Raw genomic sequence first — 72,089 nt, 5'->3', positions numbered from 1 at the left:
AGTCCAACAAAGTTAGCCTAGGTACCCAACTAACGCAATCGGCTATATAGTACTGTACTGTAATAGATTTATAATACTTTTCACACAAATAATACATAAAAAACAAACACAAAAAATAAAGGAAACATTTTTAATCTTACCGTACAGTACCTTGAAAAGTATAGTAGTACAGTACAACAGCTAGCATACAGAGGCTGGCATCGAGTGAACAGGCAAGAAGAGTTACTGACTGGAGGAGGGAGTGGGAGATGCTAGAGCTGAAGGATCGTCAGCAATAGGAGACGGAGGGCAAGCTGCAATTTCACTCACACCTGACGTCGATGGCACAGGTTCTGGTTCCTTGCTGGACTCAATTCTATCTACCCTCTTGAAAAAACAATTCAAGTTTTCTGGGTAGTAGCTGTTTTTTTCTTGTCAGAGATGACACAGTAGTACTGGATTGCATTCTGAACGGCTGCTGCAACCTTCGTGTACCATTCTACGTTTGGGTCCTGTGCCTCAAAAACTAACAGTGCCTACTCAACTAAAGAAAATCCCCTTGCCATTTCCTGCATGATGAATCTCTTCGATTCTTCAGTTACTTCTTCCTCTTGTCTCTCTTCGTCCTTTCTCTGGGCCTCCAATTCTATCAGGTCTTCATTAGTAAGCTCCTCGTGTTGCACAGCAAGGAGTTCAATGAAGTCGTCTACCATCTTTTTGCCTCGCTCCACTCTCTCAATTATTTTCACTTTTGTTTCCATTGTTATCGCTTGGCACTTCTTAGCAGTACCAGCTACATCACTGCTACTTTTCTGCTTGCTTCCAGACATGGGCTTGAAATAAAGATACTGTACTATTATACTCTATACAGTACAGTACAGTAAAGTACGCAAAAGAACAACCACTTGAAGAGGATGCATGCACGTGACAATGTATGCCAGACATGCGAACTAACTTACATGAGAACGCATGTTCACATCTTTGAAAGTTCGCAACTTGAAGTTCGTATGTAGGGCATTTACTATAATAGATTCTTGAGGGATCTCCTTGTACCCCACATTGTGATGCTTTTAGCATTCAAATTTAACAGGCAACTTTTACTGCTTAAAACTTCCCGACATCCTACTGGCATTAGAATTAAGGTCAGTATCCTGAATATAGTCTACAAAGTCCTATGTTATCTGTCCTGTCTTCTCACTACTCTCACTTAGCACCATTATTGCAATTGCTCTCTGTTCTATCACGTCATAATGTCATGCTCTTCCCATCTCAGGGTGTCAACACAACCTGCTTTCTCTGCACCATTTCCCTTTATCTATATATTCCCTACCCTTTATCAATCAGCTCAAAAGTCATTTACATAGGAAATCTTCCTGAAGTCATGACTTGATAAGGTCCCCCTGTAGCTGTACTATAGCCTGGATTCTCCAATCTTTTTTTTTTTTAGGAGTGGTTCAGATTTCTTTTTTTTATTATTATTATTTCATAGTGGAGTATAGTTGATTTATAAAGTTATTTTAGATTCAGGTATACAGCAAAGTGATTCAATTATACATATACATATATCCATTCTTTTTCAAATTTTTTTCCCGTATAGGTTATTACAGAATATTGAGTAGAGTTCCCTGTGCTATATAGTAGGTCCTTGTTGATTATCTATTTTATATATAGTAGTGTGTATATGTTCATTCTAAACGGTTCAGAGTTCTTGAAACACCTTGAGGACTTTATACAACATCTTCATCTCTTTTTTTTTCTCCAGCTGACACGGGGAATTTATTTTGTAGAAAAGCAACATCTAGAGAATGCCATACAACCCTAGTATGTCTAAAGTTCTATATATAAAAATGACAATTGCTCAAACAACAACATTGAAGTGGTGAAAGATACCAAAGTACTTTCTGAATCCAAGAAGTCAAATTATAACCAGTTTTAGAAAAATGTATTGCCGTTGTTGTTTCTTTTTTTTTTTTTTTAAGTATTGAGATCTCATTATGTTTTTTATTTTTATTTTTAATTTTTGAATTTTATTTTATTTATTTTCTTATACAGCAGGTTCTTATTAGTCATCAATTTTATACACATCAGTGTATACATGTCAATCCCAGTCGCCCAATTCAGCACACCACCATCTCCACACCCCCGCGTCTTTCCCTCCTTGGTGTCCATACATTTGTTCTCTACATCTGTATCTCAACTTCTGCCCTGTAAACCGGTTCATCTGTACCATTTTTCTAGGTTCCACATACATGCGTTAATATACGATATTTGTTTTTCTCTTTCTGACTTACTTCACTCTGTATGACAGTCTCTAAATCCATCCACGTCTCAACAAATGACTCAATTTCGTTCCTTTTTATGGCTGAGTAATATTACATTGTATATATGTACCACAACTTCTTTATCCATTCATCTGTCGATGGGCATTTAGGTTGCTTCCATGAACTGGCTCTTGTAAATAGTGCTGCAATCAACATTGGGGTTCATGTGTCTTTTTGAATTATGGTTTGCTCTTTGTATATGCCCAGTAGTGGGATTGCTGGATGATATGGTAATTCTATTTTTAGTTTTTTAAGGAACCTCCATACTGTTCTCCATAGTGGCTGTATCAATTTACATTCCCACCAACAGTGCAAGAGGGTTCCCTTTTCTCCACACCCTCTCCAGCATTTGTTGTTTGTAGATTTTCTGATGATGCCCATTCTAACTGGTGTGAGGTGATACTTCATTGTAGTTTTGATTTGCATTTCTCTAATAATTAGTGATGTTGAGCAGCTTTTCATGTGCTTCTTAGTCATCTGTATGTCTTCTTTGGAGAAATTTCTATTTAGGTCTTCTGCCCATTTTTGGATTGGGTTGTTTGTTTCTTTAATATTGAGCTGCATGAGCTGTTTATATATTTTGGAGATTAATCCTTTGTCCGTTGATTCGTTTGCAAATATCTTCTCCCATTCTGAGGGTTGTCTTTTCATCTTGTTTATGGTTTCCTTTGCTGTGCAAAAGCTTTGAAGTTTCATTAGGTCCCATTTGTTTATTTTTGTTTTTACTTCCATTACTCTAGGAGGTGGATCAAAAAAGATCTTGCTGTGATTTATGTCAAAGAGTGTTCTTCCTATGTTTTCCTCTAAGAGTTTTGCAGTATCCGGTCTTACATTTAGGTCCGAACCCATTTTGAGTTTATTTTTGTGTATGGTGTTAGGGAGTGTTCTAATTTCATTCTTTTACATGTAGCTGTCCAGTTTTCCCAGCACCACTTATTGAAGAGACTGTCTTTTCTCCATTGTGTATCCTTGCCTCCTTTGTCATAGATTAGTTGACCATAGGTGCATAAGTTTATCTCTGGGCTTTCTATCTTGTTCCATTGATCTATGTTTCTGTTTTTGTGCCAGTACCATATTGTCTTGATTACTGTAGCTTTGTAGTACAGTCTGAAGTCAGGGAGTCTGATTCCTCCAGCTCCATTTTTTCCCCTCAAGACTGCTTTGGCTATTCGGGGTCTTTTGTGTCTCCATACAAATTTTAAGATTTTTTGTTCTAGTTCTGTTAAAAATGCCATTGGTAATTTGATAGGGATTGCATTGAATCTGTAGATTGCTTTGGGTAGTATAGTCATTTTCACAATATTGATTCTTCCAATCCAAGAACATGGTGTATCTCTACATCTGTTGGTATCATCTTTAATTTCTTTCATCAGTGTGTTATAGTTTTCTGAGTACAGGTCTTTTACCTCCTTCAGTAGGTTTATACCTAGGTATTTTATTCTTTTTGTTGCAATGGTAAATGTGAGTATTTCCTTAATTTCTCTTTCAGACTTTTCATCATTAGTGTATAGGAATGCAAGAGATTTCTGTGCATTAATTTTGTATTCTGCAACTTTACCAAATTCATTGATTAGCTCTAGTAGTTTTCTGGTGGCATTTTTAGGATTCTCTATGTATAGTATCATGTCATCTGCAAACAGAGACAGTTGTACTTCTTCTTTTCCAATATGTATTCCTTTTATTTCTTTTTCTTCTCTGATTGCCATGGCTAGGACTTCCTAAACTATGTTGAATAATAGTGGTGAGAGTGGACATCCTTGTCTTGTTACTGATCTTAGAGGACATGCTTTCAGTTTTTCACCATTGAGAATGATGTTTGCTGTGGGTTTATCATATATGGCCTTTATTATGTTGAGGTAGGTTCCCTCTATGCCCACTTTCTGGAGAGTCTTTATCATAAATGGGTGTTGAATTTTGTCAAAAGCTTTCTCTGCATCTACTGCGATGATCATATGGTCTTTAATCTTCAATTTGTTAATGTGGTGTATCACATTGATTGATTTGCGTATATTGAAGATTCCTTGCATCCCTGGGATAAATCCCACTTGATCATGGTGTATGATCCTTTTAATGTGTTGTTGGATTCTGTTTGCTAGTATTTTGTTGAGGATTTTTGCGTCTATATTCATCAGTGATATTGGTCTGTAATTTTCTTTTTTTGTAGTATCTTTGTCTGGTTTTGGTATCAGGGTGATGGTGGCTTCATAGAATGAGTTTGGGAATGTTCCTTCCTCTGCAATTTTTGGGAGGAGTTTGAGAAGGATAGGTGTTAACTCTTCTCTGAATGTTTGATAGAATTCACCTGTGAAGCCATCTGGTCCTGGACTTTTGTTTGTTGGAAGATTTTTAATCACAGTTTCAATTTCATTACTTGTGATTGGTCTGTTCATATTTTCTATTTCTTCCTGGTTCAGTCTTGGAAGGTTATACCTTTCTAAGAATTTGTCCATTTCTTCCAGGTTGTCCATTTTATTGGCACAGAGTTGCTTGTAGTAGTCTCTTAGGATGCTTTGTATTTCTGCAGTGTCCATTGTAACTTCTTTTTCATTTCTAATTTTATTGATTTGAGTAATCTCCTTCTTTTTCTTGATGAGTCTGGCTAATGGTTTATCAATTTTGTTTATCTTCTCAAAGAACCAGCTTTTAGTTTTATTGATCTTTGCTATTAATTTCCTTGTTTCTATTTCATTTATTTCTGCTCTGATCTTTATGATTTCTTTCCTTCTACTAACTTTGGGTTTTGTTTGTTCTTCTTTCTCTAGTTCCTTTAGGTGTAAGGTTAGATTTTTTTTTGAAATTTTTCTTGTTTCTTAAGGTAGGCTTGTATAGCTATACACTTCCCTCTTAGAACTGCTTTTGCTGCATCCCATAGGTTTTGGATCGTCGTGTTTTCATTGTCATTTGTCTCTAGGTATTTTTTGATTTCCTCTTTGATTTCTTCAGTGATCTCTTGGTTATTTAGTAACGTATTGTTTATCCTCCATGTGTTTGTGTTATTTACGTTTTTTTCCCTGTAATTGATTTCTAATCTCATAGCGTTGTGGTCAGAAAAGATGCTTGATATGATTTCAATTTTCTTAAATTTACCAAGGCTTGATTTGCGACCCAAGATGTGATCTATCCTGGAGAATGTTCCATGCGCACTTGAGAAGAAAGTATAATCTGCTGTTTTTGGATGGAATGTCCTATAAATATCAATTAATTCTATCTGGTCTGTTGTGTCATTTAAAGCTTGTGTTTCTTTATTAATTTTTTTTTTTGGATGATCTGTCCATTGGTGTAAGTGAGGTGTTAAAGTCCCCCACTATTATTGTGTTACTGTCGATTTCCTCTTTTATAGCTGTTAGCAGTTGCCTTATGTATTGAGGTGCTCCTATGTTGGGTGCATAAATATTTATAATTGTTATATCTTCTTCTTGGATTGATCCCTTGATCATTATGTAGTGTCCTTCCTTGTCTCTTGTAACATTCTTGATTTTAATGTGTATTTTATCTGATACGAGTATTGCTACTCCAGCTTTCTTTTGATTTCCATTTGCATGGAATATCTTTTTCCATCCTCTCACTTTCAGCCTGTATGTTTCCCTCAGTCTGAAGTGGGTCTCTTGTAGAGAGCATATATATAGGTCTTGTTTTTGTATCCGTTCAGCAAGCCTGTGTCTTTTGGTTGGAGTATTTAATCCATTCACGTTTAAGGTAATTATCGATATGTATGTTCCTGTGACTATTTTCTTAATATTTTTGGGTTTGTTTTTGTAGGTGCTTTTCTTGTCTTGTGTTTTCCACTTAGAGGAGTTCCTTTAGCATTTGTTGTAGAGCTGGTTTGGTGGTGCTGAATTCTCTTAGCTTTCGCTTGTCTGTAAAGCTTTTGATTCTCCATCGAATCTGAATGAGATCCTTGCCAGGTAGAGTAATCTTGGTTGTAGGTTCTTCCCTTTCATCACTTTAAGTATGTGATGCCACTCCCTTCTGGCTTGTAGAGTTTCTGCTGAAAAATCACCTGTTAACCTTATGCGAGTTCGCTTGTATGTTATTTGTCATTTTTCCCTTGCTGCTTTCAGTAATTTTTCTTTGTCTTAAATTTTTGCCAATTTGATTACTATGCGTCTCGACGTGTTCCTCCTTGGGTTTCTCCTGTATGGGACTCGCTGCGCTTCCTGGACTTGGGTAGCTATTTCCTTTCCCATGTTAGGGACGTTTTTGACTATAATCTCTTCAAATATTTTCTCTGGTTCTTTCTCTCTCTTCTCCTTCTGGGACACCTATAATGCAAATATTGTTGCGTTTAATGTTGTCCCAGAGGTCTCTTAGGCTGTCTTCATTTCTTTTCATTCTTTTTTCTTTATTCTGTTCCACCGCAGTGAATTCCACCATTCTGTCTTCCAGGTTCATTATCCGTTCTTCTGTCTCAGTTATTCTGCTATTGATTCCTTCTAGTGTAGTTTTCATTTCAGTTATTGTATTGTTCCTCTCTGTTTGTTTGTTCTTTAATTCTTCTAGGTCTTTGTTAAACATTTCTTGCATCTTCTGGATCTCTGCCTCCCTTCTTTTTCTGAGGTCCTGGATTATCTTCACTATCATTATTCTTTTTTTTTTTTTTTTTTTTTTTTTTTAAAATTTGCCACGAATGAGGTCTTGTCTTTTTTTTTATTTTTTTTTTATTTTTATTTTATTATTTATTTTTGGCTGTGTTGGGTCTTCGGTTCGTGCGAGGGCTTTCTCTAGTTGCGGCAAGCGGGGGCCACTCTTCATCGCGGTGCGGGGACCACTCTTCATCGCGGTGCGCGGGCCTCTCACTATCGCGGCCCCTCCCGCTGCGGGGCACAGGCTCCAGACGCGCAGGCTCAGTAGTTGTGGCTCACGGGCCCAGCTGCTCCGTGGCATGTGGGATCTTCCCAGACCAGGGCTCGAACCCGTGTCCCCTGCATTAGCAGGCAGATTCTCAACCACTGCGCCACCAGGGAAGCCCCACTATCATTATTCTGAATTCTTTTTCTGGAAGGTTGCCTATCTCCACTTCATTTAGTTGTTTTTCTGGGCTTTTATCTTGTTCCTTCATCTGGTACATAGCCCTCTGCCTTTTCATCTTGTCTATCTTTCTGTGAATGTGGTTTTTGTTCCACATGCTGCAGGATTGTAGTTCTTCTTGCTTCTGCTGTCTGCCCTCTGGTGGATGAGGCTACCTAAGAGGCTTGTTTAAGTTTCCTGATGGGAGGGACTGGTGGTGGGTAGAGCTCACTGTTGCTCTGCTGGGAAGAGCTCAGTAAAACTCTAATCCCCTTGACTGTTGATGGGTGGGACTGGGTTCCCTCCCTGTTGGTTGTTTTGCCTGAGCCAACCCAACACTGGAGCCTACCTGGGCTCTTTTGTGGGGTAATTACAGACTCTGGGAGAGCTCACGCCAAGGAGTACTTCTCAGAACTTCTGCTGCCAGTTTCCTTGTCCCCACGGTGAGCCACAGCCACCCCCCGCCTCTGCAGGAGAGCCTCCAACACTAGCAGGTAGGTCTGGTTCAGTCTCCCCTGGGATCAGTGCTCCTTCCCCTGGGTCCCGATGCACACAGTACTTTGTGTGTGCCCTCCAAGAGTGGAGTCTTTGTTTCCTGCAGTCCTGTCGAAGTTCTGCAATCAAATCCCACTAGCCTTCAAAGTCTGATTCTCTAGGAATTCCTCCTCCCGTTGCTGGACCCCCAGGTTTGGAAGCCTGACGTGGGGCTCAGAAACTTCACTCCAGTCGTTGGACTTCTGTGGTATAAGTGTTCGCCAGTCTGTGAGTCACCCACCCAGCAGTTATGGGATTTGATTTTACTGTGATTGCACCCCTCCTACCATCTCATTTTGGTTTCTCCTTTGTCTTTGGATGTTGGGTATCTTTTTTGGTGAGTTCCAGTGTCTTCCTGTCGATGATTGTCCAACAGCTAGTTGTGATTCTCAGATTCTCCATTCTTAACAGTTATCATTAGCATAATTAAATATTTGATGAAGTAATTAATTAAATGATTGACTCCTCCAATAGACCGTAAGCTGAACAAGAGCAAGGCTAGTACAGAGAAGACACCAGTAAGTATTGATGATATATATGTATATTTATATATATATTAATATATATATTAATATATATATATATACACAGATACATACCCACACACTCATATCTTGGTCTACTTAACCTTTTTGAACTTCATCTTTTTAGTTTTTTAAATGAGAATTCCTGTTCTGAGTACCTCACAAGATTGCTATAAAGATTATTAATTATTTTGTATATATAATATGTATTATATATAATATCCCTTGTGAACGTGACTGTAAAATATAAATATTTCTCCAACTTTATCCAAATAGAATACTTCCATTTGAGATCTGTGGGATTTCAAACATGTATTTGAATATGTTTGGGTGCTTAAGTGGACTTGAAGTAAGGTCTCTGGGTACCCAACTTGTAGACTTCTTGTTAAATTTGCCCTCTCTCCCGTTTTCTGGCAGGCATCTGGCAGTGTGTCATTATTAAAGATCAACTAACCTTGAATGATTCTGGATTGTAGCTTAGCCTTCTTCTGGACTAAATGAAAAAAAAATTTGTGACAACCAAAGAGAGGTCTAGGTGACTGCTGTATTGATACTGGTTATAACCACCGTGATATAGGGAATTTCTATGATAAAGATAAAGAATGTGTATTTTCCTGTGTGATACATAGCATATATTTTAGAACTCTCCATATATGACATAATAAGAGGCACATGGTCTCATCATAGAATGTCAAAGAAGCTTCTCAGAGGCAAACAGCAGAGTCTTTTCTTCCTGCCTTTTTTGTTCTGCTCCATATGTGGAATACCAATGTGGTATTCTGAAAGAGGAGGATGTGGGAGACTACTGTAAGGTTTGCTTTGTTGGGTCAGCAGGATCTCACACACTAAGTGAAGTTGTTATGAATTAGTGAGGCCATTGATTTATGCTTCCATCAGAAAATCCTGGGACTATATCATTCCCAACGGGGGGCGGGATGGTGTTATATATAAGCAACAGTAATGTATGGAGGGGATAGAGCATAAATCAAAGTGAAAGGACAGTCCTATATTAAATATTAATCCAAAGGTAAAAACTGTGCTGAAGAGATGCATAACAAATGAATATAAAAATGTCCAAAGGAAAAGACTTAATGCACAGTTTATAAATTAATCCAGTTATTTTAACTTTAGTTAGTGTATATTGAGTGCCCAACACTTCCTAACTGGGCCTGATTATAATTATATAAGAACAAAATCCAAAATTTGGGGAAAATATTCTTTTATACTACATGTGTTAATTATATATATACTAAGATGAAAATATTATTTATTAAAATAATGATTATTTTCATATATAATGAGTATAGACCTACCTTTAAATATATTGGGAGCTCTCTTTTTATATGTGCATGATCTGTGTGTGTGTGTGTGTGTGTGTGTTTGTGTGTATGTGTGCGTATCCTTTCTATCATCGATCTATTGATCTATCTAATTTTTTATTTATCTATATATCTATCTAATCTATCATCTATCTTTGCAGGAATATAGAAAATTTTTTAGGTAATAATTTGACTTATAATTCTGAAGAAATTTCAACTTTAGGATCTTTCCCTTTTGTTAGCTCATTAATGCCTGATAGACCAAACTCACTATAAAGACCTAAAATTAGCTATATGCTTGAGAAAATGTTAACAGCAACAACAAAAAATACCTTGGGAGGGAGGTAGTCTAAATTGATTTTGACTTTTTTTTTGGCTCCTGATAATTTTGAACTAATTTTAAAGATTCAAACCAACAATTCTGAAAAACTGAACTAAAATTTTAATTAATTTATTTAATGATTACATTTTCTAGACTGATCTTTTAATATTTTTGTGTAATTTTATTTAAAAAGACATTAATATATTGTTATATGTTTTACTATAATGAAAATATTAAAATTATATGATAAAATATGATGCTTAATATTAAATTTGTAATATAATTCAGTATTACAGAAAAGATAGCTAAAATGAAAGCCCCAATGATCTTGAACTGGGTTCTTTATACATGACATTGGCTTGTTTGTACACAATGAAGAGAAGATAAATGTAGCAAACATGATATTGACATTTGTTAATCCACATATAAAGACAATCCAGATAACTTCGAATTTTCATTGGGTATATATTTTAAAATCATTACTTCTTGTCAGCCAAAATTTATGGCCCAATTTAATTAGATAATTGAAAATTCTCAAGTTTCTGTTGAGTAGACTCAATATATATATATCCTAAAGCATTTTGCAAAGTGTTACTAATATATCCATATTGGATTTTAACTTTTTGTGTTCAATATTTGTGATCCTGTAGTTCTCCTTCTTTTATCACTATGAGTGATGCTGAATAGCTGGTTTTACTTTTGTAGTCACATAACATCTTAGAGGCATTGCTAAACTATGCAAGCAAATTTTGCTTTTTCTTAATCACTTGGATGCTCTAGAGTATTCGTTAGATGGTAACTCAAAATAGTTGACATATATATCTCCATTTATTACATACATATACATCATACTGGATATTTAATACCCTATTATTTACTTATTTTTACATTATAATTGGGCATTAACAAAAGGCATAGGACTACACAGCTAGAATTATGTAATATGTCCAATCTAATTATAAAGCTCACATATAATTATTCATTTTTAACTTCAGACTAGTTACTATGAAATGTGCTTTGTCCTACTAATATTTTTAATTATTCACCTCAGCTTAATATATTCAGAGCCTTTATTTTTTTGATTTTCTCATTTCTTATTTCATCTTCTGCCTTTACTCATTCTTTCATTCTTTAGAGCTGCAATTTTACTTTTTAAAAATGTGTTTCTTTTTCCTTTCTTTTTAAATTTATCTTGCAGCATAATATTGAATATGTTTGATCTTTTTTTTGCTTAAGTCTCCTAACTTTTTGCTGGGTTTTGGTGATGTTTTTTCTTTTCCCCTTTCCTGCAGCAGTGGATACATTGCCCCCAGACACATAGTAATTGCTTATAAAAAGCAGGACAATGCTAAGAGTCAGAATACAGATCTGAAAAAAATAAAATGACAAGAGTTAAAAATACCTATGCACCATGAGGAGCAGAGTTTGTGATAGCAATTTCCATGTTTCTGATGAAAGTGAAGCCACAATTAGCAACAGATAAACGTGAATGGATTATTTAACACATCTTAAAGTATTCACATCCTGTTCCCAAGATTGTTCTAAATGTTTTAAAGAATTGCCAGATTTCTCATGTTGCAGTATTTTTGGAGAAGTGTGTCAAACATATCTGAAAGTACTGATAATTACTACATTAGAGTACCTATCCTTCTGATCCAGTGTCCTAAAATTTTTGTTGCAAGTTTGAGAGTGATAAATCTCAAGAAGCTAGTTTATGTGTTATAAAAATCTAAGGAGCCTTAAAGAGAAATATGGCAATTGCCATCTGAGCTCATATAAAAACCAACTTCAGGTTATAGAAGGGACAGTATTTTTATTTTAACTATTTTATTTAATCAAATTCAGATAGAAATATGTCTTTAGCATATGCTGATTCAGTGAATTGTGTAACCTTTTTTGAAGACCTGCTTCTAAATTTAGAAAATTTCAATTTGACCTCAACAGCCTCTCTATATGTTCATTTATCCATTTACATTTTTGTTAAGTGTAAAAAAAAAAAGTCTTAGCTTTAAAAATTTTGATTTTCAGAATATGTTGTTGTGGCTTAGAATTATACAAAGAACCCAGAAGCTATTTCTTAGCATTTCCATGTTTTTTTAAAAAAAATTCTAGGGCACATTGTTTTCCATTTCAATATTTTAGAAATAAAAATCAGAATAGATCACATTTTATAATCCTCATTAAAAACAACTGACCACATCACCAATAAAAACATTCAAGTATAAAAAATAGAGTATGTACATATATATATATATATATGTTGTTTTTGTTATTGCCTCTCATGTAAGAATTATCATTAGATTATCACCTTAGTTATTTGCTTTTATAATCCTATATATCTATTTTTACATAATTGTGCAGTTCAGATATGCACAAGGTGCTATATGAGCATAGAGACTGGGCTCTTAGCGCAACCAAAGAGATGAGATGAGCAATTATTTTATTATTTCATTTCATGCTCTTAGATGTGGCCTGTTATTCATATCTGTCAAGATCTATTTGGATGTTTATCCTATCATACAAATTATGTTCTTTCCAAAATTTCCTTATCATTCACAGATTTTATAAACTTACTTTAAGAAAATTGTATCTTCATGTTGAAAATGTTGAGGAGTACAAGACTAAGGACTGAGGTTTATGAGATACCTTTTCCCTGGTTGATTCAACCATTACATAGCTCAGATAAAGATTTCGTATTGTGGATGATGAACTGTTTACATTATAAAGATTTTCTTAAAATAACCCATTATACTTTAAAAACAATATTTCCATTAGGTAATTCAAAACACTTTGAAAGAGCCAGCTTCAAACTGTTTCTCATGGATTGGTAGATGTTGATCTTCTTGTCCTATGATAAATTTTGGATTACAGCACAATTATTTTGTTTCTCAAGAGTAGATGTTTGAAAATATGCTGTCTTTCTATTTTATACTTTCAGATTTGTACACAGAAAAATCTTAGTAAAAATTTAAATATATTTTATTTCCTGTTAATAACTTTTTCTTTGTCTATTTACTTATGAATCTATTTACTCATGCTCTGCTACAGTGACAGGAGAACGTGGATCAAAAATGTTTTCTTTTTAAACTTTTTTCCTTATGAATATTTCTCACAACTGACTACCTAAATTCTATACTCTGGATGACTTCTGAGTATCAGAAATGGGACAGGAGCAGAACTCAAGTAACTGTGTTTTCCAGTGGAGGCAGTCATTAACTCAAGGCCCACCCAAGTGAATATGCCTCCCTAAATATGATAAGGCAATTTCACTTTTATATGACTTCTCTGGAGCATTTAGTGTCATTGACCATTCCTTCCTCTTTCCCTCTGCTTTCTTTGACATCACATTGTTGTGAATTTCTCAGTATGTCCTATGAAAAAAGTGTGTGAAGAAACAGCTGTAATTCTCATCTCTGGCTGTTCTTTGGAATCACCTGGTAATTTTGAAAAAAAAATGACACTCAGCATCTCAACCACAAAATTGTGACTTAATACATCTGAGGTGGGGGAGAGGGCAGGCCCTGGAACTGGTAGTTTTAAAGTTCCCTCAGCTAATTCTAATGTGTAGCCAGAGATAAGAATTATTGTCTTAAATTATAAGTTGAACTATATGCCATTGCTTTAAAAAATGTCAGTTTCAAATGGTTCAACTTAATATTTTTATTTTTCTATACATTTAGATAAATTAGAAAAAATAGTAATGGTAAGCAAAACTAACATTTATATAGGATTTACTCTGTGCAAGATACTTTGTATGTATTAACTAGTTTAATACTTACCAAAACCCTATGGTATAGACACTGTTAATATCCCCTTTTTGTAGGTGAAAAAACTGAAGCACAGAGATTTTAAGTGCCTTGCACAAGGTCACACAGCAGTTATTCATGTTGTGTCTTTTAACAAATTTTATTTAAAATTTTTAATTTAAAACAATTTTAATACAATTTTAACAGGTTACTTTCCATTTACAGTTATTACAAAATATTGGCTATATTCCTCATGTTGTACAACACATCCTTGAGCCTATATTACACCCAGTAGTTTGTATTTCCCACTGCCTTACCTCTATATTGCCCGCACCCACCACTGGTAACCACTAGTTTGTTCTCTATATCTGTGAGTCTGCTTCTTTTTTGTTATATTCACTAGTTTGTTGTATTTTTTTAGATTCCACATACGTGATATACAGTATTTGTCTTCTTTTGTCTGACTTATTTCACTTAACATAATGCCCTCCAGGTCCATCCATGTTGCTGCAAATGGCAAAATTTTATTCTTTTTTTAAGGCTGAGTAGTGTTCCATTGTGTGTGTGTGTGTGTGTGTGTGTGTGTGTGTGGCATCTTCTTTTCCATTCATCTGTTGATGGACACTTAGGTTGCTTCCATATCCTGGCACTTGTAAATAATGCTGCTATGAACATTGGAGTGCATGTATCTTTTCAAACTAGTGTTTTTGTTTTTTTCAGATATATACCCAGGAGTGGAATTGCTGGGTCATATGATAGTTTTATTTTTAGTTTTTTGAGAAACTTCCATACTGTTTTCCACAGTGATTGCCCCAGTTTACATTCTCACCAACAGTCTATGAGGATTCCCTTTTCTCCACATCCTTACCAACATTTGTTGCTTGTATCCTTTTTGATGATAGCCCTGCTGACAAGTGTGAGATGATATCTCATTGTGGTTTTGATTTGCATTTCTCTGATGATTAGCAATGTTGAGCATCTTTTCATATGCCTTTTGGCCACCTGCATTTCCTCTTTGGAAAAATATCTATTCAGTTCTTCTGCCCATTTTTTAATCAGGTTGTTTTTGTTGTTGTTGTTGTTGAGTTGTATGAGCTGTTTATATTTGTTGGATATTAATCCCTAATCGGTCATATCACTTGAAAATATTTTCTCCCATTCAGTAGGTTGTGTTTTTGTTTTGTCCATGGTTTCCTTTGCCTTGCAAAAGCTTTTAAGTTTAACTAGGTCCAGTTTGTTTATTTTTGCTTTTATTGCCTTTACTTTAGGAGGCAGATTTAAAAAAATATTGCTGTGATTTGTGTGAGTGTTCTGCCTATGTTTTCCTCAAGGAGTTTTGTAGCATCTGGTCTTACATTTAGATCTTTAATCCATTTTGAATTTATTTTTTTCTTATGGTGTTAGAGAATGTTTTAATTTCATTCTTTTACATGTAGCTGTCCAGTTTTCTCAACACCACTTATTGAAGAGACAGTCTTTTATCCACTGTATATTCTTGCTTCCTTTGCTGTAGATTAAATGATCATAAGGGTGTGGGTTTATTTCTGGGCTGTCATTTATGTGTCTGTTCTTGTGTCAGTACCATACTGTTTTGATTACTGTAGCTTTGTAGTATAATCTAAAGTCAGGAAGTGTGATTCTTCCAGGTCTGTTCTTCTTTCTCAAGATTGCTTTGGCTCTTCGGGGTCTTTTGTGTTTCCATATAAATTTTAAAATTATGTGTTCTAGTTCTGTGAAAAATGCCATTGGTAATTTGATAGGGATTGTATTGAATCTGTAGATTGCCTTGGGAAATATCTTAACAAATTGATTCTTCCAATCCAAGAACATGGTATATCTTTGCATCTCATCTGCAAACAGTGATAGTTTTACTTCTTCCTTCATGAGGTGTCTTTTTACTATCTAGATTGTGAGCTGCACAATGGCAGGAATTATTGTTCTGTTCACTGATATCTTTCAAGTGCCTGGAACAGTGTCTGGCACATACAGGAGCTTAGTTAATATTTTTGAAAGAAAAAAGAGAAGGAAGGGAATATTTTGTCTTTTAATAAAGTATATAGGTGAGGTTCAAATTTATAGGAATGGTTATGATTTAAGGTTTTCCTCTAATGTCTTTATTACAGCTATCAAAAACTAGAAAACACTTTTGATAGGTAGGAAATATTTTTAAAAAATAACTGAGAAGTGGAAAGTATTCTGATTTATCTCAGAAAAGTCTATAACTTGGGTGATAAAACATTTAAATCCACATTTTATTTTTCAATCTCTGTTTGTAATTATATGGCAAGTAGTTCTATATATCTTTACTCAATAGTTGTTGGATTTTGCATTGTATTTTTATGTTTATATAGGGGACTCTTAAAGATAAGGGAACTTCAAAAATGTATCCCACTTTTTACTGAAGAACTTCAAGGAAAGGGGCCTTTTTTTTCATTCTTCCCACCCTGGCAACAACCCACACTGCTTACACTTAAAGTAAATGCTAAAGAGCTGCTACCAAATGTCATATCCACAAACAGTAAGAAAATGAAAGCAATATCTTTTTTATTTTTCTTAAGCATGTGTTACCATAAAATGCAAAAGATAAACGTTTCATATTTTAAATTGTGGATTAAAATTATAACCCTATTTGAAAATAAAATTTTATACATGGGACCACTAGCATAATAAATTAATTGTCTAAAAGAAAAGAAATACATATTTTTTAAAACATATATTAGAATACAGAACATTTGTAAGAATAAAGTCTGTTGAAATCATACAAGGAGACACTGACTTCCTCCCATTACACTCTAAGGATAGGTGAGGGGCATTTTGTGGTAATATCTGCAAGCTTTCAGGAGGAGAAACCCAATTGGAGCATTTTCTGTTTAGGGAAAGATAAAGGCTTTTTTGCCTCCAGAATAGTGAACTGGTGGCACAATAGGCCTGATCACTGCTTGCCAGATTGCTTGTGAGTCATTTGGTTCTTTAATTAGCTCTTTCTTGCATTACCATCTTGTCTCCTTCTTCCTTGCCTCTCTTCCTGCGTTTTGGACAGCAAAATCGGGAAATATGTTGCGCTTGGTGAGTGGTGAAAATCAGGAGTGAGTGACTGCCTGGTTCCTGTGTGGTAATGTTAGCTCTGCTGCACATCACATATTTAAGTGCATGTCTCTCAGCACTGCCAGATGGGCATGAATTTGGGCTCCTAGAACCTGAAGTCCTAAATTGATCAAGACACATTGTGAAAATAGTAGTTGCTTTTCATTGAGCTGTCTATTCACTGGGAACACGGCTGCTGTTCCCTGATATATACTACCCAGAGACTTTTAGATTTTTAATTTAATTCTTGTTTAGGAGGGCTTTGGGGGAGGATCTGACATAACTGCTTTGGGAGATAGAGGTTGGCATGTGCCAAAATATATCAAATGTTATCTAGTAGAAGAAAATCTAGTTTTAGTGAGAACAAAATCTGTTCTATAATTAGATTTAAGTAGTAACTAAATCAGTCTTTATTTTCAGAAGCACTGAGAGATATTTATTTTATATCAATTCAATTTACATATAATTGTTGCTATTTATTAATTACTATTCCTAGACTGCTTACTACTGTACATGAGATATAACTTAAATAGTCATTGAAAGCCTTCTACGGATTTGAAAGAATGCACACTTGTGAGCTCCTCATGGGTTTGTTGTATACTGCAGTATGCAGGGACCATCAGTCAGTTTACTGCCTCCTCTTCCTTCCAAGTTTTTGATTGCTTTTATAAACCCTAAAAGGACTTATTAGGCTTGCTTCCTTTCCATTTCGAAGCCCCAGTGCTTAGAGCACTTTTGCAAATAATGATTTGAACTTGGGTGAAAGTTTCTGAAATATATTGAAGGTCAAACTAATCATCTAATATCAAACATTTCAAATGACAGGACCTGGAAGTAAAGTCTATTTCTAAAATATCCATCATGAATTCATTAAGAGCTTATGTGGTAAATACACCCCAGAAAGTACATCCAAATGAAAAAATGCAGAAATAATAGGGGAAGATTACATTGGCGTTAGTATTTATTTACAGGTATGTGCATCAAGAATGGGAGAAAGTGAGGAAAGGGGCAAAGAGAGAACTGTCAACATAGTTTATGTTATATCTGTTTATACTTCTGTTTGCAAACCAAGTACCACTTCAAATACCCCTCATTGACCTGACTTATGACTATTAACAACTAGAATGGACTTTTATATCCAAAGTATGCTTAAATTATACAAATATACATTTCATACCCCCAAAACAGGGTCACTCAATACTTCAAGGATTGCATACCTGGACACTGGGGAACATATCTAGGCAGCAGACTTGTGAAGGCCAGGAGATGATTTGTTTTTTTGAAAATTTATTTATTAATTTTTTAACATCTTTATTGGAGTATAATTGCTTTACAATGGTGTTAGTTTCTGCTGTATGACAAAGTGAATCAACTATACATATATACATATCCCATATCTCCTCCCTCTTGCATCTCCCTCCCACCCTCCCTATCCCACCCCCGGGTGGTCACAAAGCACCGAACTGATCTCCCTGTGCTATGTGGCTGCTTCCCATTAGCTATCTATGTTACATTTAGTAGTGTATATATGTTGACACCACTCTCTTACTTCATCCCAGCTTACCCTTCCCCCTCCCCATGTCCCCAAGTCCATTCTCTACATCTGAGTCTTTATTCCTGTCCGGCCCCTTGGTTCTTCGATCCATTTTTTTTTTTTTTTTTTAGATTCAGTATATGTGTATTAGCATACGGTATTTGTTTTTCTCTTTCTGACTTACTTCACTCTGTATGACAGTCTCTATGGCCATCCACCTCACTACAAATAACTTAATTTCATTCCTTTTTATGGCTGAGTAATATTACATTGTCTACATGTGCCACATCTTCTTTATCCATTGATCTGTCGATGGACACGTAGGTTGCTTCCATGTCCTGGCTATTGTAAATAGAGCTGCAGTGAACATTGTGCTACATGACTGTTTTTGAATTATGGTTTTCTCAGGGTACATGCCCAGTAGTGGGATTGCTGGGTCATATGATAGTTCTATTTTTAGTTTTCTAAGGAGCCACCCTAGTGGCTGTATCAATTTACATTCCCACCAACAGTGCAAGAGGGTTCCCTTTTCTTCACACCCTCTCCAGCATTTATTGTTTGTAGATTTTTGATGACGGCCATTCTGAACAGTGTGAGGTGACACCTCATTGTAGTTTTGATTTGCATTGCTCTAATGGTTAGTGATGTTGAGCATCCTTTTATGTGTTTGTTGGCAATCTGTGTATCTTCTTGGGAGAAATGTATTTAGGTCTTCTGCCCATTTTTGGATTGGGTTATTTGTTTTTTTAATATTGAGCTGCATGAGCTGTTTTTATATTTTGGAGATTAATCCTTTGTCAGTTGCTTTGTTTGCAAATATTTTCTCCCACTCTGAGGGTTATCTTTTCGTCTTGTTTATGGTTTCCTTTGCTGTGCAAAAGCTTTTAAGATTCATTAGGTCCCATTTGTTTATTTTTGTTTTTATTTCCATTTCTCTAGGAGGTGGGTCAAAAAGGATCTTGCTGTGATTTATGTCATGGAGTGTTGTGCCTATGTTTTCCTCTAAGAGTTTGATAGTGTCTGGCCTTACATTTAGGTCTTTAATCCATTTTGAGTTTATTTTTGTGTATGGTGTTAGGGAGTGTTCTAATTTCATTCTTTTACATGTAGCTGTCCAGTTTTCCCAGCACCACTTATTGAAGAGCCTGTCTTTTCTCCATGGTATATTCTTGCCTCCTTTATCAAAGATAAGGTGACCATATGTTCCTGGGTTTATCTCTGGGCTTTCTATCCTGTTCTATTGATCTATATTTCTGTTTTTGTGCCAGTACCATATTGTCTTGATTACTGTAGATTTGTAGTATAGTCTGAACTCAGGGAGTGTGATTCCTCCAGCTGCATTTTTCTTTCTGAAGATTGCTTTGGCTATTCGGGGTCATTTGTGTTTCCATACAAACTGAAATTTTTTTTTCTAGCTCTGTGAAAAATGCCATTGGTAGTTTGATAAGGATTGCATTGAATCTCTAGATTGCTTTGGGTAGTATAGTCATTTTCACAATGTTGATTCTTCCAATCCAAGAACATGGTATATCACTCCATGTGTTTGTATCATCTTTAATTTCTTTCATCAGTGTCTTATAGTTTTCTGTGTACAGGTCTTTTGTTTCCTTAGATAGGTTTATTCCTAGGTATTTTATTCTTTTTGCTGGAACGGTAAGTGTGAGTGTTTCCTTAATTTCTCTTTCAGATTTTTCATCCATAGTGTATAGAAATGCAAGAGATTTCTGTGCATTACTTTTGTATCCTGCAACTTTACCAAATTCATTGATTAGCTCTAGTAGTTTTCTGGTAGCATCTTTAGGGTTCTCTATGTATCATGTCATCTGCAAACAGTGACAGTTTTACTTCTTTTCCTATTTGGTTTCCTTTTATTTCTTTTTCTTCTCTGATTGCTGTGGCTAGAAGTTCCAAAAGTATTTTGAATAATAGTGGTGAGACTGGGCAACCTTGTCTTGTTCCTGATCTTAGTGGAATTGGTTTCACTTTCACCTTTGAGAACGATGTTGGCTGTGGGTTTTTCATATATTGCCTTTATTATGTTGAGGTAAGTTCCCTCTATGCCCACTTTTTGGAGGGTTTTTATCATAAATGGGTGTTGAATTTTGTCAAAAGCTTTCTCTGCCTGTATTGAGATTATCATACGGATTTTCTCCTTCAATTTGTTGATATTTGTTGGTTTATCACATTAATTGATTTGCATATATTGAATAATCCTTGCATTCCTGGGATAAACCCCACTTGATCATGGTATATGATCCTTTTAATGTGCTGTTGGATTCTGTTTGCTAGTACTTTGTTGAGGATTTTTGCATCTATGTTCATCATAGTGATATTGGCCTGTAGTTTTCTTTTTTTGTCACATCTTTGTCTGGTTTTAGTATCAGGGTGATGGTGGCCTCGTAGAATGAGTTTGGGAGTGTTCCTCCCTCTGCTATATTTTGGAAGAGTTTGAGAAAGATAGGTGTTAGCTCTTCTCTAAATGTTTGATATAATTCGCCTGTGAAGCTGTCTGGTGCTAGGCTTTTGTTTGTTGGAAGATTTTTAACCACAGTTGCAATTTCAATGCTTGTGATTGGTCTGTTTATATTTTCTATTTCTTCCTGGTTCAGTCTGGGAAGGTTGTGCTTTTCTAAGAATTTGTCCATTTCTTCCAGGTTGTCCATTTTATTAGCATATAGTTGCTTGTAGTAATCTCTCATGATCCTTTGTATTTCTGTAGTGTCAGTTGTTACTTTTCCTTTTTCATAACCAATTCAATTGATTTGAGTCTTCTCCCGTCTTTTCTTGATGAGTCTGGCTAATGGTTTATCAATTTTGTTTATCTTCTCAAAGAACCAGCTTTTAGTTTTATTGATCTTTGCTATCGTTTCCTTCATTTCTTTTTCATTTATTTCTGATCTGATCTTTATGATTTCTCTCCTTCTGCTAAATTTGGGGTTTTTTTGTTCTTCCACTAATTGCTTTAGGTGTAAGCTTAGGTTGTTTATTTGAGATGTTTCTTGTTTCTTGAGATAGGATTTTATTGATATAAACTTCCCTCTTAGAACTGCTTTTGCTGCATCCCATAGGTTTTGGATCGTCGTGTTTTCATTCTCATTTGTTTCTAGGTATTTTTTGATTTCCTCTTTGATTTCTTCAGTGATCTCTAGGTTATTTAGTAGTGTATTGTTTAGCCTCCATGTGTTTGTATTTTTTACAGATTTTTTCCTGAAATTGGTATCTAGTCCCATAGCTTTGTGGTCAGAAAAGATCCTTAATATGATTTCAATTTTCTTAAATTTACTGAGGCTTGATTTGTGACCCAAGATATGATCTATCCTAGAGAATGTTCCATGAGCACTTGAGAAGAAAGTGTACTCTGTTGTTTTTGATGGACTGTCCTATAAATATCAATTAAGTCCATCTTGTTTAGTGTATCATTTAAAGCTTGTGTTCCCTTATTTATTTTCATTTTGGATGATCTGTCCATTGGTGAAAGTGGGGTGTTAAAGTCCTCTAGTCTTATTGTGTAACTGTCAATTTCCCCTTTTATGGCTCTTAGCATTTGTCTTATGTATTGAGGTGCTCCTATGTTGGGTGCATAAACATTTAAAATTGTTATATCTTCTTGGATTGATCCCTTGATCATTATGTAGTGTCCTTCTTTGTCTGTTGTAATACTCTTTATTTTAAAGTCTATTTTGTCTGATATGAGTATTGTTACTCCAGCTTTCTTTTGATCTCCTTTTGCATGGAATATCTTTTTCCATCCCCTCACTTTCAGTCTTTATGTGTCCCTAGGTCTGAAGTGGGTCTCTTGTAGACAGCATATATGCGGGTCTTGTTTTTGTATGCATTCATCCAGTCTGTGTCTTTTGCTTGTAGCATTTAATCCATTTACATTTAAGGTAGTTATCAAATTGTATGTTCCTATTACCATTTTCTTAATTGTTTTGGGTTTCTTTTTGTAGGTCTTTTCCTTCTCTTGTATTTCCTGCCTAGAGAAGTTCCTTTAGCATTTGTTGTAAAGCTGGTTTTGTGGTGCTGAATTCTCTTAACTTTTGCTTGTCTGTAAAGGTTTTAATTTCTCTGTCGAATCTGAATGAGATCCTTCCTGCGTAGAGTAATCTTGGTTGTAGGTTTTTCCCTTTCCTCACTTTAAATATGTCCTGCCACACCCTTCTGGCTTGCAGAGTTTCTGCTGAGAAATCAGCTGTTAACCTTATGGGGATTCCCTTCTATGTTATTTGTTGCTTTTCCCTTGCTGCTTTCAATGTTTTTTCTTTGTATTTAATTTTTATAGTTTGATTAATATGTGTCTTGGCATGTTTCTCCTTGGATTTATCCTGTATGGGACTCTCTGTGCTTCCTGGACTTGATTGAATATTTCGTTTCCCATATTAGGGAAGTTTTCAAATATAATCTCTTCAAATATTTTCTCAGTCCCTTTCTTTTTCTCTTCTTCTGGGACCCCTATAATTCGAATGTTGGTGCATTTAATGTTGTCCCAGAGGTCTCTGAGACTGTCCTCAATTCTTCTTATTCTTTTTTGTTTATTCTGCTCTGCGGTAGTTATTTCCACTCTTTTATCTTCCCGGTCACTTATCCGTTCTGCTGTCTCAGTTATTCTGCTATTTATTCCTTCTAGAGAATTTTTAGTTTCGTTTAGTGTGTTGCCCCTCATTGTTTGTTTGCTCTTTAGTTATTCTAGCTCCTTGTTAAATGTTTCTTGTATTTTCTCCATTCTATTTCCAAGATTTTGGATCATCTTTACTATCATTACTCTGAATTCTTTTTCTGGGAGACTGCCTATTTCCTCTTCATTTGTTTGGTCTGGTGGGTTTTTACTTTGCTCCTTCATCTGCTTTGTATTTCTCTGTCTTCTCATTTTGCTTAACTTACTGTGTTTGGGGTCTCCATTTCGCCGGCTGCAGGTTCGTAGGTCCCGTTGATTTTGTTGTCTGCCCCCAGTGGTAAGGTTGGTTCAGTGGGCTGTGTAGGCTTCCTGGTGGATGAGGCTGGATTTTGTCTTTGTGGTTGGCAGGACTGCGTCTGATGCTGTGTTTTTGGGGTGTCTGTGAACTTAGTATGATTTTAAGCAGATTCTCTGCTAATGGGTGGGGTTGTATTTCTGTCTTGCTAGTTGTTTGGCGTGGGGTTTCCAGCACTGTAGCTTGCTGGTCGTTGAGTGGAGCTGGGTCTTAGCGTTGAGATGGAGATCTCTGGGAGAGCTTTCGCCGTTTGATATTATGTGGTGCCATGAGGTTTCTGGTGGACCAATGTCCTGAACTCAGCTCTCCCACCTAAGAGGCTCAGGCCTGACACATGGCCGGAGCACCAAGGCCCTCTCAGCCACATGGCTCAGAAGAAAAGGGAGGAAAAAAAGAGAAATAAAAAATAAATAAATTAAATAAAGTTACTAAAATAAAAAATAAAAATATTATTAAAAAGAAAAAAATTAAAAAGTAATAAAAATAAAAGAAAGAAAGAAATAAGAGAGCATCCAAACCAATAAAGAAATCCACCAGTGATAACAAGTGCTAAAAACTATGCTAAAAAACCAAAACAAAACGGACAGACAGAACCGTAGGAGAAATGGTAAAAGCAATGCTGTACAGGCATAATCAGACAAAAAAGCATACACATACACACTCAGAAAAACAGAAAAAGGAAAAAATATATATACATTAAAAAAAAAAAGGAAGAGAGCAACAAAATCAATCAATAAATCTACCAGTGCTAATAAGCTCTAAATACTAAACTAAGATAAACATAAGACCGGAAACAAATTAGATGCAGAAAGGAAACCCCAAGTCTACAGTTTCTCCCAAAGTCCACTGCCTCAATTTGGGGATGATTCATTGTCTGTTGAGGTATTCCAGAGATGCAGGGTACATCAAGTTGATTGTGGAGATTTAATCCTCTGCTCCTGAGGCTGCTGAGAGATATTTCCCTTTCTCTTCTTTGTTTGCACAGCTCCCGAGGTTCAGCTTTGGATTCGGATCCACCCCTACATGTAGGTCGCCTGAGGGTGTGTGTTCCCTGCCCAGACAGGATGGGGTTAAAGGAGCAGCTGATTCGGGGGCTCTGTCTCACTCCGGACGACGGAGGGAGGGGTATGGAATGTGGGGCAAGCCTGCGGCAACAGAGGCCTGCATGATGTTGCAACAGCCTGAGGCGTGCCCTGTGTTCTCCTGGGGAAGTCGTCCCTGGATCACGGGACCCTGGCAGTGGTGAGCTGCACAGGCTCCTGTGAGGGGAGGTATGGATAGTGACCTGTGCTTGCACACGGGCTTCTTGGTGGCTACAGCAGCAGCCTTAGCTTTTCATGCCCATCTCTGGTGCACGCTGATAGCCGCAGCTCTCCCCTGTCTCTGGAGCTCGTTCAGGCAGTGCTCTGAACCCCCTCTCCTCGCATACCCTGAAACAATGGTCTCTTGCCTCTTAGGCAGTTCCAGACTTTTTCCCGGACTCCCTCCCGGCTAGCTGTGGCACACTAGCCCCCTTCAGGCTGTGTTCACGCAGCCAACCCCAGTCCTTTCCCTGGATTCTGACCTCTGAAGCCCGAGCCTCAGCTCCAGCCCCTACCCACCTCTCAGGCTGGTGAGTGCTGGTCGGCACCGATCCCCTGTGCGGGAATCTCTATGCTTTGCCCACTGCACCCCTGTTGCTGCGCTCTCCTCCGTGGCTCCAAAGCTTCCTCCCTGCCTACTCCCTGTCTCCACCTGTGAAGGGGCTTCATAGTGTGTGGAAACTTTTCCTCCTTCACAGCTCCCTCCCAGAGGTGCAGGTCCCATTCCTATTCTTTTGTCTCTGTTTTTCCTTTTTTCTTTTGTCTGCCCCAGGTGCGTGGGGAGTTTCTTGACTTTTGGGAAGTCTGAGGTCTTCTGCCAGTATTCAGTAGATGTTCTGTAGGAGTTGTTCCACTTGTAGATATATTTTTGATGTATTTGTGGGGAGGAAGGTGACTTCCACGTCTTACTCCTCCGCCATCTTGAAGGTCCCCCCAGGAGATGGTTTTTAAAATGACTTTGAATGTTCTGAGAAGGGTACATTCTTCTAGCATAGAACTGGAATAATACTCCTTATTGTATCCTGCTTCTTACTGTAATACGTAGCTTCACCCACTTATGTTACATTTATACCTACCTCTCATGGTATTAGAAATTTTTGACTCTCCAGATGCTAACACACCTGATTAAGACAGTATTTTTTCAAGGAAATAATTATTCTTTAAAATTAATTAAATATGTACATTCGTTTCCTGAAAGGAACATAGATCATTATTTTTATGCACACTATTTAGTGTATTTTTGTTAATACTGAACTATTTGACTCATGTGGAACTTCTCCTGTGCTATAAAAATAAATTTCAGTAAATACCAGCTCTTTCTCTTGGCCCTAGAGAATATTTCATGGCATTGACTAATTCATCTCACGGCTTCACTGACACAATGTATATATGTACACACACAACATGATATAAAATAGTTGAGAGATGTGTGTGATATACACATTATTCGTTATTCAAGTGCAAGTCTTCTAAGTGAGATCTTGAGTTCATAGGGAATGAGACTAATATAAACTCAAAATTTTGTACATACCATGTTTAATAGGAAAGTACTTTTCAGTATTTTTATTATTTCATTTAATTTATTGCTGCTACTTTTCATTCCCTTGATTTATAGAAGCAATTACCTTAGTTACAAATTTTTGCTCCTAATATAGTTGACTTTACAAGTTCATAAAAATGAAGGAGAACACAGCATTAGTAAATTAAAGAAAAATATTAGAATTTCTGCAAGAAAGTCATAAATGGCTTCTTCTTCCTTGGCACAGTCTTTTCCTTCTGTATGGAAGACTTTGAAGGCTGAGGAAGAGGAAGAAGACTTTGTATGTAAGTTAATCATTTCCTTGTTAACCTTTTGCTGTCAGTCACAATGAGATTCATTCTTCATATCACAGAAGACTTCATCAGCAGGGGTATACTTTTATCTTTGCCGCCTGGTTTTACAGGACTGGAGGGAATTGGCACCACTAGGGAATCATTAAAGAGATAACGGACAAATTATTTTCTCATATCTTCATTCAGACTTCTTTCTCACTGGTGCCCTCATCCTCAGTAAGCATCAATCAGAGTTATTCATTAAGAACCAAGGGATAGAATTGTGTCCTGAGGGTTAAGGAAGAGGAGGAGGTAAAAAAAAAAAGAAAGCAACAAAAAACTTGGGAGCAAGTAGGACTCAGACCCAATATGTCAAAAAGAAATGTTGGGATTCTGTCTATGTGGATATATTCGAATTAAAGAGGTTGGAAGAGTACTGAGCTGACTTATTCATATTAAAGCCATAAGAACATAGGTAGCCTGCAATCTTTATACATTCATCTCCCACAAAAGGAGTTTCAGTAGTAGCCAGAACTTTTTCAACTTGCAAAAGTTTCTTTTAAATTTTTTTTGCCATTCATGCAGTGAAAGACTAGTTGCTAATAATTTGGTTTGAGCATCTGTCTTGTTCTTGTTAAGAAAGAAACTGAGTACTGTAAAAGAAAAATTGCACCAGATGAGTTACACAGTCAAGGAAGATTTTGTTCAAGAATATTTCAGTACAGGAGAGAAACTATTGCAATAGGGGAGAGAGATTGGACTCAACTATGCTAAAACCAATGGCGGGAGGATTTTTAAATTCTTGGCTGAGCTAATGGAAAGTCCTTGAGGACGTTAGGGGTGGGTTAATCAATGTGCTTAGGCCGTCTGCATTTACTAATTTTTGCTTCTTGAAATTAGGCTCCTACCCTGCCACAGAAACTGGGAGATAAGGGTGTTCTCTCCTTTATGATTACATTTCAGAGATATGTCTTCCAGGACCTTGAGACAGACATTTCTGGGTTGTAGAAGATTTACATTTCAATAGCAAGTGTTCTAAAGTAAATACTCCAAGAAAAGAGAAGTCAGGAGCCTATAGTCAAGAAAAACCCTGTCTAAAGTTTAATCAAGCTGAGAGGAATGTTAAAGTCCTCTTGGTCAGTAGTTTTAATGTAGGACTTTCCTCCTTCTATTAACGGCAGTTGGGAGTAAGGCTAAAGCTGTGATCAAAGGACTTGTGGGTCATGCCTCAATCTTCATCTCCCAGAGGAGGCTGATGCAGGTTTGCCTAAATCAGGATAGGTTATGGGGAGAATTGCTTCATGAAATCCTTGTTTAGAGAGAAACAAAGGCCCAGTGCATTTTAAGGGCTAATTTGACTATGTAACCTGCAGAGGAATATCCCTTTGGAAGTGAGATGATTTAGTATGCCTTCTTCCAGTGTGATGGCTAAGTATGAACCCAGTTGTTCTCTGGGCTGAACTCGTACCTTCAGGCCGTAAGGGAAGCAAGATTCAATTTGTCAGACTTCTTCATTATGTGTTAATGATTATCATATGCCAAGCAGATTTCCGGACACACAGCCATCACAAAACTTTTTTCAGACAATGCAGTAAGTGACAAGATGTTATTATCTACTTCTTAATACACATAGAAGTAACACAGATTCATGGTTATAGGAATAGTGTTGGAGAATCTTTTCCCCACTGGAAATATTCTTGGGTTTTAGTTTTAATTTCCCAAAATTAAGCAGGATAGTATAATGTTGTATATTTTTACATGGAAGAAGAATATTATTGTAAATTCTTTCCATGGGCAATGAATAGAAAAATTACAAATTCTATTTGCGCTTTTAATGCAGCTTTTCTGGAAACTTTCCCATCCTTTTCTGTTCCAAATTTAGCAGGTGGGTGCACTGTATTTAACTTAAAATTGTTGTAGGCTACTTTATAAAACATGAGCAAACTGAGCTATGAATTGAATTTTGGTTGACATATTAAAAATGTGAAGAGGGAAAATGATGGCATCACTAATGGCTCAAAGTAACTGTTATGAATAAGCTGCTCACTGGTCTCATGTATTTTTCGTAAAGAGATTTGGGAATAGTGCAACTAATCCCCAATGCCCAATTAAAGTCTCTTAACTAATTTAACAAACATATAGTAAATGTGTAGCTAGAGATACTTTAAATGAACATACATTTCATGGGAGGAAGTTTAATAGCTAAACAAACGGAAAATCACTTCAGATGTTGTAGCTTTCTCAAAGTTCTTAGCGGAATAGTTACAATAAAAAAAAATACCCAAACGCAATTAACATGCAAAGCATCAAGAGGGTTTTTTTTTTTTTTTAGGTGATGATATTCTGCAGTATTTGCCTTATAAGAAAATCTTAAGATAAGACGTGAAGATTCTCAGTCATGTAAAAAAAAAATTACTGATTCCTTTTCTGCTTCTTTTTGTGTGTGGTCTTATTGTACAAATATATTACTTAAAGATAAGAATAGATACACACAGATATAGAAAAGGATAAGATACTATCCCAATCTGCTTAAACAGATGTAGGTTGCTTACAATTGATTGAAAGTTGACCCACATGGAGATATAAGATTCATAGGTAAGCATGTCCTTGCTCTTTGGCAGCATTTTCTGCAGAGGCTGCCGATGAAATGAAGCCTATGACTTTCTGGGGAAGCTGGTCCTCAATTTCTCGTGCACGGGTTTGGTCCTGGAGGAGTTCTTCCAAAGGGTGTAAAGTGCACTTCAATTAAAGAAGTCTGCAGGGCACATAGAGTGGATGAGCAGCAAGTGCTCTGGGACTTCTCTTGACAGACCCTGGCAGGTGGGAAGCCCAAATGCAAAGCAGGCATTTGGAAATGTTATATGGGAGCAAATATTTAACATACCAGGGGATTGGGAAATAATGTTGATTTCTCATTATGTTTCCCATTTTCTTGGAACCTCTAGAAGCAAGTGCTTGTGACTCCAAATAATACAAGGAATCCAACACTTTCAAGTCTGAGTGGTTGCAAATTCCAAACTTGGTGCTTTTAAACAGCTGTCCAGAGGGAAGGCAGTAGTTATTAACAAACCAGTACCATCTTTTCTGAAATACTGACTGCATTCATTTTGGCTCAGGTTGTTCTTGGAAGCTTTAAAAATTCCCAGTGAGAGGCTTTCATTTTTGTTAGTGTAGATGATTTGCTGTTGGCTTTTGCTTAACTTCAGATGACTTTCTTATAAATATGGTCACTGCAGAATGTTATACTGACTTGTACTTCCCCTTTACCTCACCCCTTTCACATGCTGCAATCCTCAGTACTATGGAATTGGGACAGAAATGTGAATTATTTTTATGGATGTTCTGGCTGCTTTACCAACTTAAAAACAAGGTAATTAGGTGGTTTCATTCATTTAGTTGAGACCTTCACTTCTCTGAATAAGACATTTCCAAAGGAGCCTATCTGGTATCATTTTAATAAGAATTACAATTATAAGTAGTTGCAATAATACAATTAATGGCCAAGAATAACTCAGTTTATGAACAACAATATCTACTCATTCTCTATTTTACTTGATGTCTAAAACTCTCCATACTGCTTCCATTTACTTCAGACCAAATGGAAAACTTCAGGAGGTACCCTGGAACCCAGGAAAGAGAATGTTATGGCAAATACAAAGAGTCAGAATGATCCCACTATCATCCTGATTTGTTCTGAAGCCTTCTGAGACACTAGGATAGTTAAGAAGGTTGGATAGGCTGATGGATAATAAGATGATTGACCTGTAATAACAGGTGAATTTGGACCTGGTCATTTAAAGATCTTTAGCATAATGTGATATTCAAAGATAGAAAAAAAAAAAACAAACAAAAAACTAACCTTAACTGTAAAGAAAGTGTCCTTAACAGAGAAGTGGACTTTTAGATCCTTTTGTCTTTAATTATCGTAATCACGGATGTTGTAGATATGAATATTTCATATAAGCTTTATTACTTTGAAATATTTTGGGTAGTAGATATTTATAGTACTGAAGGGAATTGGATGCAGGGGTCAATTGTGCTGGACAGGAACTGTATTCTTCCTATTATCTAGTTGATCATTTAGGATGTACTAGGAACTGTGCTGAGAATTATACAAATATTAATACATAAAGTCCTAGCATCAGTCCAATAAATAGACCCTATCCCCATTTTACAGATGAGAAAACCAAGGCTTATGAAGCTTAATCAACTTTACCAATGTAAGTTACCACGCTGTTAGTAAGTGGAAGCGCAAGGATGAGACCCAAGAGCCATCTGAACCGAACTTCATGCTATTGACTCTGCTACCTTGTTAACAAATTTAGAATGTTGATTTATTTAGACACACTTTTGTTTTATTCCTTTTCAAAATAAGTATTATTTCTATGCATGTTAAATGTGAAGGAGGTGGGAACAAGTTAGCCAAGCTCATATTCTCTAAATCGAAATTTGAAAGCAACTTTACTGTTTTTGTGGAATTTTTTATCCACACAATTAGTTAAATTCATACATTTAGCACAGGAAAACTGACCTACCAGATTTGAGTCAATATAACCTAATCAGATATAACTTTTGTTGCAAATTAAGAACAACGCTGGAGAAGAGTTAACTGAATTGTATTTGAAAAAGCTCTTCTGTTATGGCCAATTTTTTTACACAGACTGTGGCTATTATTATTCAATGAAACAAATGTAGAGATTCCAACTCGATAAGTCAGATTCGTGGTGAATGATGTTTAAGCAAATGCAGCCCCATTGTTTTTACATTATGGATAAGAAGGCAGTGGGCTCTTGTGAGAGAAGGCTCCCGTGGGTATAATATATAGAGTATATATCTTACTGCAGCCTTGCTGACAGTAAGGGGAAGTATGTCTTTTTCTCTCTCCTTGTGAGCAATTTGAAGGCAGAGATTGGATTTATTCATGACCGAACTGCCAGTGGCTGACAAGGAAAGAAGGAAGGGAGGAAGGAAGGAAGATCTGGCCTTCAAGCTTTGCTCTCCCAATGATTGACTGTGGACATTGCATAAATTCTTTAATCTCCCTCAGCATCACTTTCTTCATATCTGAAATGGAGATAATATGTAATTGTGTTCTTGTGAGTTATGTGAAGAGTGCAGCGGGCTATGTAAATTCAGGAGGTTATTTTGCATCTAATAATGACTATAATAATCACCTAAGAATCAAGTTGAATATAATAAATAAAGAAAGTTAATGAATGTATAAAACTCACCAAGAACCTTAGCTCTGCTAATTTAACATCAAAACTGATTAAAGTTCATTAAGGCCCTTTAGCTAGGAAAATTAGATCAGAATTTATTTTCCTGGCATTTGAGTCATATTTTGACTTGCTTAATACTAATGACTTCAAAAGAGTTCTTCGCTTAAATCATCTTTAAGTGAGCTCAAAAACAAATGTTAAATGATCTTTGTAACATAAAGCAGTTCAAAGTGCTCAATTGTGTAGTGATGGACTTTTAAAATTTGCTGTTGTATGAGGAAGGGGTAAGGATGGATGACAGGATAAATAACATTTATAAATTACTAAATGTGGGCTGATAGACTACCTTGCAAAGTCATGTTTCCATTCACAGACCTCCCAAGGAGAATATTAGTTTTTTTGTATAACCTCACTAGTGAAATGTCACACCTCCAATGGCCGTGATCAAACAACAATAAAATCAGAATCTGAGAGATGAGAGTGAAATTAGAAGCAGCAGCTGTCTCAGGCACTTTGTTCTCCTTTTTTTCATAGGTAGAATTTTTTTCCCCACAGATGTTCATAAGGCTGGCTGGCTTTTTCTGACCACTCAGGACTCAGCTTAAACATCATATCCTCAGAGAGGTTGACAGACCACTCAATTTCATATTATCCCATGGGGGAGGCTCTCTCCATTTCATTGCTTCATGCCTTTTATTGTTATTTGATATGTACTCTTTTGTTCACTGCTTCTTTGCATTGCTTCCTTCACCCCTAGAATGTAAGCACATTGAAGTAGGGACTTTGACTGCTTGGGTCCTGCTGTGGTCCAAGCATCTGGGACACACACAGTAGGAAATCAATACAATTTTTTTAAAGTTGGATGAATAAACCCTTCATTTTGCGTATGAGGAAATAGAGGATAAAGCCAAGTAAGGACTTTGCCCAGGGTCACACAGATGGTCACCAGCAGAGCCAGGGATAGAGCCAGTTCTCCTGACACACAGCTTAATGTTCTGTTTACTGCACCCCCTTACATGTGCTTAGAGTTAGATATGCTTGTCCCTATACAAATGGGCACAGAACATAAAGCCTAGTTATAAGCTTTCTCCATTCTCTTCTGGGTAGTGCACTTTCTCCAGTAGTATTTTTCTCCAGAGCAGTAGCATTATTCATCATTGTAATCTGATCCAGCTCCTAATTCAAATTCTATTAGTATCCTACTAGTCTTTTAGTTCTACCACTTAGAAACAACAGAGAAGACTTTTACAACCAGACTTTACACTCAGAGCCTTCTGTGCCAGTGTGCATGAAGGAAAACAGAAATATCCTATTATACATTCATTCATTTATACACTTATAAATTAATTAAGCAAACAACAAAAACTTACAGGCATTGCTTTAGACACATTGTTTTGGGATACAAAGAGAAAACTGAGACCTGCATCATTTGGGTAGCAGGGGCATCTTTATGCTACCATACAGGAAGTGCTATGTGGGAAGTGGTGTAAGGACTTCTACCAAATGTTATGAGATCAGAAAGGAAGTAGAAATGAATGATGACTGGAAAAGATAAGTCTTCAAAAAAAGAGTACTGTATCAGCATTTGTTTAAGAGTAGGTGTCTGTACTGGGATAGGGACTCTTTGTTCATTGTTGGTGGGGAAGCAAAATGGCCACTTAGGAAGACAGTTTGGCAGTTTCTTACATAACTAAACCTATTCTTACCATCTGATTCAGCAATCATGCTCCTTGGTATTTACCCACATGAGTTAAAAACTTATGTCCACACACACACAAACCTGCCTATGTATGTTTATAGGAGTTTTATTTATAGTTGTCAAAACTTTGAAGCAATCAGGATGTTCTTCAGTAGTTGAATGGATAAACAAATTGTGGTATATCTATACAAAGGAGTATTATTCAGCAGTAAGAAGAAATGAGCTATCAAGCCATGCGAAGACATTTAGGAAACTTAAATGCAAAATTGCTAAATGAAAGAAGTCAGTCATAAAAGGCTACATATTATATGATTTCAACTCTAAGACATTCTGGAAAAGCAAAACTAAGGAGAAAGTAAAGAGACCAGTGGTCACCAGTGGTTTTGGAGGGGAGAGAGGGAGGGATGAATAGGTGGAGCATAAGGCCTTTTTAGAGCAGTGAAACAATTCTGTATGATACTGTAACAGTGGCTACATGTCATTATACACTTGTCAAAACCCGTAGAACTCTACAACACAAAGAGTGACTTCCAAAGTAAACTACCGACTTTAGTTAATAATTCTCTACCAATATTGGCTTATCAAATATAAAAAAATGTATCATGATGATCAAGAGTTAATAATAAGGGAAAAATGGGGAGGGAGGTGAGGGGGCATTTGGGAACTATTTGTACTTTCTTCTCAGTTTTTTTCCAGTAAACCTAAAACTGTTAAAAAATTAAGTCTATTAATAAAAAAACGTGAATGAGATCAACTGAGCATTTCTGACAGAGGCAAGTGAAATCAATGCAATTTCCCAGAAGAATAATTTATTGATTAATCTAGGAGACATTTGCTAAGTGCATACTTGGCACTCATCTTTGTGCCAGGAACTGAGATTCAGAAATAAAACATGATCTTTGCTGTCAAAGAGCTTATAGTCTCTTAGAGGGAAGTAGCTATGCAAAAAAGCCCAATAAAGTATTGTAAGAGATTTGGTAGAAGTTGACGTAGAGTACAGTGGGCAGCAAAATGAGCAGTTCTGCCTGTTTGGAGGGGAGGTTCAGGTTTCTGGAGGAGTTGAACCTGGACCCAAGTCTTTATTGCTAAATAGGAAAGGTGAATGTGAGTTGGCTAATACATGATTCTAAAGAAAGAGGCGATTGAAGTTACGAATCATGGATTGTATGCTTGATGTGGAATAAAATGAAAATATTTCAAGACTGATATAGAAAAAGAAGAAGTGGTAAGGCCCTAAATAGCTGTGATAAAATTGAAGAATGCAAACAGTGGGATTTAGTGTGTAAGAGATGTGGAAAGTTGGTGATTAGGGATTCATAGATTGAATTTTAAGAGTTTAAGAATAGGGCTTCCCTGGTGATGCAGAAGTTAAGAATCTGCCTGCCAACGCAGGGGACACGGGTTCAAGCCCTGGTCCAGGAAGATTCCACATGCCATGGAGCACCTAAGCCCGTGCGCCACAACTACTGAGCCTGCTCGCTAGAACCCGCGTGCCACAACTACTGAAGCCTGCGAGCCACAACTACTGAGCCCGTGTGCTGCAACTACTGAAGCCTGCGTGCCTAGAACCCATGCTCCGCAACGAGAGAAACCACCGCAATGAGAAGCCTGCACACAGCAAATGAGTAGCCCCAACTCGCTGCAACTAGAGAAAGCCTGCGTGCAGCAACGAAGACCCAACACAGCCCAAAATAAATAAATAAAATAAATAAATTTATAAACGACAGTGCTGATGGGTTAATGTTAAAAAAAAAAAAAGAGAGTTTAACTAAGAGTAGATCCGTTCAAGAGAAACAGCTCTTGAAAGATTTATGTCTAATTCGACTGGAGTTTTGGGTTGAATTCTTTACATGTTTCACCTTAGCAGCCTGAGATATCTAGACACTTTATGCTGTAATCACCACAGACTCTCACCTGTAGTTTGGATATGATGCTTCGGCCTATCCATCCCATGATAAGGTCAGGGAGAAGCCATAAAAAGGGATGCTCACGAGGAATATGAGTAAGTCTTTTTGGCAATTAAGATACCAAGGATATTTGAGCCTAGGTAACTTGGTGGGTCATAAACATGGAAACAGGAAAGAAAGCTAATGAGCCAAGAATCCAAGTACTGGGCAAATGAAGAAGCATAGCCATGAGGTCAGAAGAAGACAGCAAAATTAAACAGTAGAAAAAGGCACATAACCAACTGTCATCATCTTAAGTTTATTATTATCATTATTGTCACTATAATTACTTGTTTGTTTTTTGTACAAATGGCAAGAACCTATGGTTTGAAACCACTAGTAGGGAGTTTGGGGAATGCCAGTGCAGCCCAGGATATTGGAGAATGAGCAGCTTCTACCTAGAGGACTGAGGATAAGGAAGAGATGGTCATGTTAGAGAAGGGTTGGGTTTCAGCTAAAGCAAGAAAACGGAGGGAGCTACTTGGATACATTTTTTTTTTTTTAATGGGTTTTATTTTGGGTTGGATGTTAACAGTTAAAACAGCGGGGAAGAAAGCCCTATAAACAGATGCTAGATCGTGAGAAGACTGCAGAGTCTAGTAGTGTGACCAGTCACTGGGCAAGATGAGGTGAGAGGCATGTGGAGCTGGTAGTGTTGGATTTCTGGAATTTCTGCGAGAAATCTCTCTTTCAGACAACTTGATCTTAATTCTTGATCAAGAGTCTTAGAGGCCTGTGATATAGAGACTCAAAAGTACATAAAATGAATTTAAAGATGTCGCACTTGATCATAGTTATCTCCAGAGAGAAAAGATTTCCTTTTATTGTGGTTAGAGGTCTAGGCTAATTCTTTCACACATGGCAGTTTAGCAATCTAAGGCAGTGAGAAATTTCATGGCTCTGCTAAGGGTAATTGTCACAAATTTCCATTCATAGATAAACCCTTCTGTTGCAGCCAGCTTTGAGGGGAACACAATGACACTGGTGAACACCCCAGAGCCTGGATATTGAATAAGGCATTGTCGGTTTAAGTGCTGAAATGTGGGTGGGAGAGAAGTAGGAATAGGGGTGGAAAACAGCCAGAGAGTAGGACACAAGTAGGACATAAAGAGAGAGAAAACAGTGAGAATTGAGTCAGATACAGAGTTAAGGTTAACTACAGAGGGGCATGCAGTGAGAGAATCTTCTGGGATTTTTAGACAGAAGGCTAGTGAACTATTTTTGGAAAGAAACAGGATTTTAGGTTTAAAGAAACAAGCTTAGTTTTGAAATGTCTAATGAAACAGTTATTATTTTCACATTGTCATGACAATACAAATTTATTTATAGAGATTACACTGGACTAAAAATGTGACATTACATAAATGCCTGAAAAATGTGTTCCTTGCACTTAATCACTTCTGTGGGTGTCTGCAGATTTCTTTTGAAAGAAGCACGTTTCAGAAGTAAATTTTCTTCGTGGTGAAGAGTATCCTATTAAAATAGTGTGGATTTCAAAGAAACGGCTAGTTCTAGAAAGAGCAAATTATGAAGCATCAGCTAGTGTATTCTTAAGAAAAACCAGATTAAGAATGGCAGCTGAAACACTGGAATATCCTTGTCACTTAGTGCAAATATACGTGAGATGGGGCTGCTTTCTAACTGGCCTCTGTGGCTACAGATAAAAACCAGGGAGGCTCAGAAGGCATGACCGCATGGCTTGTGTCCACTCTGAGCCAGCACTGTTGTCCACCAGTACTTATCAGAAAAACAGTGGACGGGACTTCCCTGGTGGCGCAGTGGTTAAGAACCCACCTGCCAATGCAGGGGACACGGGTTCAAGCCCTGGTCCGGGAAGATCCCACATGCTGCTGAGCAACTAAGCCTATGCGCCACAACTACTGAGCCTGTGCTCTAGAGCCCGCGAGCCACAACTACTGAGTCCACGTGCCACAACTACTGAAGCCCGCGCGCCTAGAGCCCGTGCTCCGCAGCAAGAGAAGCCACCGCAATGAGAAGCCCATGCACCGCAACGAAGAGCAGCCCCCGCTCGCCGCAACTAGAGAAAACCCGCGCTTGGCAACGAAGACCCAATGCAGCCAAAAAATAAATAAATAAATAAATTTTAAAAATAGATAAATAAAAGTACGTGCAGGGAGTGAGTGGCAAAGCCAAAGTTGCAGAAAACAAAAAACAAAACAAAAAACCAATGGAGCCAAGAAAACTAGATTTCTAACAGTAATATAATAATCACCCCTATGACCTACTCACTTTACTGCTTGGGCTACTTAAGCTGTTGGGGCTTCAGTTTCCTCAGATACAGCCCCCTCCAAAGGCTTGTTACAAGGAGTAAATGGAATAATGCTTAGCAGCGTGCCTGGAATACAGAGTAAGGCTTCAGTAAATAAGTTATTTTTCAAAGACCAGGATCAGCAAAAGAAAATGACCAATCACAAATTTTACTAGAGCCCATATCTATCCATTTTATGTTTTTAAGATGTTATGTTAACATAATATCTGTTAAGCATTTCCAACAGTCCTGGCCTGTAGAAAGCAATCAATGGATGCTACTTCCTATTATATAATTTATCTTCTCTAACTTGCTTCTTACTGCTATCTGGGGTTGGCAGTGTCTAAAGCAGAGGTTGAAAAATGACCACCCACGTGCTGGATCTACACTTTGCTTGCTGTATTTTGTTTTGCCCACACACTATGTAAGCAACAAATTGGGATGCATAGGGATGTAGCATCTGCTTCCTCATTTGTCACAGTCCCACACTGTCTTCTGTCTTATACCTGGCACAGTGGACATACTTAGGCCACCTTCTTGATACCTAAACTGTTTGTTCTAAAATACTTTGTCAGTGGTGTTTTCCTTTGCTGTTTTGTTCTCATTTGTAAAATTCACTACTTCTCTTCAAGTTCTATTTAATATATGAAGGATAAAAACAGTTTATGCATTTGCAGAAACCCTGATAATAACACTTCATTGGCTTGCAACAGGAAAATGAACACTGGGTCAATATGCAATCTTGAAAGTTGCTCTGAAGAGAATTCAATTAATACCTTTAGTGGGTTTTTCTTCAGTGTAACACAAATGAAAATGAATAATATAGATTTTCGTTTCCTCATTTTTCTTTGCTTTATGAGATATTTCATTCTTGAATTATGTGTTGTTAGCTGTTCACAAAAGGTATTTTAAGTTTCATTTTTATAGAGTAGCTATAAAAGCTATAAAAGCCTACATAAAAGCCTAACATAAAAGCCTCACAATAATATTAATATATTAAATGAATGCAAAATAATGGAAGCATTCTCAGGTCAAAAGTGTGTCTTTATAGAGATACATTATTTTTTTCTTTCATAGGAGGTGATAGTTACTGGCCCAGTGTTTACACTAATTGAATCAGTAGAATCTGTGATAATTAACATCACCACTTGGGGGCAGGACTAATTTTTCCGTGCAGAGGAATGCCCATGAGACTTGTCCAATGAAACAAAGCATTTCTCATTAACACATAAATGTAGTGCGTAATTTTTAATGAAAAGAAACTTTTATCAAGTAACAGATACTGGTTGAAACACTTTATTTTACACTTGATATTAAATATGTTCTTTTTTTGGTGGAGGTAGTTACTACAGGTATCTTTATGGGCTGATAGGTAGGTATGGCTGTTTGGGGGAATTCACGAATAGAAAAAGTAGTACTGGCCTCCATAACCACATGTAAGGTGTTTGTAGGACCTCAACAGCATAAATTCCTGCTTCTTGCTAATAGTCACTCATTTTTCTATTTATATTGTTTTAGTTTGTTTTATATGTTAAGACTTTTAGTTTTTCAAATGTCATTGAATTTTGTCCGGCACCACATATGTGTCCAAGTTTTCACAATTCTGTAATGAAATGATTCCCCGATTGAATACACTTGGGATAATATTGTGTAGGAGATTGAGAAGATTCATAAAACACGTGAATATATTGAAGCCTCTGATGACTTCTGTATTTAAAAACCAGTTTGACCTCTTTAACTTAATTTCTCACAATGGTTTTGGTATTACAGAAATCTTTATTGTCAAATATCTGTTAACTTTCTGAGGAGAACTGAATTCAGGGGATGCTGCAATAGGCTTTATGTTATTTTATTGTTTTACTGTATTATTTATTTTTCTTATAACTTTGGCCTAACATATTAATCTTAACTTTATCTCAAATTTCTCCTTTCTACATGTCCTTACAGTCTTAGTACCCACTGCTAACTGATTTAATTCTTTTGTTGCTTGCTTTCGGTTTGCTTTGTCTTAATACAGATTCCTAAGGGAGGGCTTTCAGTTTCCTGCTGTGATGAACTAGCTTGTGGTAGACCAGTGCTCTCACTGAGGAAAATTTGGAAAGCCAGATGAAAAATAAATGTCTGAAGGCAATGGATAATCTGTGCAGCAACTAGGTCTTGAGGGGACAAAATCCCGATAAAGCAGATTCTGAGCACAGAAGGGAGAGGATATTCTGCAGCCATTATTTATCTCCCTCGTGGCATTTTTGATTCTCAGAATGGGATAAGAGTTGATATTACCCAGAGACAGAGAAACTGGTGGAAATTTTGGTAGTCTCACAGGGCTTGAGAGACAAAAATTTGAGATTTAAGGGGCCAGGATTCCTCATAATAAGAGAGAACTAAGGGCTTAGTGCAGCATTCTTCTGAGAGAATAAAAAGCAGAGCAGAGATTTTACAGTCTCATGGTGGTGATAAGCATTCAGTGGGGAGGCCCTGCAGACACCTGCCCCCCACTCCCCTTAGTTAAAACCTACAAAGAGATACACCCTGGGATCTACAACAAAGATTGACAGACCAAAACTGTAGCTCAGCCTCAGGTCAGCTCCTAGTTGGAAGCAGGTGATCAACCTCCATTCTGTCTGCTTATCAAAGGAAAGGGGAGCCTCCCCTGGATGAAGAAAACATCATCAGAACCTCAACATTTTTCATATACAATGTTCAGCATGCACTTTAAAAGCTAAGGAAAACAAAACAGACAATGGAAACAAGTGCAGATGACACAGACAGTGAAATAATTACACAAGGGCTTTAAAGTAACAATAATTAATATATTCAAGAAAATAAAGATATCTGATGATGATGAGAATAGAAGGAGAATGTAATAAGACAATTAAAATCTTTAAGCAATTTTTTTTTCTGAAAGAGAAAATCTAATTGTCTGAGCTCATGCTCTTGTATCATGTAATAAGTGTTGGCAAGTCAATAGGTTGGTAGATTGATTACTGAAGTCAGAAGCTCATACACTCCAATTTCCTAGGCTGAGAAAGGGAACTCATGTCATGTAATAATTTGCCTTTACAAGTCTGTTGCTTTAGCAAAAATTTTGGACTGTGGTCAGTATAGAGCCATGATGTGTCTAGTACACATTTAATGAAGCATTTAAAATATCGTATGCCACACATCAACAAAATGATGAATAGGCAAGGATAGTTACTGCAGCACTGTTTAAATATTCATTAATACACCCTATTTATAAAATGCATATATTACCCATTAAAAGTAAAACAAGTACAGAGATAGAAAATATTATCAGTCAAAAAAAAATCTTTCAAATAAGTAAAAGCTTTAAAAAACAGGGATTTATATAAGGCTTGGAATTGGTTGTGGTAGTGGTCGAATTTACAACACAGAAATAGATGTAAATCAAGGCTTTATTCCCCAGACTTGGTTCTAAAACATTTACTATCTAGGATCAAAGACCAAGGTCCTTGAATGATAGTTTGGGGGTTTTATATATGGTTTCTACCTATGCCCAATCTAACTAGTAGTGTGGGCACCTTCAATATGTGGGCATCTACATTGGCCAAAATGTGGGGTAAAAATACCCACCTTGAACAATGCAAGTCTAAATCACTGGTTAGACTACTTACAGCATATGCACCATGGGTTGAAATTATGATACAAATTTTGGATAAATTTTTTACATTTGTCTTTCAGAATTTTCTGCTTTCTGGGAACTATAACTCTTCTTATAAAATTTCACTCTTGAATTCAGCTAGTCTTTATATACCCTAATTCTAAAGGGTTTATACAAGGCTTTTATTTTAATTTATTTGATATTCTTTTAATATCTAATGAGAACTACTGCTAAAAGTTGATATTGTTAATAGGAAAATCTAACAATATAATTAGAGCTTTTCATTAAATTAACATTTTGAACTTCTAATGGCATCCTCATTAACTGGCACTTTACTCAATTTAAAAACAAACTCTCAGACTCCTTTTATAATTTTGCTACCTCCAGCTTCATTTTTCATGCATTTGTTCATCATACATATGAGATTTTCCCATTAGACTCTCTGTTACCTTGTTCTATTTCCAGGTTATACTAAAATTTTTCTTTTAGAAAATATCAAAAAAATCAGAAATTTCAAGGAGAGTAATGAAATCAAGTTAGGGTTTATGTTACAAGTAATGTGTGTCAAAGTAACAGTAATGTTTCCTGGTGACTTATAATACTTCAATAAAGTTGATAGACTGTAACTCTGGAATTGTTTTTGAGCTCTTAGGTTTTAAGTAAATTTTTCTGGACACAATAATATTTTCTCTCCCTTTATGTTACTTCTGTTTTAAAATACATTCACATCTATCCATCTATCTATCTATCTACCATCTATATTCCAAAAATAGGGATATTTCCTCTTGAATTTTAGTATATAATGCAAATGTACACCACTTTTCATTTTCTGTATTTTAGCCACACAGTCCTTACTTAATTTGTTTGGGTCAACAGTAATATTTTTCAAGTTTTAAACCTCTGGCTATGATTTTTCTTTTATTGTAATTGATGCATAATCTCAACTTTTAATATTATTTCCTAGGCTTATCATGTCATTCCTTTTTATGGACCCAAGTTCTCATTATGTATCTGACTCTTTCTCTCTGTACCTTACATCCTTATCAAACGGGATTGTTGGCTTTCTTTTATGCTTTCAAGCATCTCTTTGCCCTTTGCTCAGGCCACTAATTGTATTTGGAACATTTTACTTATTCACACCCAGACATCACAGTCACACATATTTTGAGTATCAACAAGTGCTCTTTTAGAACCTGGTGATTCAATAGTGGAACAAAAACTTAATGGTGTCTATGTTCATTAAGCTCACAAATTAGTGAAAGGCACAGAAGATAAACAAAGACATCTGTACAATTATTTAGTATATAAAAGAGTGAGTGCTACAGGGCAGGGAAAGGAATTAAGCCACGCTGGCAGGTGGGGGTGAGGTTGAAGTTTTATACAGGTTGTCAGGGAAGACCTCACTGAGAATTTGACATTTTGAAAATCCCTGAAGGAGGTGCAGGAGTGGGCCACGTGAACACCTGGGAGGAGGGTATTTCAGACAGAGGGAATTTTAAATGCAAAAGCCCTGAGGAATGTGGGGACAGTAACATGTTCTGCTGAAGGCTATGGGTAGAAAGAAGCATGTGAAAGGTCTCAGGTAGACTATCCAGATGCATGTAGCCATTCGGATGCAGAATTTCTTAGAGGTCTTCTGAAACCTAGCCACAGCTTCTCTTTTCAATTTAAGTTTCTGATAATCACCTACGTGATCTCTCTGTTTTATGTTGTCCAGCCTCAAGTCCATTCCTTGTGTGAGGCCACTGGTACTCTACAAAACTGCCATGATGACTCATCATTCTGGCAAAGGAATTCTTGTTTCATAATCTTTATTTCAAAACTTTCATTTTTTCATTTGGATTCTATTTTTTTGGTTTGTATCTGGAGTCTCTTTTCTTGCTATGCCTTAACCTTAATGTGTCATCAATTATCTGGATGGATTTCTTGGCACTTTTTTTTTTTTTTTTAGCTTCCTTCTGTGTCACTCTCTCTTTCTTAGCTTATTGACTAATAGTATTTGCTGACATCCACAGAAAGAATGAAACTTCAGATTGAATGACTATTCCTGTAATGCATCTGGATAGAGCTTTTTGGTCCATAGATGTGGTCTGCAGAAGTGTCATATAATCTGTCAGGAAACTGTCACTATGCATTGCAAACATAGAAATGGGAGTTTCTAAGTGGTTTTCACTGTGCTGGTTTTCTGCAGTCAGATTAAAGCAGTAGAAAAATCAGGGACACTGACAACTTGTGATCTGATCCTTGGTCTAGTAGTTCTGGTTTCCACCCATTCTAGGATTTTTTGTACAAGGGTAGATACTACTGACACACACCTATTGCTTAGACCCAGTAATCCACCAGATAATGACCATTAGCTATGCATAGTGGAGTATCTTGAGAGAGATATTCTCTGTATCTCACTCCCTTGCTTACCCTTGGTTCTTGGGCAATCCTAATCAGATATACTCAACTTGATCTTTTTCTGAAACACAAATGATACTTATTTCACTTCACATTCATTTGCACCACTTTGGTCCTTTTCTCACTTTTTTTCTTAGACTGTGTTACATTCATCTGAAGCCTATTATTTTTTATTTATCATCAGAAAAATATTTCTTTATATTATCATCTCATTGTGATGTGGCAACACTTGTTATACATAATGCTCATCTGACAATTATATATTGCATTTTATTGTGAGTTTTCTATTTAAGTGGATGAGCTTTATACCTGCAACTGGAATGTAAGTTTCAGTTCTATACAAATGAGGATTATACTTCCTTGTTTCCTCTAGTGGTGAATGGATATTCAATGACTATGATATATGATAATGATACGCAATGACTGAGCATAGTATCTTTGGTCAAATGGCCATTTTTGTGATTCTTTAAAAATGTTTTTTATTGAAGTATAGTTAATTTACAATGTGTTAGTTTCAAGTGTATAGCAAAGTGACTAAGTTATACATATATACACAAATATATATGTGTATATATATTCTTTTTCAGATTCTTTTCCATTATAGGCCATTATAAGATGTTGAGTATGGTTCCCTGTGCTATGCAGTAGGTCCTTGTTGTTTATCTGTTTTATATATTGTAGTGTGTATATGTTAATCCTAAACTCCTAATTTATCTTACTCCTCCACCCCCACTATGTCCTTTGGTAACCATAAGTTTGTTTTCTATGTCTGTGAGTCTGTTTCTGCTTTGTAAATAAGTTCATTTGTATCGTTTCTTTAGATTACACATATAAGTGCTATTGTGTGATATTTGTCTTTCTCCATCTGACTTACTTCACTTAGTATGATAATCTCTAGGTCCATCCATGTTGCTGCAAATGGCATTATTTCATTCTTTTTAATGGCTGAGTAATATCTATATCTAACTATCTATCTATCTATATATATATACCATATCTTCTTTATGCATTAATCTGTCAATGGACATTTAGTTTGCTTCCATGTCTTGGCTATTGTAAATAGTGCTGCTACAAACATTGGGGTGCATGTATCTTTTTGAATTAGAGTTTTCTTTGGATATATGCCCGGGAGTGGGATTAATAAATCATACGGTAACTCTATTTTTAGTTTTTTAAGGTACGTCCATACTGTTCTGCATAGTGGCTGCACCAATTTACATTCCCACCAACTGTGTAGGAGGGTTTCTTTTTCACCACACCCTCTCCAGTATTCATTATTTGTAGACTTTTTGATGATGGCCATTCTGACTGGTGTGAGGTAATACCTCATGGTAGTGTTGATTTGCATTTCTCTAATAATTAGTGATGATGAGCATCTTCTCATGTGCCTATTGGCCATCATGTCTTCTTTGGAGAAATGTCTATTTAGGTCTTTTGCCCATTTTTCGATTGGGTTTTTTTTCTTATTGAATTGTAGGAGCTGTTTGTATATTTTGGAAATTAATCCCCTGTCCGTAGCATCGTTTACAGATTTTTCTCTCAGTCCGTTGGTTGTCCATTTTTTTGGGTTTCTTATATCTTGTAGGTAGCTCAATAAATTGTATTGGATTGATTTGGTCACTTCGGAAATTGACTTGTTTTATACTTTGGTGATATGAAATGTATTACCCAGATTTCATTACATCTTATACTGTTGATCATTTTGTTGTGAAATATATTGCAAAGGATCCAGTCTTACTATTCCCTCAGGTTTTGTCCAAAAGCTTCAAAATGATCAGTGAATAAGAGTGAATAAAAGCCTTCATGTGCTAATTTTCTTGTGGTTTACCCATAGCTGCCTTCTTTCTAATTTAAACTCATTGAAGTGTATTGGTTTTAACAGGGACATCCAATAATCAGTGCGGAAGAACTGACCAATGTGCTGCTTTTAAGAGTGCTGTGTTAGATGCCATAACAACCAAAGGTGCCTTTCTAGTACAGTGTTTGAAGATAATAATGATCCAGACTTCTTTCAGACCTTTTCTAGGATTGCCAAATATTGTAGAAAATATGTACAGTCATCAACTAATTGAATCACTCCTTCCTGTGGTGAAATGCCACACTTTAGATAGCACTGGCCCAGTGGTATTATTTTCTCTACTGGTCTTTGATCTTTCAGGGAAATGGAGCTATTCAGGAAACTGTGAAGTATTCTAAAGAAGTCTTTGAGAATAACCTTGATGCATAGCTTTCTGTTATCATTTAGACGCATCCTTCTTTGTATCACATTTTGACCTGGATAAAGTTTAAAGGTCTTTTCCGAGTTCTACTTTCTCTAATTCTGTGCCATAATACACTTTAATTTCATGATAACAAAAAACAGGAGGGATGATCGAGAAAAAGTCTTGCTACCTGTCTCCTAAGAGATCTTGCAGGATAGTATTTAGGTTAAGCGACTTGCTAAAGCCATATAGTCAAATGAGTCAGAGCTAGTAATTCATCAATACACTTATACTCCATACCTCCATCCCTATACCTTATACTGTATAAGCTGTGCCACTTGGCATACCTCAGTCCTCCGGTTATAGCTTTTGTTAAAAAACAGATTTGCCACTGAAAACAAAAATTTGGTGATACATATTTCAGAGGTGAAAATGATTTTTTCTCTTAAAACATTTCTAATATCAACATTTTTATAAGACTTATGTCAAGAATTTTCTCTAGCATTAGAAGGAATCCTTCCTTTTATATATCTATAGGTGAGGAAAACATGTATACTGGTTTAGAATATTTTGTAACCTTTAGAAATAATTAGGTAACTTATTTTATTCATATGGGAAATAAACATACCAGATTTTTTCCAAAGTATAAAATTTTGTAAATAAATCATTTGGGTACATTGTCATTGTTAAACATAAATTTGTTTAAAATATTTGTGTTTATATATGAATAGAGAAAAGATACTATAAATTGTTCAGTATGACTGCAAAATGTACATTGTACATTTCATTAAATGGTGTCATTTCATTATTCTAAATAATGTGAAGTTAATATAGCATCTTATATTCTATCACACTGATAACACTATTAACTTCTACTTGTTTTGTTTGCCATTAACCATGGCTTAGATCTTTCGGAGGGGGTTGGAAATATACTTAAAGAAATAGATAAAGAGGCATTCTTTTGAAGCATTTAATTCTGGAATATATTAAAACATCCAAGTTTTAAAAAATCTTTGGGATAACCTTTTAGGATGACAGAAAAACTTTTCTATATGAAAATAAGAATAAGAATAGTACAAAAAAAGGGATTTAGGGACCAATAGACCAATCTCACTCGACTACAGATACAGCATTCTGACTAAATAGTATCCAATTGAATGCAGCAGTTACATCAAAAACTCTTATGTTCGTAGATCATATTTAAGTAACATTTATATCAGGAAAGCAAAAGTTGTTCAATATCAGTGAAGTTATATAAATGTTATTTAATACTAACAAATAAAAACAAGATGAATCAGATGATGATTTTAATAGCAAAAAAGAAAGCATTCATATGATGTATGAGGCATTAAAAATAAGTAGGTAAAGGATGAATTATTCGATAAATGGTATTAGAACAATTAGGTTTCCTGTGGTAAATGTAAAATTAGATCCTAATCTCACACCATATTGAAAAAGTAAACTCCGGATGGTTTAAGGATCTTAAGGTGAAAAATAACTTTAAAAATTTTAGAAAACATCAACAAATATTTTAATGAATTCTAGGTAGAGATGGGTTCCTGATGAAAGAGACAAAAAGAAGAAATCATATGCATAATAAATTATAATATTGGTCACAACAAAATGAAGACTTAAAAAAAATTTATTTATTTATTTTGGCTGCGTTGGGTCTTCGCTGCTGTGCGCGGGCTTTCTCTAGTTGCGGAGAGCAGGGGCTACTCTTTGTTGCGGTGCGTGCGCTTCTCATTGCAGTGGCTTCTCTTGTTGTGGAGCATGGGATCTAGGTGCACGTGCTTCAGTAGTTGTGGCACGCAGGCTCAGTAGTTGTGGTGCATGTGCTCTAGAGCGCAGGCTCAGTAGTTGTGGCGCACAGGCTTAGTTGCTCTGCGGCATGTGGGATCTTCCTGGACCAGGGCTTGAACCCATGTCCCCTACATTGGCAGGAGGATTCTTAACCACTGCGCCACTGGGGAAGCCCCAAAATGAAGACTTTTTATAACAAGACATGTAATAAGTATAGTTCATAGCTATAAAACAAACTGGGGAAATGGCTGTTAATATATACAAAATTGACATACAGAACACATAAAAATTATTACAAATCAACAAAAAGAAGACAGTCTAATTAAAAATGGAAAAAGGTTATAAATAGGAAACTTACAGAAGAGAACACCCAATTATCCAATACATATATTCACTAGTAATGGGAGACAATGGAAATAATATGGAAAGCTATTCTATACCTCATGGACTCTTTGGGGACCACTGTGAGGCTGCCCTTTGGCACTTATTCAGCTGTTGTGACCCTGCTTCCTCCCCATGCACATCATCTTGGGTGTGGCCTTGGTCTAATCTGAGGAGCCTGTGGTCTTTCAGGTAATGTTTGTTGTAGCCATGTTCTCAGATTTCCCAAACCTCTATGGAAGCTTTTACCAAAGCATGCACCCCATCCCAAATATCTATTCTGGTGGTTTGTAGTGGGAAGTAAGGAGTGAAGACTTCTGCATATTACCTCTTTTTTCTGTACTTTCTCTTCATAGAGCCCCTCCTTAAATAGCGCCCCCTCCTAGCAAAAGAAAGGCTTTGTCTTACTTCCTTTCCCAATCTTCTCTCACCCATGGAGGTGGAAGAGTTTTGGTTTAACCTAAATGATAAATGGAAAGAAAGAATAGCAGTTGAAGGTAAAAGAATGAATAAATGGATTATGGAATCCATCTCTATGAGGGAAGATGTTTTTACTTTTTGTGTTTTGTAATTGAAAGAAGTGATAGATATTTGATGACAATGAATTGGGTAAGTCAGGTGTGAAAATGGATTCCAAACCTAGGTTTCTTGACTATAGAACCATACTATTACCTAAGATTATTCCTACCCTTAGATTGTGAAATATTGTTTGCACATACTTGGATGTCTTTTCCTTTCAAAGTAAGCATAGTGGGATACTGCAAAAGCATTCTATTCTTTAATACTTACTCTAAAAATTGCCCTTTACATGATCAGTGTAAAGAAGATCTTTAATCGATGTCTCAGAATTTCTCACTATATCTAACCAACTATATTATTCCGAATTATAATATGTGGTTAAAACCCAAAGTTATAAAGATAAAGGGAAGCTGAATAGGAGAGGTAAACTCTTTGCTACTAGCATCTTTAGACCTGTGTTCTTCTCCAGCTAAAACTTATCATCCCTTAATTAGAAATAGTCCAACAGGACTTATTCTCAAGTTCTATTCAGCAAGAAAGCATTCCTTAGCAAAGAGACTGATATTTTTTTCAAATGCATTAAATATTCTTTTTAATCACAGTGGTAATATGATTTTTAAAAATAGAATGAGTTAATAGAAATATTTTACTAGTTTCGTTTCTTTGTTGGATGAATATAATTTAACTATGCCAGTGACAGACAGCAGACAAAATGCCTTTCCTTTCATTACTTTGAAATTTCTAACCATTTTTCAATATTTATTTATTTAGAACAAGTGGTACTTATAGTTCCTGAAAGATCTTCATGAAAACATGTTTGTTTTATTAATTTGATGGTAAAAGGGAGCTTGTTTAATATCCGCGTGTCATCTAAGATGATCTTTTTTCTTGCTACATGGATCATCCCATTATGACGTGGCCATGTATGCTTTGCTGTTCAGACAACAGCAAATTTTATGGTCAGACTTAACACAGCTCATGAAAACTATATAGATTGATGAGACTTTATGGAGAAGTGTTGGCTTTAAAGCATTCCTAAACTGGTCTTATCATGATGTGTCTATTCTCTAAAGAAGCTGGGGGCAGAGAGAGAGAAAGACTGTATTGGACTCGGGGAGCTATGCTACCATTCACAGAACACATGCACATCCTTCTTTTCCAGATCCTTCCGATTGTCAACCCTTTGTCTAAATAATACTTGGCAAATGTAGTAGAGCATTTTTCTTGAACCTTTAAAGTTCCTGAATATTTTTCTATATATGGAGCCTATAAAATTAATTAATTCGAGACGTTTGCTTTTTACCTTTAGTTACCATAATAATCCTTACCACCTGTAATTATTAAACTGTGTAACCTGCTTATAGCTGTCTGCACTGGTGTAGAGTTGCAGCAATTTAATGACATTTCTAAAACTTTCTTATCTTTAGTATACAAAGTAAAAATGATTAAGTGGCAACCCAAGAGAGTCTGAGAAACAATAGCATCCATTAATTATAGTACTACTTAAGGAGAAGAAACAGGAAACCAGCAACAAATAGACTTAATAGCAAAAAAACCAGAAGATAGAGACTACGGCGCTAAGAGGTTCGAATGAGAAATTAGATTCCATTGAGCACTGGTGACATAAACCTCTGCATTTAATTGATAGATCGTGGGACTTAGCCAGACAGGTAAGCCTTCCAGGCTTCTAGGCTTCTTTCCAATTCTGCACCTGAGGAAGCTGAAAAGCCTTTATTTTAATAGCTTAGGAAATGATAGTTATCTGATGTCTTAGGCTCACAGGACAGAATTGCTCTGGAGCTAAAAAGGATTATAATGGCACCCTACAGGAGGTTGGGGCTTATACACTGATACCTGAGGAGCCAGATATGAGTCTGCCCTACAGGGATGAGCTTAAGAGAGAAGTCTTTAAATCAGATCCAGGTGAAATGAGAGCTGACCAGATTCACCTAAAACTGAACAGAACTTTTGAGCCCCTTTGGTTGTGTAACATATTCTCTGACCTCGGTTAATAAAGTTCTTTGCCTAGTTAAAAAAGAAAAAAGAAAGAAACTACACTGTGTATTTATTAATCATGCATATGTTACATATATACTGGCTGAAACCCCAATTTAAGCTGATGTTCCAAAATGGGAAAAATGACTACTGAATACATGATGTACTTTTGTGTACACTTTTAAAAAAATCAAGGCCACAATTAAAGCGTTCTAATTCAAAGAGTTGTGTGTGTGTGTGTGTGTGTGTATATATATATATATATATATATATACACACACACACACACATACACATACATATACATGTATTTCCAGTTAGGAATATTAGACTCTAAAAGTTAAGACTGATGACAAATCACAAAAAATCATTTATTTAGCCCTTCAATTAAGATATAAATATATAATTTATTGAGAATTAAAATATATAGAAACGCAATTTATAGGTGTACTATTTACTAGATAGTTACTGGTGGACAAAATTGGCTGTCAGAAACAGACTTGAGCAAATAAAGAATGTTTTCTCTATCTCATGGTTTAAGGCAGTCAGCCCAGGCTTTTTTTTTTTTTTTTTTAAAACATCTTTATTGAAGTATAATTGCCTTACAATGGTGTGTTAGCTTCTGCTTTATAACAAAGTGAATCAGTTGTACATATACAATATGTTCCCATTTCTCTTCCCTCTTGCATCTCCCTCCCTCCCACCCTCCCCATCCCACCCCTCTAGGTGGTCACAAAGCACCGAGCTGATCTCCCTGTGCTATGCGGCTGCTTCCCACTAGCTATCTATTTTACATTTGGTAGTGTATATATGTCCATGACACTCTCTCACCCTGTCATATCTCACCCCACCCCCTCCCCATATCCTCAAGTCCATTCTCTAGTAGGTCTGTGTCTTTATTCCCGTCTTGCCACTAGGTTCTTCATGGCCTTTTTTTTTTTTTTTTCCTTAGATTCCGTATATATGTGTTAGCATACTGTATTTGTTTTTCTCTTTCTGACTTACTTCACTCTGTATGACAGACTCTAACTCCATCCACCTCATTACAAATACCTCCATTTCATTTCTTTTTATGGCTGAGTAATATTCCATTGTATATATGTGCCACATCTTCTTTATCCATTCATCTGTCGATGGACATTTACGTTGCTTCCATGTCCTGGCTATTGTAAATAGAGCTGCAATGAACATTGTGGTACATGACACTTTTTGACCTATGGTTTTCTCAGGGTATATGCCCAGTAGTGGGATTGCTGGGTCGTATGGTAGTTCTATTTGTAGTTTTTTAAGGAACCTCCATACTGTTCTCCATAGTGGCTGTATCAATTTACATTCCCACCAACAGTGCAAGAGTGTTCCCTTTCCTCCACACCCTCTCCAGCATTTATTGTTTCTAGATTTTTTGATGATGGCCATTCTGACCGGTGTGAGATGATATCTCATTGTAGTTTTGATTTGCATTTCTCTAATGATTAATGATGTTGAGCATTCTTTCATGTGTCTGTAGGCCATCTGTATATCTTCTTTGGAGAAATGTCTATTTAGGTCTTCTGCCCATTTTTGGATTGGGTTGTTCGTTTTTTTGTTATTGAGCTGCATGAGCTGCTTGTAAATCTTGGAGATTAATCCTTTGTCAGTTGCTTCATTTGCAAATATTTTCTCCCATTCTGATTGTTGTCTTTTGGTCTTGTTTATGGTTTCCTTTCCTGTGCAAAAGCTTTTAAGTTTCATTAGGTCCCATTTGTTTATTTGTGTTCTTATTTCCATTTCTCTGGGAGCTGGGTCAAAAAGAATCTTGCTGTGATGTATGTCATAGAGTGTTCTGCCTATGTTTTCCTCTAAGAGTTTGATAGTGTCTGCCCTTACACTTAGGTCTTTAATCCATTTTGAGTTTATTTTTGTGCATGGTGTCAGGGAGTGTTCTAATTTCATACTTTTACATGTACCTGTCCAATTTTCCCAGCACCACTTATTGAAGAGGCTGTCTTTTCTCCACTGTATATGCTTGCCTCCTTTATCAAAGATAAGGTGACCATATGTGTGTGGGTTTATCTCTGGACTTTCTCTCCTGTTCCATTGATCTATATTTCTGTTTTTGTGCCAGTACCAAACTGTCTTGATTACTGAAGCGTTGTAATATAGTCTGAAGTCAGGGAGCCTGATTCCTCCAGCTCCATTTTTCGTTCTCAAGATTGCTTTGGCTATTCGGGGTCTTTTGTGTTTCCATACAAATTGTGAAATTTTTTGTTCTAGTTCTGTGAAAAATGCCAGTGGTAGTTTGATAGGGATTGCATTGAATCTGTAGATTGCTTTGGGTAGTAGAGTCATTTTCACAATGTTGATTCTTCCAATCCAGGAACATGGTATATCTCTCCATCTATTTGTATCATCTTTAATTTCTTTCATCAGTGTCTTATAATTTTCTGCATACAGGTCTTTTGTCTCTTTAGGTAGGTTTATTCCTAGATATTTTATTCTTTTTGTTGCAATGGTAAACGGGAGTATTTTCTTAATTTCACTTTCAGATTTTTCGTCATTAGTGTATAGAAATGCAAGAGATTTCTGTGCATTAATTTTGTATCCTGCTACTTTACCAAATTCATTGATTAGCTCTAGTAGTTTTCTGGTAGCATCTTTAGGATTCTCTATGTATAGTATCATGTCATCTGCAAATAGTGACAGCTTTACTTCTTCTTTTCCGATTTGGATTCCTTTTATTTCTTTGTCTTCTCTGATTGCTGTGGCTAACACTTCCAAAACTATGTTGAATAATAGTGGTGAGAGTGGGCAACTTTGTCTTGTCCCTGATCTTAGTGGAAATGGTTTCAGTTTTTCACCATTGAGGACAATGTTGGCTGTGGGTTTGTCATATATGGCCTTTATTATGTTGAGGAAAGTTCCCTCTATGCCTACTTTCTGCAGGGCTTTTATCATAAATCGGTGTTGAATTTTGTCAAAAGCTTTCTTTGCATCTATTGAGATGATCATATGGTTTTTCTCCTTCAATTTGTTAATATGGTGTATCACATTGATTGATTTGCGTATATTGAAGAATCCTTGCATTCCTGGGATAAACCCCACTTGATCATGGTGTATGATCCTTTTAATGTGCTGTTGGATTCTGTTTGCTAGTATTTTGTTGAGGATTTTTGCATCTATGTTCATCAGTGATATTGGCCTGTAGTTTTCTTTCTTTGTGACATCTTTGTCTGGTTTTGGTATCAGGGTGATGGTGGCCTCGTAGAATGAGTTTGGGAGTGTTCCTCCCTCTGCAATATTTTGGAAGAGTTTGAGAAGGATAGGTGTTAGCTCTTCTCTAAATGTTTGATAGAATTCACCTGTGAAGCCATCTGGTCCTGGGCTTTTGTTTGTTGGAAGGTTTTTAATCACAGTTTCAATTTCAGTGCTTGTGATTGGTCTGTTCATATTTTCTATTTCTTCCTGGTTCAGTCTTGGCAGTTTGTGCATTTCTAAGAATCTGTCCATTTCTTCCAGGTTGTCCATTTTATTGGCATAGAGTTGCTTGTAGTAATCTCTCATGATCGTTTGTATTTCTGCAGTGTCAGTGGTTACTTCTCCTTTTTCATTTCTAATTCTATTGATTTGAGTCTTGTCCCTTTTTCTCTTGATGAGTCTGGCTAATGGTTTATCAATTTTGTTTATCTTCTCGAAGAACCAGCTTTTAGTTTCATTGATTTTTGCTATTGTTTCCTTCATTTCTTTTTCATTTATTTCTGACCTGATCTTTATAATTTCTTTCCTTCTGCTAGCTTTGGGGTTTTTTTGTTCTTCTTTCTCTAATTGCTTTAGGTGCAAGGTTAGGTTGTTTATTCGAGATGTTTCCTGTTTCTTGAGGTAGGCTTGTATTGCTATAAACTTCCCTCTTAGCGCTGCTTTTGCCGCGTCCCATAGGTTTTGGGTCGTCGTATCTCCATTGTCATTTGTTTCTAGGTATTTTTTGATTTCCCCTTTGATTTCTTCAGTGATCATTTCGTTATTAAGTAGTGTATTGTGTAGCCTCCATGTGTTTGTATTTTTTACAGATCTTTTCCTGTAATTGATATCTAGTCTCATAGCGTTGTGGTCAGAAAAGATACTTGATACTATTTCAATTTTCTTAAATTTACCAAGGCTTGATTTGTGACCCAAGATATGATCTATCCTGGAGAATGTTCCATGAGCACTTGAGAAAAATGTGTATTCTGTTGTTTTTGGGTGGAATGTCCTATAAATATCAATTAAGTCCATATTGTTTAATGTATCATTTAAAGCTTGTGTTTCCTTATTTATTTTCATTTTGGATGATCTGTCCATTGGTGAAAGTGGGGTGTTAAAGTCCCCTACTATGATTGTGTTGCTGTCGATTTCCCCTTTTATGGCTGTTAGTATTTGCCTTATGTATTGAGGTGCTCCTATGTTGGGTGCATAAATATTTACAATTGTTATACCTTCCTCTTGGATCGATCCCTTGATCATTATATAGTGTCCTTCTTTGTCTCTTGTAATAGTCTTTATTTTAAAGTCTATTTTGTCTGATATGAGAATTGCTACTCCAGCTTTCTTTTGATTTCCATTTGCATGGAATATCTTTTTCCATCCCCTCACTTTCAGTCTGTATGTGTCTCTAGGTCTGAAGTGGGTCTCTTGTAGACAGCATATATATGGGTCTTGTTTTTGTATCCATTCAGCCAGCCTGTGTCTTTTGGTGGGAGCATTTAATCCATTTACATTCAAGGTAATTATCGATATGTATGTTCCTATTCCCATTTTCTTAAATGTTTTGGGTTTGTTATTGTAGGTGTTTTCCTTCTCTTGTGTTTCTTGCCTAGAGAAGTTCCTTTAGCATTTGTTGTAAAGCTGGTTTGGTGGTGCTGAACTCTCTCAGCTTTTGCTTGTCTGTAAAGGTTTTAATTTCTCCATCACATATGAATGAGATCCTTGCTGGGTAGAGTAATCTTGGTTGTAGGTTCTTCTCCTTCATCACTTTAAGTATCTCCTGCCACTCCCTTCTGGCTTGCAGAGTTTCTGCTGAAAGATCAGATGTTAACCTTATGGGGATTCCCTTGTGTGTTATTTGTTTTTTTTCCCTTGCTGCCTTTAATATGTTTTCCTTATATTTAATTTTTGACAGTTTGATTAATATGTGTCTTGGCGTGTTTCTCCTTGGGTTTATCCTGTATGGGACTCTCTGTGCTTCCAGGACTTGATTAACTATTTCCTTTCCCATATTAGGGAAGTTTTCAACTATAATCTCTTCAAATATTTTCTCAGTCCCTTTCTTTTTCTCTTCTTCTTCTGGGACCCCTATAATTCGAATGTTGGTGTGTTTAATGTTGTCCCAGAGGTCTCTGAGACTGTCCTCAGTTCTTTTCATTCTTTTTTCTTTATCCTGCTCTGCAGTAGTTATTTCCACCATTTTATCTTCCGGGTCACTTATCCTTTCTTCTGCCTCAGTTATTCTGCTATTGATCCCATCTAGAGTATTTTTAATTTCATTTATTGTGTTTTTCATCATTGCTTGGTTCCTCTTTAGTTCTTCTACGTCCTTGTTAAATGTTTCTTGCATTTTGTCTATTCTAGTTCCAAGATTTTGGATCATCCTTACTATCATTATTCTGAATTCTTTTTCAGGTAGACTACCTATTTCCTCTTCATTTGTTAAGTCTAGTGTGTTTTGACCCTGCTCCTTCATCTGCTGTGTGTTTTTCTGTCGTCTCATTTTGCTTATCTTACTGTGTTTGGGGTCTCCTTATCACAGGTTGCAGGTTTGTAGTTCCCGTTGTTTTTGGTATCTGTCCCCAGTGGCTAAGGTAGGTTCAGTGGGTTGTGTAGGCTTCCTGGTGGAGGGAACTAGTGCCTGAGCTCTGGTGGATGAGGCTGGATCTTGTCTTTCTGGTGGGCACGTCCACGTCTGGTGGTGTATTTTGGGGTGTCTGTGGCCTTATTATGATTTTAGGCAGCCTCTCTGCTAATGGATGGGGCTGTGTTCCTGTCTTGCTAGTTGTTTGGCATAGGATGTTCAGCACTGTAGCTTGCTGGTCATTGAGTGATGCTGGGTCTTGATGTTGAGGTGGAGATCTCTGAGAGATTTTTGCCGTTTGGTATTACGTGGAGCTGGGAGGTCTCTTGTGGACCAGTGTCCTGAAGTTGGCTCTCCCACCTCCGAGGTACGGCCCTGATGCCTGGCTGAAGCACTAAGAGCCTTTCGTCCACACGGCTCAGAGTAAAAGGGAGAAAAAATAGAAAGAAAGAAAGAAAGAAAGAAAGAGGCTATAATATAGTGAAGTAAAATAAAGCAATTATAAAGCAAAGCTATACAGACAAAATCTCCCCCAGAAGCATATTCTTATACACTCACAAAAAAAAAGGAAAAGGGGAAAAATTAATATATCCTGCTCCCAAAGTCCACCTCCTGAATTTGGGATGATTTGTTGTCTATTCAGGTATTCAACAGATGCAGGCACATCAAGTTGTTTGTGGAGTTTTAATCCGCTGCTTCTGAGGCCGCTGGGAGAGATTTCCCCTCCTCGTCTCTGTTCGCACAGCTCCTGAGGATCAGCTTTGGATTTGGACCCTGTTCTGCGTGTAGGTCGCCTGAGGGCGTCTGTTCCCCGCCCAGACAGGACGGGGTTAAAGGAGCAGCTGCTTCGGGGGCTCTGGCTCACCCAGGCCGCAGGGAGGGAGGGGTACAGAGGAGGCGGGGCGAGCCTGCGGCGTCAGAGGCCGGCGTGACGTTGCAGCAGCCTGAGGCAGGCCGTGCATTCTCCCGGGGATGTTGTCCCCGGATCACTGGATGCTGGCAGTGGCGGGCTGCACAGGCTCCCAGGAGGGGCGGTGTGGAGAGTGACCTGTGCTCGCACACAGGCTTTTTGGAGGCGGCAGCAGCAGCCCCAGCGTCTCACGCCCGTCTCTGGGGTCCGCGCTGATAGCCGCGGCTCGCGCCAGTCTCTGGAGTTCGTTTAGGCGGCGCTCTGAATCCCCTCTCCTTGCGCGCCGCGAAACAAAGAGGCAAGAAAAAGTCTCTTGCCTCTTCGGCAGCTGCAGACTTTTTCCCGGTCTCCCTCCCAGCCAGCTGTGGTGCACTAACCCCTTCAGGCTGTGTTCACGCCGCCAACCCCAGTCCCCTTCCTGCGATCCGACCGAAGCCTGAGCCTCCGCTCCCAGCCCCGCCCGCCCCGGCGGGGGAGCAGACAAGCCTCTCGGACTGGTGAGCGCTGCTCGGCGCCGAGCCTCTGTGTGGGAGTCTCTCCGTTTTTCCCTCTGCGCCCTTGTTGCTGTGGGATCCGCGCTGTTAGCCGCGGCTCGCGCCCGTCTCTGAAGTTCGTTTAGGCGGCGCTCTGAATCCCCTCTCCTCGCGCACCAGGAAACAGGGAAGAAAAAGTCTCTTGCCTCTTCGGCAGCTGCAGACTTTTTCCCGGTCTCCCTCCCAGCCAGCTGTGGTGCACTAACCCCTTCAGGCTGTGTTCACGCCGCCAACCCCAGTCCTCTCCCTGCTATCCGACTGAAGCCCGAGCCTCAGCTCCCAGCCCCGCCGGCCCCGGTGGCTGAGCAGACAAGCCTCTCGGGCTGGTGAGTGCTGGTCAGCGCCGAGCCTCCGTGCGGGAAGTGCGGGAATCTCTCCGCTTTGCCCTCCACACCCCTGTGGCTGCGCTCTCCTCCGTGGCTCCGAAGCTTCCCCCCTCTGCCACCCGCAGTCTCTGCCCGCGAAGGGGCTTCCTAGTGCGTGGAAATCTTTCCTCCTTCACAGCTCCCTCCCACTGGTGCAGGTGCCGTCCCTATTATTCTTTTGTCTCTGTTATTTCTTTTTTCTTTTGCCCTACCCAAGTACGGGGGGAGTTTCTTGCCTTTTGGGAGGTCTGACGTTTTCTGCCAGCGTTCAGTGGGTGTTCTGTAGGAGCAGTTCCACGTGTAGATGTATTTCTACTGTATCTGTGGGAAGGAAGGTGATCTCCGCGTCTTACTCTTCCGCCATCTTCTCTCCTCCCTAGCCCAGGCATTTGTAGTGACACAGGGAAGCAAGAATTTAGCTCTTAAGACAGAGATACCTGATAAGAGGGTCGAGGTTTTTGGCTTGCTCGAGCTAAGAGGCGAGGCGTAGGCTGACGCCGAACCACTCTTTCAGAAATTACAACATTCTTTGGGTTCTTTAGAAATGGCAATGTAGGGGTGAGGACCAGGCTGAAGAATTGTATTTCAACAGATGGCATATAAAAAGGAAGAGGGTGGGGCTTCCCTGGTGGCGCAGTGGTTGAGAATCTGCCTGCCAATGCAGGGAACACGGGTTCGAGCCCTGGTCTGGGAAGATCCCACATGCCGCGGAACAACTAGGCCCGTGAGCCACAACTACTGAGCCTGCGCGTCTGGAGCCTGTGCTCCGCAACAAGAGAGGCCGCGATAGTGAGATGCCCGCGCACCGCGATGAAGAGTGGCCCCCGCTCGCCGCAACTAGAGAAAGCCCTCGCACAGAAACGAAGACCCAACACAGCCAAAAATAAATAAATAAATAAATAAATTTAAAAAAAAAAAAGGAAGAGGGATGCAGAGGAGTAACAAGTTTCTCTCCTTATCAAACTCTAGGCAAGCTTCTCTGAGCCCTTTCTTAACTAAGCTTCAACCTTGGCCTGTAAAGACTTGAACAAAACCCTTACAGTTTTATATAGCAGAAGGATGCATTCACAGGATGACCCTAAAGGATGATCCTAAAGGAACTTGCTTGAGCAAACTCAAGCTGCTGAAAGAGTTTACTGTTTGTTCCCGCAAACACCTAAAGATAGGGCTCCATTTCCCAGTCTGTGTGAGAGGGTAGGAACCTAATTTTGATAAGCACCAGTTAGCAAACTCATATGGGTTTCACATAGACCATCATCCCCTCTTCCCACTTTTTGTAATTTTTCACTTCCTTGACTCTATTGAATTAGTTCACCTTGGACAGTTTTTCCCATTGCAGCATCCCATTACTGATTAAAATCTGTCCTTAACCACTTTAGTATCTAGCTGTTTATCTTTGACACTCTGAAGGAAGGCACTCTGAAATCCCTGCATTCAGTACTGGGCATACCTATCCATGTGTAGTGGTGCCCCAACTGTCCAGCTGTCTAGGAGAAGTTGCTGTCATGACAAGAAGAGAGGGAACTAATAATTTTTTTTGGCATCATGTGGTACTTTTTAGTACCAGGTCTGGCACATAAAAACACATTATATCAACGAATTTAATCATGACAGCCTCTATGTCATGAGGAAATAAGGCTTTGATTTAGAAATTTGCTTAAATTCATATGGCCAGTACTGGCTGGATTCTAACCTAGGTGTGCCTGGTGCCAAAGGTCACATCTCCACTATTTCAGTCGATGACACCCCCCCAAATTACTGAAATTCCACTGGGATAAGAAGTAAAACTGAAACCCACTGATACAAACTGAAAAAAGAAACTGGATAAGAAAGGAAATTGGTACCTGAGGGCAAGGCAGGAGCCCAATTAGCAGCTCTATGAAGTTGACAAGCTAGTTTGGGACACCTCATGAAAGTGGGCCTTGGAATCCAGTGCTAGATGTGGTTTAGTCCTCCTGTCAGGGCTCAGGGTTGGCTTTGAGAACAGGGAGAAGGGCTTAGATTTCAGGTGGCCATCAGTGGTGCCAGCGGCAAGTGTGTGACTGTGTAAAGGTAGGGAAGCAGTTAGGGTTTGGTCTCTGAAAGCTGAGTGAACACAATCCGTGCTGTAACATTCTCTCAGATAAGGAGTGAAATTACTACCTAAGGCATAGTGAAAGTTATGCATAAATGAATTGTCTACGGAGGATGCTTTCAAGGCATCAGTTCTGAGGAGTGATTACAGTTCATAGATTAAAAGATCATATATTTGTGTATAGATAACTACCAGCAGTATATCATCCTCTCTGAATATCCTGGATGCTAAGATTTATGACCACAGTTGCTAACAAGCCACCACATATGAGTGGTTATATTGCAGATATAATGCTGTTGAGATAATGTTTTTAGGCTAAAATCTTCCCATTGATTTATTTTCCTTGTTTCCTTTTTATTATTAAATTGCTCAATAAACTTGCAATGGATTCTGAAGAATGTGCTTCTAACATTGTTAAAAGAGTTTTGAGAAAATTTGAAATTGCTCAGGTGGAAAGAGTCCATTAAGTTGCCTTTTAACTCCATTAAGGCAAAGAAAAGCCAGTATTTTATAGCAAACTGCCATTTTTTGAAAGCTTTCGTTTCATGCAACATTTAGAGACACTCTTTGTCTCACCCCAAACCCACACCGTCGATAATACCATTTTTTTTTTCTTTCTGAAAACTTTCTGAAGATAACTTTTCTGAAACACACTACTGGACAAGGTTCTGGGAGCAGAGTTTAAGGAGATCTGTGATGAGGCGGAAACACACCCACTTGAGTTTGAGTTGTTTGAATACGCCCAGCACGAATTATCCCTGGGCCATATTCTCATCACTGATTCTTTTTTCCTTCCACTCAGTAAGTACCATTCAAGTTCGCAAGGGAAGAGAAAGAGCAGTAAATGTACATGTATTTTTGAGGGTCGTCCTCTCTACTCAGTCCCTAGTCTACAGGGACTGCGGCTCCAGCAGATGCAGAGGGCGTGGCCACACCTGCAACACAGTGATCTGCGATCCTACCCAAGATATGGACACGTGCATGTCTAACAATGTGAAGGAGGATGCAAGATCGACAAAAAGCAATTTATAGCAATTTTTTAGAATCATCAGAATCTAGACAAACCAAAAGGCCCTCTAGAATCTTTATCTCTTTCTCCTCAGACTCCTGTCCCGATACAAACCAACCAAGGTTGCCTCTAAATGTAATTGCAGTGAAAAACACTCAGGAGACATGAACATTGTGAGAAAAACCATAGAAATAGTTTGAAATGCTTTTATAGAAATTTTAAAAAAACCAAGAATGAAAGAATATTTCAGATCCAATGATACAAAGTGAATTTTAATTTCTTGTTTATATGTTGTGTATAGTGAAAAAGGGAGTGAAAAATTCTACAAAGGATTTGGTCAGGATAATAGTGCTTGCTCAGAACTTTCACACAAATTCTATCATAATGGGCAGTCTCAATGCCCCTTTTTTTCTCAACCAATATTATGTATAACACTGTTGGATTAGGTAAAATATATGTGCCAGGTACTTTCTAAGTGTTTTCCATACGATATTTTCTTTCACCTACACAGCAACCTCAAGTGGTATATATTAGTATTATTCCCATTTTACAGATTAGAAAAAAATGAGACCCAGAGAGAAAGCTAAGTTTCCTCTAAGGCAAATAAGGAACAGAGCATTTATATCCAGCACAAGAGCTTGTGCTCCAACCCTTTAGTGTGCTACAACCTCCCACTGGGCTTACTCTTCTCTTATTGGAAGGAACTCCCCCTCCTCTGAACTCTCTCTACATTTCCCTTAAGTGCCGCTTAACACTTTCTGTCTTGCATTACAGTAATCTATGTGCACATTTTATCTCTTTGACAGCAAGAATAACACCTTAATCATGTTTTTTAACTCCTCTACTGTCATTCACATGTCATTCATTCAACACTTGTTGATGAATGAATAATGCAGCATTTCATTTCATGAGAAAATTTCTGAAAAAAAAGTGTGAGAAGAAAATCAGAGGCAAAGTAAAAATCAATTCCTCAAAATGTCAAATAGTAAAATAACCCTGGCTCAGTTTATTGTTCGTATAAGTCATAGTTTCCTTGAAAGAAGATGATCAAATTTGACCAAAACATTAAAACAGTGTGGATATTTCAGTTTTGCATGTATAAATAATGACATTAATCCTAATTGCTTAGATATTAAATAATGGAAATTGCTTTGTCGTACAAGTTCAGTGTTTCAACGGAATGGTTAACATTGTGGAAATCCTGAAATTATTGTTCAATTATCTTAGTGATATGGAAGGATATAAAAGTGATCAAAATGGATATGGCTGTTCCTAAAACATGATTGTATATGACGTATGACATTACTTTGGAAACCTCAGTTGAGGCATTTCTGCAAAGAAAATGGGCAAGTAATATTTATTTGCATCATACCTATCTTCTTACATGTACCTATGCACATTTTTAAAAAACGTGAAAAGCCAAAAATTTAAGAAAATTAAAATTACCTACAAATTCTGTGCACGTAAAAACTGGTGAAATTTGAGTACATTCTGCAGTTTCAGTTAGTGTCCATGTTAATTTCCTGGTTTTGAAAATGTACTGTGGTTGTATAAGATGTTCATTGGGGAAAGTGGGGTGAAGGTAAATAAGGGCTCTATCATTTTTGCAACTTCTTGTGAATCTTAAATTATTTCAAAATAAAAGGTAAAAAACAAAACAAAATGAAAAAAAACTGCATACAAACCCACTACCCAGAGATAACACTTATTAACATATTTTAAATCTCTTCCCACTATTAAAAAAAAAAATTTCCAGCACTTATTTCTCAGAACTATGCAAGTTTGAATGGAGTTCCAGAATCTCATTTTAAATATCTATCTGTCTATCTATCTATCTATGTACTACCTACCTGTCTATCTATCATCTATGGTAGAAAAAAGTTATGACCTATGACAGGGAATAATCTATAATAAAGAAAAGTAATGTTCAAATAATGAGTAGTTTATTTATACACAATTGTAAGACTCTCTATAAAATAAGCTGAATTGTATTTTCATCAAATATTTGTTCTTAAGTCTACGTTTAATTCCCTCCTACTTCAAAAGGGCCTGATGTGAAGCTACACCGCTCCATGGTGAACATCCCTGGGGAAATGACCAGGGAGAGAAAAGAGAGTGCTGATTTCCTGTTTGTTATTCATGATGCTATGTTGTCTCATGCTTCCCCAAGATGGTGTTATTTTTTCCTTCTATTTTCTAAGAACACATTTGCAACTTTTTCGGTATATTTTTTGCCTTTATTGCAGTTAATTGTTTCTACCTGCATCTGTGAAATAAAGTTTCTTAATGGCATATCCATGCCTTATTTACTTCTGTCCATCTCCAGACCATAGGATGGTGGTTGCAGAAGTAGTTGATTATGATTTGCTTATTGATAACTCCTTCCCTTCCTCTGTTTTGTGTAGCCAAATAATTCAGTGTAATGGAAATAGAAATCAGGGAGGAAATGAATTCTATAACCCATTTTTTTTTTTAAATAATATTATTTTCTGGAGATTCTCAGCAAAAATATTCCTGAATGGGACCTGGGAGCCCCTGGTAAATATTTTTCTTCTTACTTGAACATATATGTTCATTGTTCATAATTAAGATTTCTGGGATCGATGCTCCATTTCCTGTAGGATGTCTTTCTACACAGAAGGATACCTAGTAACATTCATGAGTCTTGGAAGTAACATTCACTCCACTGGGGGAGGCTAGACTCTGGAAAACCCTGGTTTTCCAGGGTCTGCAAAGAAATTCACACTTCTAAAGGGGCACCAAATCAGGGGTGCTGCTGAATTTCAGATGTGAGATGGAAGACGAGGATGGCAAATCTGATAAACTGAAGATCAGAAGCCTGTCTTCTATTTTTTTTACTCAGTCTAGGTCTCTCCACATTTTTCACTAGCCTGACTAGACCAGAACTCAGATTTATATATATAATGGGTACTTCTTGCGTAATTGAGTTCATGGGATGAAGAGGAATATCCACTGCACATTTATTAAAATGAAGTTACTATCTATATCCTATTGCACTGAAGCACTAAATAGTCAGAAGTATTCCAGTTGTCCACCGCTAGCAGTGGTAGTATTTAGGCTGGGATGTGAAAACATTGTTAGTTGAAATAATTCCATTTTCCTTTTGCATTCTCTGTTGTAAACTCCACTGCTCTACATTCTCTTCATAAATCTAAAAGCTTTAGCACTCTTCTTGTTCATAGTAAGGGATGTTTATGTGCAATTTGATATTATATATCATCAAAGTTTACTTTTCCTCTGTGAGCTTGAACCTGAATTTTTGTCATCCAGCTGTCTTTGTCAATAAGATAAAAGAAGATTTGAGATTTTTATGTGCTAGGGATGGTACTACATTATATAAGACACCGATGCTGACTGTAAAATGCTTAAGTAGGTGTTCATTGGCTCTCTGTTTCTGTATGGCATTCGAAATACATTTCCCCCAAAAGAAAAGTAAAATAGGACAAGAGGATGGAAAATAAGATTGCATTTTATTAGCCAATTTTATTTTTCTTTTAATGTAAGTTTATTTTAGCTCAGTCTAAACATAGTTTTATATGTTGATAAATTAATATCTATGAATTTTTTAGAATATAGTTTATCTGGAAGTAATTCCTAAAGATTATTCTAACGACAAAAATGAAAAAGATACATCTTTAAATGTTCCTTTCCAAGGAATACATTACTGAAATAATAAAAATAATAATTAACCAGTACTTAACTATCTTTGGCTGAAAAAGTAAGCCTCTTTATGAATAAGCGGGTACTTTTAAAGTTACATAGTTAAGAGAGTTAGGGCCAATTCTTTGGTTTTAGAAAGGCTTTCAGCAATATAGATGTGTTGTTTTGTTTAGTCAACATGATGACTAACCCAAATGTTTGGGTTGTGTATATGATTAACTGAAACATTTTGTTTTCTTTCTATGTAGCTTACAAGTGCACATACAATTACTTTTTTACAATTCCGAAAACACAGCTGTAGTGAATATATATGTAATATATATACATATATATATATATATATATATATATATACACACACATATATATAAAGTATAACATATACTAGGGTATATAGATAATATTAAGGTAAAAATCGATTTTATATTGTTATTGAAACGTTAATTTGTTTCCTATTGTTAATAAGAAATTAACATGTTAAAAGATTATATTAAACACTTTCGTAAAGTTAAAATAAGTCCAGACTAGATAACCTAAGTCAATGACTTAGATATACCTCTCAGTTTATTGTTTGTTTTTCCACGTTTCATAGAGACCTATTTCTCTACCATCAGAAGAATAGTAGTGTTATCCTAATGATAAAAGACAACAGATGCTCTGCTTATCCATCAAGGAATGCTATGGAGAGGAGTTTGTGGCAAAAGGGTGAATAAATGCTGATGCTCCCACCAACTGTTGCTAAATTTTTAAAAAGTAACCGGAAATTTAGACAGTTATAAGAAATCCCTTGATTTTTAAATGCTGAAAATTTGAATTTCAAAAATACAGTGTGCAGACTAAATGGAATACTTCTACAGGCTGGATTCAATCTATGCCGCAGTTTGTGAAATCTGATGTATATAATATAATGCCTGGGAGTCACATGGTTATACCCTTGGGCTTACAATGCTCCCTTCTCACTTGAGCAGGGAAAGCAAACAATATTGTTGTAATTATTATTATTTTTTATACTCATATTATTATAAAGGTTTGTAGTGTTTTCTTAAAGCTCTAGTGAAAACATAAGGAGTAATATCACATTTTTGCCTTTTAGCCAATGTTCTGAGTTTCCCTGCTTGTCCGAAGTCCCTCTAATACCAATGACTACCAAAATTCTGATTTCCAACTGCTTTTCTCAGTTTACTGTCATTTCCTATGTTTGTAGAGTATTTGGATGACTAGCTCCAATGTATCTTAACTAAAAGCACTTAAAATATTCAGGTCATAAATTAGACTTGCAGTTTCTAAATGAATTTTGACTTGAGCATTTAACCTACCTGTGAATTTTATAACCCTTTCCCATTAAAAAGGGAAAAATATAAACTGTTGAAAGATGATTGCTAGTTATTCAGCCACACATGGTAGTACGCCTAAAGATTTTATTTTCCTCAGAAACCTACTACTACTTATAAAGTTCATCCATCATATGTAATGAGAGCTGTCAGGAATATTTAGTGAGAAATAGCTGCTTGATATGCTAATAGCAGCCCCTCAGTGAATTCATTTTGTTCTGCTTCTTGACATTAATGGTTTTCATAATCTAATGAATGATGTGTGCAATAGAAGTAAGGCCACAGGGAAAGATCATATAAAATTAAAGTAGGGAAAATCTTTATCAGTATTTGCATTCATTTAGTAGAATGCATTTTATATATATCCATATTTACCATGACTTTTACTGATTTCCATTTTAAGATATCATTTGGAATTAGGGATTCTAGTTTACTTACTGCCAGTTTGCATTCCCTAATGGTGCAGTTGTTTTGGCTTCTCTTCTTCTTCTTTTACTAACTTGGTCTGGTTAGTAAAATTGCTAGTGAGGAGTGATCTCTTATATCCTCAGAAGTAGATAAAAATTTTGAGTCCTTAAGACGCTACTGATTTATAAGCAAAAAGCAGTTGGAACCATGGAAGTGCTGATGCAATCAATAATAATTTGATTGGTTAAATCAGGAGTGCCATTCTGAGCTCTCTATTCTCTAGAGCTATGTGTGTGATTAATTTATATGAACTTCTTGCAGTGTGGCTTTAAAAATATAATAGATGCACATTTGTCGGGGACAGTTAAGTAGGGTGCCTCCTGAGAGTGGATATGTAAATGACCTCTCAAGGTCCCTTACAGTCTTAAGATTTTATGAATCTATAGTAATCAAAATGGAGTCACCCAAGTCAGTACTTACAAGGTTACAGATACAAACAAAATTTAAAACAAGGGAATGTCAAGGGGGTGTCCCTAACATTTCTCAGCAGATATCTCAATTCTATTTTTGAAACAAGATACTTAAACAAAGTATAGTAATTCTTTTTTTTTTTTTTATTGTTTTCCAGTTGAGTGTGAAATTGTTGCCAGCTGAGATCTTTTTTAAATTAATTAATTAATTAATTAATTAATTTATTTTTGGCTGTGTTGGGTCTTCGTTTCTGTGCGAGGGCTTTCTCTCTAGGTGCGCCGAGCGGGGGCCACTCTTCATCGCGGCGCGCGGGCCTTTCACTATCGCGGCCTCTCTTGTTGCGGAGCACAGGCTCCAGACGCGCAGGCTCAGCAGTTGTGGCTCACGGGCCCAGTTGCTCCGCGGCATGTGGGATCTTCCCAGACCAGGGCTCGAACCCGTGTCCCCTGCATTGGCAGGCAGATTCTCAACCACTGCACCACCAGGGAAGCCCTCCTATAGTAATTCTTTTAAATGTTAAGTATTAACACATTTTAAACTCTAATGACTAGAAATTGTATATCTTGAGCTAAAGACGCATTGACACATTTGAAGCACAATTTTTTTTTGCTATGTCTATTATCTTTTATAAACTGTGTTATTATAAATAGACTGCACTTTTTAAAACGTAAATATAAGAGGGGTCTTAATTTTTTGGTTAGAGAAAAAAAGGGACTTTTTTTCAAGTAGAGAAAAAGAAAATTCCACCTAACTAAATATCCAGGTTTTTAATAAAGCAAATGAACAGAATTCACAGGCACCAATGGGCTGATTAATTGACTGATTTATCTTACTTTTGCGGCCAATAACTTTTTCTCTTTTCACTTCTACAGCAGATTTTGTATTTGTGTATAGCAGTTTTGAAATTGGGAAGTAAGTAGGAACTGATTTCATACTCATCTGATTTTATGTGGTTGCACTGTGTATAGTTGTATTTTACATGACCAACTACGTTGGTAACACCTAAGTAGTCTATATCGTCTCTGAATTCTACGAGTCAGATTGTCTTGGTTAGAACATAGCTTTGCCAGCTGTATGATATTGTCCAAGACACTTAAATTCTCTGTACTGTAGTTTCCTCAAGTGTGAAGTGTGGATAATGGTATCTTTATCAAAGGGTTGCTGTGAGATTTAAAAAGATAAAAGTACTTAGAACAGAGATTTACATACTAGTGCTCAAAGCGTATTGGCTGTTTTTATTCATTAACAAATATTCAATGAGTGCCTACTGAAGTGCTGTTCTAGACATGGGGGCACGATGGTAAAAGATAAAATCCCTGATCTCATGGAATTTACATTCTTATGGTCTTAAAACATTTATTATTCCTAAATCATAATATAGGATATTGAAAACTTATGCAATAATTGCTTACTGACTAAATGAATGAATGGATGGAATGGATGAATGAGTGAATAAATAGACAAATACCTACATCTGTGACCTACTTGCTCTTACTATGTGCAAGGCAGAGTGAACAAATATAAAATGTATGTTAACTCACAGTAGGGAAATTAAGGCAATTAGCCATAGAGATGGGTACTGATCTGGCAGCCATGCTTTTTCAGGGGTGTCGTAGAAAGCCAGAGTGGGAAGTACTACAATCAGTGGAAGGGCTGATTGTGAGACATCAAAATGTCTTTTCAGTGTATGGAGGGGTGCATAAATCTCTGCGTATCCACTCTTTTAGCTTACTAGTGAGTTTGATTTTAAGAACTTCTAGTAAGCTCTTGGTCCAAAAATAGTCTTCCCTTATGAACGTCTGGAAACTCACTATTAGCAAATCATCCCTTGATTTTACATGTGGATACTCAGTTGTCTAGACATCATTTGTTGAAAAAAACTATTCTTTCCCCATATTGTTTGTCTTGGCTCTCTTGCCTAAATAAATGTAAAGGTTTAGTTCTAGACTCTCAGTTCCATCCCACTAGTCTATGCCTATCCTTATGCCAGTACCAGCCTAGATTACTGTAGTATTGTAGTAAGTTTTGTAATTAAGAAATGTGAGTCTCCAAAATTTATTCTTCTTTTTCAAGATTTTTTTGGCTACTCTGGGTCCCTTGCATTTTCATATGAATGTTAGGATCAGCTTGTCAATTTCTGTAAAAATGCCAGCTCCAATTTTCATGGGGTTGTGTTGAATCTGTAGTACTGCCATCTTAACACAATTAATTCTTCCAATCCATGAACATGGAGTATCTTTCCATTGTTTTTAGGTTTTCTCCAATGCCTTATCATTTTCAGTGTGTAAGTCTTGCACCTTTTTTGTTAAGTTTATTCCAAACTACTTTATTAGTTTTTATATTATTATAAATGAAAAATTTTAATTAATTTTATTTTTGGATTGTTTATTACTAATGTATAGATATACAGTTACTTTTATATATTGATCTTGTATCCTGTAACCTTGCTGAAATAATTTAGTCGTTCTGATTTGTGTGTCTCTGTGTATGTGTGTGTGTGTTTGTTCCTTAGGATTTTTCATATATGATAATGTATAAAGGTAGTTTTACTTTTTTCTTTCCAATTTAGAGGCTTTTTATCTATTAATTTTTTCAAATGTAAGTATCATCAAACCTTCTGTGAGGCATAACACATTCAGCTACCAACATTTAATGACATTGATTTTATTAGAGCTTTCTTTCAAAGTTACAGGAAAGGTGGAGATAAGAGATATTTTCAAATTACATGATTAAAAAGATTCAGTGAAAGAAGAAGGGTACAGGTGACCTACCTAGCTTAAATTTACTTTTTCACCTGGATTGCACCCAGTTCCTTGATTACCTGGTCTCAGTTTCTGTCTTTAGAGAACTCAAGAGGTATGGCAGAGCTCAGTGTGTCATCTTTCACCAAAGGTTCATAAGGGAGGAATTTATGAGTTGACTTGCTTACTAATTTGTAGACCTTATCCATTCTATCAACAGATTTAATTGGTGTTTCAATTTTCAGTATGAAATGCTAGCTCATGTAAGACAATTAAATCTTTTTTTCAAATCATAATTCTCAGTCATTACATCAACTCTATGAAATATAAATCTATCACATCTACTACATTCACTTCATCCATGAATTATGTATTTCAATTGAGAAAGTAATTGAGTTTGCTTGACGTGATTTACTTTTTAAAAAATGCATCAAGCTCATTGCTCATGTTTTCATTATATTTCACTCATTTGTAGTTATTTTGGTTAGTGGTTTATGAATGATACCATAAGAGATTGAAACTTGGCTTATAGGCAGCCTAAGAATTCTCAGATAAGGTTAGCAATGAGTTTCTTCTAGCTTACTGTAGTTTTCTTAATTTTTTTCAAAATAATGGATCATGTTTCAATTCTGAAATTTATATTAACTGATTTTCCTTAAAGAACATCTTAATGAACATCTTAATGAAAAGAACATCTTAATGAAAAATATTTAAAATTCATTTTTACATAAACATTACTTTTTTCTGGCTATAAGAATACTCACATTTATCAGTATACCTGTATTTCTAAATCACTAAGTGGAAAATACAACTTGGAATTGTCATGGATTATGTCTTACTCTTGTAGCATTTAAGTCTCTTTCATATTCTGATATGGAAAAATAAAATCAAATTATTAAGACAAATTATTGAGTGACTATTACATGGCAAGAATTGTGAGGCCTATAAAGTGTGTAGAGTTTAATTTCTGCCTTTGAAGAGGTTAAATTATCAATTTAATCTTTAAAAATGATTAACATATTTTATTTTTTATTTAATGAATGGTCTGTATTATAATGTCTTGAGTCACCATTTATTTTTTATTGTAGTATACTATAGTCCTATTTCAAATAAATTTTACCACTCCAAATATATAATTTTATTTTATTCTTAATCTTTTTATTATGAACTATAGTTAAAACATATGAATATAGACTGAATAATATAGTGAACTTTCAAATATCTATCACCCAGTTTCAACAATTACCGTAACATGACTGGTGTTTTCTCATCTATATTCCCACTCATTTCCTCCTCTCTCATATTATTTTAAAGAAATTTCCATAATTTCTTAATAAACAGTTCAATATTTACTTCTTAAAAATAAAGAATACCCTTTAAATATAAGAAATGAAATAATTTCTTAATATTATCAAATATCTAGTCAATGATAAAATGTCCAGTTGGCTTATAAATGTCATATGTGTTTAGTTTTTTGTTTGCCTAAGGATCCAAATAAAGTCCACATATTGTGATTAGTTTGTATGTTACTTATCTCCTTTAATCTATAGATTTTTCACTCCGTCTCTTTTTTCTCTTATAATTTATTTATTGAAATAACTAGGTCATATGATCTGCATTATTTTCTACAGTCTAGACATTGCTGATTATGTCCCTTAATTGATTAATGATATGATTAATAGCTTCTAACATATGATTAATATGTTCTAGTCTCTATATTTACTGTACAGTATTAGTAGTTGGATCTAGTGGACTTAAAAGACTCAGGAAGACTTTTTTGTCTGTCAGGTCTACTTTATGGGTGGTGGTGTGTTTTTCCCTTAGGAGGCACAATATATCTCCATGGATTTCTTTTCATGGTGGTACTAACCATTGATGTGCAATGCCTATCTGTTAATTTATTAAATGTTGTTATATATGTGTGTGTGTGTACACCTATACTTATACACATATATTGTAATATATGAATTTACACACACATATGTGATATATATCTGTCAATATTATATATATATATATAGAGAGAGAGAGAGAGAGAGGAGAGGAGAAGAGAGAGAAGAAGAGAGAAAGAGATTTCTCATTTACCAACTTGTGTTATGTGTAAAGCATGGGTACTATAAATGAGGTCCCACTTGTGCATGAAGAAACATTCTAGTACAGGGCCAGAAAAATGCTATTTTCCTTTTTTGCTTTCCCCACACAGCTTATGGAGTCATTTTTTTTCTATTCCATCATGGGCACTAACCTCTCCTATGCTTACTCCTACCCTCAATGTCTTGTTCTAAAACTCGCATAAGCCACAGGCCATGAGTTGCTGGTCACCACTATGGGTTTGAATTATCTCTTCCTCTTCATTGACTAAGGATATTATATTCCAAATTTTTAGCTTAGCTGTTAAAAACACAACATTATATGTAGCTTTATTTGTGTTTAAGTGTGGATGTTTTTGCATATCAGCTCAGCCATATTTCCTAGAAG

Source organism: Balaenoptera ricei, chromosome 7, assembly GCF_028023285.1.
Source record: "Balaenoptera ricei isolate mBalRic1 chromosome 7, mBalRic1.hap2, whole genome shotgun sequence".
NCBI lineage: Eukaryota > Metazoa > Chordata > Mammalia > Artiodactyla > Balaenopteridae > Balaenoptera > Balaenoptera ricei.
This window is presented reverse-complemented; position numbering follows the sequence as displayed.